We start from the raw sequence: 72089 nt of genomic DNA, 5'->3' as shown, positions 1-72089 counted from the left end.
ATGACTGTCCCATCATCCAACATTTACTTCAGATAATGCACCATACAAATGACATGCGTAACCCTCGCTCCTCTCTCTCCCGCTCAGATTATTGCTCCATGGAGGATCCCTGAGTTCTACAATCGCTTCGTTGGGAGGAAGGATCTGATGGAGTATGCCGAGGTAACACTTCCACATGATAGGATCACTTCATAACATGTTGCCTGACAGTGAGTGTGTGATAGGATCTCTTCATATACATTAGGGATGTGACATATGTAAACATTTGAAAGTTTAAACTGCCATTTTTAAATGGTTTAAATGTGACCCTCTCCTCCATGTTCTCAGTTGGCAGTACATGTCCCAGTTCTCATCAATGTGATGGCTCGCTGCAGTGATGCATGACAGCGTGTTCATAGACCGCTAACAATATGTTAACGCCACGTATGGTTTTTGAAAGCTCGCCCTTTGTACTTGCAGAGCAATCATTGTACAATATCTCCATCCGGGCCATCAAGTTTTTTTGTCATCTTGTAGTCTGGTTCTAGATATGCCATCAGTGCATTGAAGCCTACGTCCTTTACCATTGACAGTGGCTGCATATCAACTGCAATCATTTCTGTCATCAGCGCTGTGATTTTCTCACTCCGTCCGTTATCGCACTGCAGCCAGCAACGGCTTGGGTCTTTCGATGTCTCCCTTTTCAGATGGTTAAGCGTTGCAACTATCCTGCCACTGTAGTTCAATTCCACCTCGCATTTATTTGACCACTTTCTCATTTAACTTCTCAAAGTATACAGGACTTCGCTGCTGTCGCATCCCTGTCTGACTGCCACTTTCCCAACTGTAAACAACGATGAGGTGCTGAGCGCATTATATCTGTGGCAAATCATTTGAAAGATGCATATATCCTCTAACAAACGTTACAGCATCGTTGCGTAACGTGCTGACCAGACCGCTCGCGCCTCCGCCATTGCGCTCATGTTGATTTTTTGTCCACCCACACCAGACGTAATCAGGATATGAAGGTTGAAATAACAAAACGAACTCTGAACCAACTATATTCATTTGGAGACAAGTCGAAAAGCGTTAAACATTTATGGCAATTTAGGTACCTAGCTTGCTGTTGCTAATTTGTCCTGGGATATAAACATTGGGTTGTTATTTTACCTGAAATGCACAAGGTCCTCTACTCTGACAATTAATCCACAGATAAAAGGGTAAACCGAGTTTGTTTCTAGAAATGTATTCTTCTTTGGACTTTATATTGTGGTTGGCAACCAACTAAGGTGCATTACTACTACCAACTGGACTGGAGTGTGGACCTCAGTTAATTTTTCAATCACCCCTGTAGGTATATGCTCCTAAAAACCAATGAGGAGATGGGACGTGGGTATTAGAGGTTGGTTATTTTCAATGAAGGCCTAGGAACGGTGGATTAACTGCCTTGTTCAGGGGCAGAACGACAGATGTTTACCTTGTCAGCTTGGGGATTCGTTTTTGCAACCTTCCGGTTACTAGTTCAATGCTCTAACCACCTGCCTTATATTGCACTCCACGAGGAGCCTGCGTGGCAGGCTGACTACCTGTTACGCAAGGGCAGCAAGATGCCAAGGTAAGTTGCTAGCGAGCTTTAAACTTATCTTATCAAAAACAATCAATCTTTACATAATCACTAGTTCCTGCGTTGCATATAATCGATGCGGTGCCTGTTAATTTCTCATCAAATCACAGCCTACTTCGCCAAACGGGCGATGATTTAACACTGTCGTTGCACCAAACCTAACCATCAATGCCTTTCTTTAAAATCAATACACAAGTATATATTTTTAAACCTGCATATTTAGTTAATATTGCCTGCTAACATGAATTTCTTATAATTAGGGAAATTGTGTCACTTCTCTTGCATTCAGTGCAAGCAGAGTCAAGGTATATGCAGCAGTTTGGGCCGCCTGGCTCATTGCAAACTGTGTGAAGTCCATTTATTCCTAACAAAGACCGTAATTAATTTGCCAGAATTGTACATAATTAGGACATAACATTGAAGGTTGTGCAATGTAACAGGAATATTTAGACTGATGGATGCCACCCGTTAGATAAAATACTGAACGGTTCCATATTTCACTGAAAGAATAAACGTTTTGTTTTCTAAATGATAGTTTCTGGATTCAACCATATCAATGACCAAAGTGTGTTATTATGTCATAATTAAGTCTAGGATTTTATATTTCATAGAGCAGTCTGACTGAGCGATGGTAGGCAGGCTTGTAAGCATTCATTCAAACAGCACTTTCGTGCGTTTGCCAGCAGCTCTTCGCTGTGCTTCAAGCATTGAGCTGTTTATGACTTCAAGCCTATCAACTCCCGAGATTAGGCTGGTGTAACCAATGTGAAATAGCTAGCTAGTTAGAGGGGTGCGCGCTAATAGCGTTTCAATCGGTGACGTCACTCGCTCTGAGAGTTGGAGTAGTTGTTCCCCGCAGCTTTTGTGGAGTGATGGGTAACGATGCTTCGAGGGTGGCTGTTGTCGATGTGTTCCTGGTTCGAGCCCAGGTAGGGGCGAGGAGAGGGACGGAAGTTATACTGTTACACTGGCAATACTAAAGTGCCTATAAGAACATCCAATAGTCAAAGGTATATGAAATACAAATGGTATAGAGAGAGAAAGTCCTATAATAACTACAACCTAAAACTTCTTACCTGGGAATATTGAAGACTCATGTAAAAAGGAACCACCAGCTTTCATATGTTCTCATGTTCTGAGCAAGGAACTTAAACGTTAGCTTTTTTACATGGCACATATTGCACTTTTACGTTCTTCTCCAACACTTTGTTTTTGCATTATTTAAACCAAATTGAACATGTTTCATTATTTACTTGAGGCTAAATTGATTTTATTGATGTATTATATTAAGGTAAAAGAAAAGAAAATAAGGGCTCTCTATGGTCAGGACGTGACAGTCACCAAGTTCTATTTTAGCGACTGGCTATGCAGACGTGCGGGTGCAATGATTTGAATAACGTGTACGTGTACATTTATTTTACAAAGCACGAAACTCGAGCAGTGTGGTCAGCACGTTAGTCATTTTGTTAAATTGTTATTTTTCCTTCCATTATGATGACCGGAACCTGCACTCTGATTAGAATTTTGTTTGCTCTGCCATTTCCTGGTTGCTAAAATTCTAATAGTTTGCCTAATTTCAGTTTGTGACAACCGAAATATAGTGTAGAGAATCATTGTACCATCTAAACCGCTGTGAAATATTTTGTTGCATAACCCAAAATATTGTGTTTTCAGCAGTTTGAAGTTGGTGTACAAAACCGATAGTAAAAGATGCAAGAAAGAAACTTAAAAAACGGGAAGCATGGATATGATCTATGTGTGCTATATCTACTGCTTCTTAGAATTGTTTTCATTGAGAATGACAGATATATAACTCACATTTCTATGTGAATTTTGTTGGCTTGCCCAAAAAAGTTACATATTGCAGCTTAAAATAAATAAAACCGGTTAGGGATATTTTTTTTAATTGCAAGATCCCAATGTCATTTAAACATTCACACCCAATGTCATTCACACCCACACCCACACCCAATGTCATTCACACCCACACCCAATGGCATTCACACCCACACCCACAATCCACACCCAATGTCATTTAAACATAAACGTTGACTGACAGTGAGTCAATTATCGTTTTTTTTTTTCATAACATGTTGCCTGGCAGTGTTTGTCTATGAGGTGGTGTTCTCCACTCTGCCCACTAGAGGGGGATCATGGCCTTTTAGTCCCATGTGTGCATCAGTCACCATTTTTTATCAAGCTTTTCTCCCTTCCCATGATTGTATTATACAACGTTGAACTCAAATAACGCAATGATCAGATTTGAAGTCAAATCAACAATTGCAGTTGTTAAAGAACAGCTGGAGGTGATATGATTGGTATAACTATTATAAAATGTATTGCTCAGAGCGGGTCTCAGTTGAAGTGTTAATATACTGTTATCATTGACTCTTCTCTGACCTTTCCACCCCCCCCAGAAAAATGGCATCCCTGTGCCCGTCACCCCTAAAGCACCCTGGAGCATGGATGCCAACCTCATGCACATCAGGTGAGAAGAACACCAATGATGCTCACAATACTTCATGGTTAAATATAAGGTTGAAGAAAATACTTATGTTTTATTTTCACAAGAATAGTTTGTAACTTTCAGGCGGTATTGGCCCTTTTTGGTCATTTGTCTCCCACATTAGCTATATCCTGTAGAGCAGTGCATCCCAACTCCGGTCCTTGAGTATCCCCAACGCCACACATTTTTGTTGTCTACCCGGACAATGACGCCTGATTCAACTTATCAAGGGCTTGATGATTAGTTGAAAAGTAGAATTAGGTTTGCTTAGTTGGGAAACACTGCTGTAGAATGACAAAGGGAATGAATGTGTTCACCAACATACCTTCTCGTTGTCTGTTTCAACAGCTATGAGTCTGGAATACTGGAAAATCCCAAGGTAAGATCTTCTGCATGCATGAGCAGGCTGAGGAATCAATCAGGACAATTATGGCCCCTAACATGTCACCATTCATCCCAGTGCCAGATTCAGCAGGTTGTTCATCTCACCTCCTGCTGTCTGAATCAAAACAGCAAACTTCTCAAGAGTATCAGGATGGATACACTGGACCTAGGTCCACATAGTGTCAGCTAATCCATGTCATTGACCATACAGTATATCATATCCTTTGTCCTCCTACTCATATTCAACATTTCTCTCCATAGTCAACCTGCCTGGTAGTTTATAGATATTTTTTACAGTATATATTATTGTGTTGTAATATGTACAAAGCAATAGCTGATAGGAGTAGAGTTGTGAAATAACTTAACCAAAAAGTTTTTCCTGAAATCCCGGTTAGGGGATTCACAGATTTCCTGCTTATTCCCTCCTAAATTCCATGAGTCCTCCAACCAGGATTTCTGGAAAACCAGGGGATTTGGGGAAAGTTACTGGAATTTTGCAACTCTAGATTAGAGAGACTATTGAGATAAAGTTAAGAAGAGCCCCCCCAATCTCTTATATTGGCACCAGCACAGATAAACCAAACCACAGTGAGACAGAGAGAGTTTGATCTCTTCAGGGGTCAGAGGTCAAGGCTGTACACAAAGGTCACCCTTGACGACTCAAACCTCATCCCTCCTTGTTGTCTCTTCTCACCCTAAACCTTGCCGAGCCTGGGAAGAGCCTGGGACACACAGACACTGACTTGTCATCAGAAACGGCTCGCATAATTCCCGATTTCATGGGAGCCGGGGGAAGGGTTAGGGCAGCGCGCCCAGCTGGGCCTCCTGGGTCCCCCCGGCTCTTGGGGGACCATTGTTTCTGGTTGCGCCGCCGCAGGCTGCAACGTGGGAGGGACCCATTTCACCGTGACACCAGAATGTCACCAGTAACAGTAAAGTACAAAGGCGGGCAGACAGATGAGCGTCCCAATGGACGGGGTGTCAGGGAGGCGGGGTGTCAGGGAGGCAGAACTGTAACGCAGGCTTTTCTCTCTCCGACGCTCGCCCTGTGGAGAAATTCATCCTGAAAAGAAACGACTCAATAGCATAGCGATGTGTAGTATGACAGTATTGTGTAATTGATTTAATTCATGGTTTTAGTCCCATTTACTTTCACAATGAATTTATCAATGGAATTAAATGCGATGAAATATTTATGGTGGAGGAGATACAAGTGATAAAGGGATTTGAATACATTACTCGGGGCCTGTTATGATCCATTTCAGATTGAACAGACTGTAATAATTCACTCATTTGCTCAGTTTCTGCTCCCGTAGGAGATTATTTGAGATAATACACATTTTCCAAGTACTTTAAACATTTTACTTTTAATGTGTGTGTCAATTTAAAACCGTTTCAGGCTTCTAAGAAACCTTACTGTAAATTGAATGTACAACCTAGATGGTAATACTACATCAATGTACTTTGTAATTATTAACCTCTTATCAACATATGCACCCAAACATGACTGTCGGTGAGGAGATATTGAAAAGGTCATCTCAACCTTCTAGATCTCAACTGGGCATCTGCCTCCTAGGAGTCCAGTTACCCCCCCAAGGCCGGAGCAGACTCCCTCCATTCACAGTGCCTCTCCGCCCACCTGTAAACACAATGGCTCCACTCTCCCCACACACAGATTAGGAAATGTCCAAATGGTCGCTCATATGTTCCTTCTGAGATAAGGTAGCCAGGGTCAGGTTGCACTGTGGTTATTCCCACTAGCTGGATTCTCTCCCATTACACCAGAGGTTAGGCTTTAGCTACACCACTAGGCTACATTGTCTTTATCCTCTCACGTTTGACGTTGTTCTTCTAGACAGTTCTACTGGATTAGGAGCAACCGGTGGATTCAAGTTTCTATGAATGATGGAATTTTGATGATGCATTTTTCATGTTTGAACACATTGCAATTTAAGGACAAGCATTTCAACTCTGAAGTTTAAACCCTATGTAACAGATCTATCATTTGCCTTATCGATAACACGTTGTAGCTGCTTTCCTGATCTGATTGAACTTGTATAAATAACGTGAAGCTATTTAACTTGAAAAGGCAAGCTATTTGTCCTGAAACACAACCCAATATCCTCTGTGCTGTCAGTTTACCGGTCAGGGGCCGGGTCCCTGGGGCAGTGTGACACTCGTCAGCAGTCATTAAAACATCCCCTCTGTCTAAATGATAGTCCCTGGCTTTGGCTGGACTTCCCCTGGCCCAGTAGCAGCCCAGTAGGAGTGAAGGACAACGATGTTGTGTGGTAAACCCCGAGCCCCTTTGATGGTATTGACTAAAGAGGTGGTAGCGGAACAGACGGTGTTGCTACACAGAGGAAATGAAACTTGTTTTCTGTTAGTTTGGAAATGACCCGGCCCGTGACGCAGCTGCCTAGGGGGAAGGATGCGTTGGATGGTGTGTAGGTGTCTTTTCAAGCATGGAGGGTTAGATTTGTCATGCAACCTTCTCGCCCCTTGGTCAGATGGTTGGGTCTGACCTATTATAGAGCTCTCTGTCAATCTATTTGTCTCTGATGTTGTTGCTATCTTATAGTTTGTGCTTGTTACTAGTGTTGCCTTTTGGGCAAAGCTGTTGGTAGATACTGTAGACAAAGGTTAAGATTTTCTTTATTGGTCAATTGCACACAAGGTTCAACCAAAATGTTACTTCCGCTTCCAACCCCCCTGAAATACACACATACACAGGTTTTGGAGAGGTGCGGGTGCTACCACACTGGGTACCTGGGGAGCTGTTGTTGTGAGGGGTTAAGTGCCTTGCTCAATGTCATCTAGGATTTGATACAGCAACCCTCCAGTTGCCAGCTCACTTCCCGGCAGATTTTTCCCAACTGACCCGGGATTCGAACAGGCCAGCCTCCGGTTGCTGGCTCGCCTCTCTAACCGCTAGGCTACCTGCCACCCCATGATACGGCCAATGATAATGTTAACCAAATGTAGCGGGGTGTTAAACATAAAAAATAGTCCACACATCTCAGATTTAATACATTCTCAATGTGCCATGTTTGCAAATGGCATTTTAAAGACAAGGCCTGACTTTAGACGTGGTGATTTAAGTGTCAGTTCCAAACCAGTGGGCCAGATTTTCTTCCAGCCCAGCCCCCCCCCCCCCAACTCTCTCCCCACCTCTGCCTTTTCTTTGGAGGCCACCGGACTCAATTGAAAGGCAATGAGGCAGCTAACGTGTGGAAAGATAGAAATTTACTCACTTTAAGTTCACGCTGCCACAGCCCTCTTTCTGGGGGCCGCATTGAGTGGGACCACAGCAGCACCACAATATGGCAGAACTGGAGAATGGCTGCAAAAGGGAGCTATGCACAGCGACATGATGGCTGAGCTTCACGCCCCATTTGACAGCATTGCTCTCCCTTTCTCTCACTCTCGCTCCATTTCTAAATGTTCCTGTGTTTCGGGGCCAGGGGCTTTGGGACCGGTCCACCTGCGGGGGGCTGGAATTGAAATGCATTGATCTTTAAGCACTGGAAACTATTCCCTCGCTCTTTCCATTTCTCTCTCTCTCCCACTTTGTCACTCGCGTCTCGTGAGCATACATGTTTGAATTGATATTCCATGTATTTCCTTGTGATAATGTGTCTGTGTAGAGAGGTAAGAAGGATAACGTCTTTATCATATAGTGAACTCTAGCTGGCAGAAACGATGCATCTTCATTGGTTAGGATTGCGTAGGCTTTAAACTACTGTAGTAGGTAAAGCAACTCTGTAGAACACTATAGTAACCACACAACAATAGTTATCATACCCAGATTCACAGAGCAAGGCCTGCTCAGTCTGTTGTTCAAATAAAATCATGTCGTGTTCCTCGGTTCTGTCCCCTTCAATAGTATGCATCAAATGGGGTTTTCGGGGAGTCGTTTTGCCCCACTCCTCCCTCTCGTTTGTCGTCTTCTTGGGCGCTGAGGCAGAAAATAAAAAGGAGAGATGGGAGCCTTTTAAAGTCGACGTTGGTGTTTAGTTAAAAGGAAAGAAGCGATTGCACTCGTTCCCCGACGTGGGCAATCTCTCTGCGGCTGAGAGCGAGATTAGTTATCGTATGATTTTTTTTCGTCTGGTAAAGGTTTTCATTTAAATGCACCCAGTGGTTATTTTGCATAGTTCCCCTGCAATTTGCCTCAGCTCAGGGGACATTGGCCATCGTCTGGTTGTAATGTGAGGTAATTGGCAGGGGTGTCAGCCCGATTTTTATTTAAGTGCTCAACTACCAACTCCCCCCAACTGGAAAACAACAAACGTCTGTGTCGGCTCCCACAACTTCCTATGGCTCTCAGGGTAGGAGGGGTAGGTTGTTGTTGTGTGGTTCCCATAAAGATTCATTCTTCATCTGAAGAGAAATAAAGGAGAAAATGTCAGTCAGAAAGTCAATTCCAGAAGATGTGGAAAAGCTTATGGGGAGGGGGAGGCTGGATGGCAGATTTGGAAGATTTGCTTGCGCCTTTCCAAACAGCCGGTGAATATTGTGTGGCATTCGCTTGAGTACATCCTGTCATAGTATCAGATGTGCTTTGACTTATGAAGTGTCTTCTTTCAGTGGATTGGGGTCTGTCTTTCTCTTTTTTTTTCTTCAGCTGCATCTCTTTCTCTTCTCTCCACCTCCCTCTGCGGTGAAAGGCCAAGCAGGGAAAAATGAAACCAAATAGAGGAGAAAAATAAGATGTAGATTTGTCTTTTTCGCTCAGATCCTGACAGCGTTTGAAGGTTATTTTTTTTCACGCATCATCCCATCCCTCCACCCACAATAGACTGGCTATGTCTGCCATGTTCTCAACTGAATCTCCTAGTACCATACCAAGTGCTGAAATGTGAATGTCATTGTGTGTATATTACAGAGCCATGCTCCAGCTGGCCTGTACCTGATGACCAAGAGCCCAGAGGACGCCCCCAACAGCCCAGATGTGCTGGAGATCGAGTTCAAAAAAGGTGTGTGTCCGTCCATCTGTCTACATCTCCTCATCCCATGTAGTGGGACTTTTTAGTCCTCTAGTTCAGCCGGGGTTTATGATTCCAAGTCCAGTCCTGACCTGTGTTAGTTTGTTCGTCTTGTCCACCAATGGCTTGGCCATACCCACAGCCCCAGGGCTGCTGTAGACCCCGTGCTACCCTGCCTTTCCCTGGCTGTGTTTATCACTCTGACCACCCAGACCTAGGACAGCCCAGCCCCACAACCCGGAGCAGTCTAAACTAAAGCAGCCTGCCTGGGGGCATGGAGGGGCCGGAAGCGTTAAGCCAGCTAATACAATTGACTGAGGGAGGCCCAGGAAAGTGACACATTAGCACAGTTGCCGAAAAGAGACACGCATCCCAGCCTGGGGCCAGAAGCAGAAATCCCTCTAATCTAGATCCTGGTCACAAGTGTCCGTGTGTATAAATGTATAGATGGGGGGGCTACAGGCCACTGAGGCCTGCTGGGGCTTCAAAAGACATGGCAGGACATTAGCCTCTGATCATGGTGATGACCAGTGACAGTTTTATGACGACCAGTGACAGTTTTATGACATTGCTACTTCACTGAAGTAGAGAGGAATAGAAGAATAGAAGAGAAAGAAGGTTTCATCTGTGATTTACGTTGGTATCTGTCTGCTGATTTATGCAACTTTGAAGGTTTGTGGGGTTTATTTGAGATTTATATCTGAAGTAAGTGAAACTGGAGGGAGAGGAGCAATGATAAAGTTTATAGAGAACTGTTAAATCTTCATTTGAAGGAAGGTTTAAAAAATGTACAAAAAAGCAAAAAAAAACTGGTAATAGGAATCTGAAACTGTGACGTCATCATATAACCTGGTTTCACCTCGGCCCTTTGCTTATTTGCAATCAGTTTTCATAGTTTTTTTTTTCTCTCCCCTTATTGAGTGACGATGACAAAAGCTGTTTTAGTGGCTCACACAAAGGCTTCAGCTTACTCCTCCTCCTCAAGCACAAGATCAGCGCGAGAATGTTTCCATCTTTTCATCTCCCACCAGCCCCTTTTTCACCGGGCTTTCTCACTGATTAAAAAGATAAACTAAACTTTCTTTCATCAGCAGCAGTTTTCCCCTTCTTTCTGTCCTTTTTTTTATCCCTCTTCCTTTCATTGAAAGAGGGGGGAAAGGAAAAAGAGAGAGGAAAAATTTAAAGCAGTAATTTTTCCTACAACTGTGTCTGCTGTCCCATTGTTTGCACTGTTCACTTCAGCGCTGAAGAAAAGGGCAGGCAGGGAAAAGAAAGGCCCAGTGAATGATAGACCCGGCGAGATGGAGGAGAGGAGGACGAGAGGCCGGGCCCGGCTCCCGCATTCACACCCTCACTTAATTTATTTGAACTTTTAATCTAATTATTAACTATTTGGGGGATCAGGGGGCTTTGTCGGAGCGCTATCCGTGTGCCCTCTCCGGCTCTGGGAGTTTTCCTCAGGGGCCGAAGTGACAAAGCCCTTGTCTAAAAATATTTTGTCAAGTCCTTTACGTGTCATTCGAACAGGGCTTACATTTGGGCCCATTGAAATGCAACCAGGAGTGCTGCTTTTTTACCGGGACTTGATTGGCAACTGCAAGCATGCTAAATGCTAATGAGCTCTGGATGGATAGGGGAGTGACTATCTGCAGATGTATTTTTCTTTCTTCTATCCTTCGTGTGTCTTCAAAAGCTCTTTTAGCCCCCCACCTCCCCCTCCCCCGCCCATGTCCCAGTCTATTGCACCTCCTCCACCTTTGACCTCTGCGTTGCTCATTTTAACCTATGAATACTATGAATAAGCAAGTAAATGAGTGGCCAAAATACATTGGCCAGTTTATTAGGTACACTCCCCCTTTCATGAAGATGGTTTGCTCCTACAGACAGTAAGTCACATGGCCATGGTTTGCTATATAAAGCAGGCAGACGGGCACCGAGGCATTCGGTTACTGTTCGATTTAAACGTTATTATGGGCAAAACAGGTGACCTAAGCGACTTTGAGGATGTCATGATCGTCGGTGCGGCGGTTCCAGTATCTCAGAAACCGTCGGCATCTTGGGCTTTTCACGCACGACAGTGTCTAGGGTTTACCGAGAATGGTGCGACAAACAAAAAACATTCAGTCAGCAGTCCTGTGGGCGAAAACAGCTCGTTGATGAGAGGATGAATGAGAAGGTCAAGAATCGTGCAAGCTAAGAGGCGAATAACGGCGCAGTACAACAGTGATGTGCATAACATCTCGGAACGCATCTCGTCGGTGGATTATTACAGCAGACGACCACACCGGGTTCCACTCCTATCAGCTAAAAACAAGAGGAAGCGGCTCCAGTGGGCACCGGATCATCAACACTGGACAACTGAGGAGTGGAAAAACATTGCCTGTTCCGACAAATCCCGGTTCCTGTTGCGTCATGCTGATGGCAGTCAGGATTTGGCGTAAGCATTAAGAGTCCATGGCCCCGTCCTGCCTGATGTCAACGGTACAGGCTGGTGGTGTAATGGTGAGAAGAATGTTTTCCTGGAACACGTTAGCTCCCTTGATACCAATTGAGCAACATTTCCACAGAGAATCCCAACGAATTCGGGCAGTTCTGGAGGCACCCAGTACTAGATGGGTGTACCTAATAAACTGAATTTAGTGTGTCTTTGTAGGGAAAGTTGGGTATGGAGATTGATTGGGGAGCACCTAGGCGTGTGTGTGCTTATTAGGAATGGTCAATGCATTCCAAATAATGCGCACACACACATTCACTCATACCGCAGTGCGAGGCTATTGGTAGAAAAGGTATGGGTGACTCAGCCCGGGTGTGTAATTAAATTAGGAAAGGCCTGTCTGGGATTTCACAGCCTTCAAATGAGCAGGGCTTTTGAATGTATTAGTACTTCTCGCCACATCCCATTGAAGTATTCTACCATTAACACCCGTTACCCTCCTCCACATTCCCCCACATCCAAATCTCCCTCTCCACTCCCTCACTCTTTTCATGTTCTCTCCCATCTCCCTTGTGAACTGTGTTTAGTGCCTGGGAATCAGTCTCTTCACTTTGTTTGTTTTTAGTGAGCATTAAACGAATAGGTGGAAATGTAGTAACAATTTTTGGCCATACGTATTGATTCTGTCAGATTCATAAATACAGCTTCTGCCCAAATCCAAAATTTGCTGAATGTGACGAGATCAGATTTGAAACTGTAAGAGAATAATATTGTTAACCTGAATGACCTACTGTAGCATAGTATTATGATGATGCAGTATCTCTCCAGGCTGTTGCGTAACTGACTGACTGATCCATTCCAATCCACACAGGTGTGCCCATCAAGGTGACCCACGTCAAGGAGGGGAAGTCGAAGGACACACCGCTGGACATCTTCTCTTACCTCAATGAGATGGGGTGAGTCGGACTTTCTCTTACCTCGATGAGATGGGGTGAGTCGGACTTTCTCTTACCTCGATGAGATGGGGTGAGTCGGACTTTCTCTTACCTCGATGAGATGGGCTGAGTCGGACTTTCTCTTACCTCGATGAGATGGGCTGAGTCGGACTTTCTCTTACCTCGATGAGATGGGCTGAGTCGGACTTTCTCTTACCTCGATGAGATGGGCTGAGTCGGACTTTCTCTTACCTCGATGAGATGGGCTGAGTCGGACTTTCTCTTACCTCGATGAGATGGGCTGAGTCGGACTTTCTCTTACCTCGATGAGATGGGGTGAGTCGGACTTTCTCTTACCTCGATGAGATGGGGTGAGTCGGACTTTCTCTTACCTCGATGAGATGGGGTGAGTCGGACTTTCTCTTACCTCGATGAGATGGGGTGAGTCGGACTTTCTCTTACCTCGATGAGATGGGGTGAGTCGGACTTTCTCTTACCTCGATGAGATGGGGTGAGTCAGACAATCAGTAGGGAGAGCCAAACTGCAAATGAGAATCCTTTATTGACTACATGGAACCACCATTAGAGGGCAGTGTGTAAACTCTTACTGCAGTGTTTTCAGAAAATTGTGGGTGTTTGCAGGCGAGAATACAGAAATATTGACTACTGTTCTTGGTGAGTAAGAATTCTATTGTGGTTTCCATTGTGGTCTCAGAGGGAGGCATGGAGTTGGGAGGATCGACATCGTGGAGAATCGCTTCATCGGCATGAAGTCCAGAGGTAAGGCAGTGACGAAGTGTAATGAGAGAGCCTATATGTATAAAGAGAAGAGATCCTGAGAGAATACAGATGAATTGAATTGAGAGGAAAAACATGTATACTGGATCAATAGCTTTGGTTAAAATGCACTTCCCTTTTATAGAGATTTTAGATTTATAGATAAGTTAGCACAAAGACATACAGTACCTACTCCGCCGTAAGTGCCAACACTTCCATGTCCTATCCATTTGTAAAGCTTCCTGTCACATCTCTAGTGCTTTCAGGCAATTGCAGTCATTTTATGTCAGTGCTAAAAGGGAACACTTGCTATTCCACTTGCATAAAAGTGTTGTGGAGGAAAAGCAAGACCATGAACAAACACAGCATTATGTGCCTCTCTTTCCTTTCAGAGGAAATGTTTTTCTCTGGTTCACCTGTAAACTGAGGGTCTGATGTGACCCACATTCACTTTCACATGCAGAAAGCCTTCGCATTTCTCTTTTTGCAGCCTCCCACACACAGACACACGCTGTTGTTCACACACACACACTCCATCTCGGCAGTCGGCCACTCCTCCGAATGACTTCGAATTGCCCTCTCCGTCAACAGAGCTTCTCAGAAACCATGCTTAAGGGCCGTGAGGGGCCAAGATGTTTGTGGCACCGTGTCCCATGTCAGACAGCACGTCACTAACTCCCTCAGTGGCCCCTGCCTCCTGCCACACTGCATTTCTACTCCTCACAATAACCTGACCAGCAAATTGACTCGCCAACACACTCCGCCTCTGGCATAGTGGCAGGTAGAAATTGAAAAATGGGAAGCCCACTTTTCTCCCTCTTGGCTGCACAAAAGATCAAAGCTCATCTTTTCTACAGAAATTGGAAAGGAGGAGTGTGAGGTTTGACGGCAGTGAATAACTAGTAAAGATTGTGTGTTGACGGCAGGGGGAGAAGGGGGGTTTGCACAAAAGATGCCAAGGAGGATTGACTAGTTGACAGACAGACATTTATTTGAATGTCTTGAGGGGGGGGGGGGGGGGGGGGTCAAGAAGGCGGGGCATGGAAATGGTTGTCAAGAATGTTGTCAGTTCTCGACAAAACATTCACTGGTGTATGTAAGTGGTGTACACCTGTCAACCCTTGTCTGAGCTCTGAACTCTCCACTGTGACGAACCATGTTGTGCTGAGGATCTGTAGAGAACGTTATGGTGATGATTAACTGGTTTGATTGATTTATTATTGAAAGAAATTTGATTTGTTTTTGCAGGCATTTATTTATTTTTTTCAGACATTTTAGAATATCAGACAAATTTGTACTTTTTTGTGTTTCAGGAATTGAAACAACTTCAGGAGTTGAATTCAAGAACTACAATTCTGAAGTGTGTGTGTGTTTTGATTCTTGATCAGAGGAACATCAGGAAGCAGGCTTAATGTGTGTATTTGTGCCTGCATTCGTGGGCTGTACGCCCAAAGGGGAGCACAGGCTCAGCCCAGGTGGGGTTAATGCTTAGTCTTAACCCCTCTACCCCCTCTAGCAGAATTGGCCTACATACAGAGAAACTGTTTAAAAGATTAATACCTGGAAATCACTGGTGTTTTTGTCCTCCTAAGCTTAACTAAGCCACAGTTGGTTTAGCTAAGGTAAGAGAGCCTTTTTATTGTTCATTTGTCTTTCTAATCTCTCTTTGGGGTGCTTAAGGTAAATTGGGTTAAAGGGCAGTTTGAACTGTTTTATCAGATAGTGACAGTTGAAATGCCCCTGTTTTGCCCTCTGTTGCCTTGTTTTAGTGGCTCAAATTGACACTTTTTGAGGTTTAGATAATTAGCAGTTTTGCTAAATCCTGTTTTGGGCAGCCAGTGCTTTGTAAGTGCTTCTCAATTTTCAGATGATGTTTTGGTCCCCCCCTCACCTTCAAGTAGGCTCCATCTAAGACAAGAATTGTATCGGTGCCCCTTCTAACAGTGAATTGAGGTCCCAACACAAGGCGCCCATCCGCAGAGTTTAATCCCAAAGACTGAATGGAAAGGATAGGAATATCCTGTTAATGCTGCCCACACGCAACCATAGTCAATTAAACAGAGATGTCCCAGTGGTTTAGCGTATTAGAATGGCATTATTTGAATAGAGAAACGCGATCTCTCCTCTGGTCTCTTTCGGCCTTTTCTTTTCGACCTCATAAGACAGACAGCTGAGTGACAGCTTCATTTCTCCTGTCATCCCCCCCTCTGTCTTCTCCCTCCGTTCCCCTCAACAGTGCAGTGGGGGTAAATTGCAGGGTCGGGAGAGCCTGGGGCCTAGCTCAGGGCTGGCGGGGGCCTCCTACCCTGTCATTTGCCTGCGACAGGCTCATTCTGACTGGGTTGATATACTGTGGTGCTGGCCTGTCCGTCAGCCAAGGTATTGGAGGAGGAGGAGGGTGAAGATGGCTGGTGCCTAATAGAGCTGTCTGAGTTGAGTTGGTCCTGGAAGGAAGTACAATGAGGTTGTCATGGACACAGGACCACCAGAGACCTTTTCTGATCAATTTAAATTATATTGGTCGCATACACATATTTACCAGATGTTATTGTGGCTGTAGCTAAATGCTTGTGTTCCTAGCTCCAACAGTGCAATAAAATCTAACAATTCACAACCATACACACATCTAAAAGTAAGAATGGAATATTTTGTTTGGGGGGGGGCAACTTCAGACTATTTTGAAATGCAATGCAACCTATGTGCTTAATTTGTCTCTCCACCTTTCGTTCCGCACCTAGTTGTGTGTTTCTGTGCTCCCCCAGGTATCTATGAGACCCCAGGAGGCACCATCCTGTACCACGCTCACCTGGACATAGAGACCTTCACCATGGACCGAGAGGTCAGGAGGATCAAACAGGGCCTGGGGGTCAAGTTCGCCGAGATGCTCTACAACGGTACGTTTGGTGTATTACGCAAAAAAAACACAAACATTTAAAACAATGCTCATACAGCATTCAGAAACGGTGCATTCATGGTTATGTTCTCTCCTAGAACACACACTAAATGGTTAGCCAAAAACTATTCAGCCTCCTGATAATATATTTGATTTATATCATGTTCACTTGCTTTCAAAGCACTTTACATTGATGATAGAATTATGCAAAATACTTCACTGACCTGGGTGATAAATTGTGCATGGCACACGGCAGCCATTTTGTGCCAGAACACCTCACACAGTGGCAATCACGGTGATTGACAGGTGAGGAGTGACTGTTACTTCTGCCTCTCATAGAGGTAATGTGTGACTGAATGACTGGGGCCTAGACCTCCTGTCCGCCTGGCTCAGGTGTCCTAATCCCCCCCGGCCGGCCTTCCTTCATCCCCTATAATAGGATCACAGCCGTTAGAGACTGATTACTGAGCCACTGCAATTTAAATCCTCATGAGAGGAGGGAGCTGGCCAGGCAGGCAGAGAGACCAGGGAGAGCGAGCGAGACACCAAGGTACAGGCGCTAGCTAGCTCCTTCTAGGAGGGGGACAGAGATTAAACTCATTATGGTCTTAAAGCGTGAAATACCACTGTCTCTGCCTGGCCCACTGCATGGGCTAAAGCCACAGGGGATTCCCTGAACAGAACACAGTATGGAGAGAGAGAGAGAGAAAGAGGACAGCTGTGGCTTGATCCATCCACTCAGCCCTGGCCTGACTGTGTGATACTCACACCAGTGCAGATTCTGTGGAAAGGGACTGGGTGAGAGGATTGTTCTTGGGATTGGGAGGTGGAAGGGCATGGAAGAGGGAGAGAGCCACCCCATGGAGATGGGCGTCATTTTTCTCTATTCCCCCCCCCCAGTCCAGCTGTCCCTCAGACCGACAGAGCGGGTCACCTGGGTGACAGGAGGGGGAGGGGGGGGGGGGGGGGGGGGTCTGAGCCTCACCTGGAGTGATGGGACGAGCGCTCGCATAAGGAGTGGGATGGGAGGAGAATGTGGTGGGGGGGGGTCATATGTACACAATTGAACCACACTTCTAATGGAGGCTGAAGTATGATTTCCATTATAGTGGCATGTATACATCCAGTTCCTTGTCCCCAGGTTTCTGGTATAGTCCAGAGTGTGAGTTTGTGCGCCACTGCATAGACAAGTCCCAGGAGCGCGTGGAGGGCAAGGTGCAGCTGTCTGTCTTCAAAGGCCAGGTCTACATCCTGGGCCGCGAGTCGCCCAAATCCCTCTACAACGAGGACCTGGTCAGGTAAGGACCTCTAGCATTGTGTGCATGTGACTAATCTCTGGGTACAGTATAATCAGTTCACTGCATATATGCAGTATCCCCATTGTTTGCTCAGGTCACTTCATTCTCCACTGACCCCACACCAACAATAAATGGACACTGGCTCCAAAGACATCAGAGTGCGGAGCAGGGGTGTCAAGCTCAATTCCTGGAGGGCTTTCTCCCCATTGGTCTCTTCGCTGTGGAACAGTGAGTCCATTCAGACACCTAAGCCCCCAATGCCCCCTGGGTAGGCTCAGTGCTGACCAAAGCCTCCATATGCCCCCTTCCATCTACCCTCCACCGCTAATGGCATTTCCAGCCAAAAGAGAGGAGGGTGCTGCTTTTAGGGCCAAAGCACAGGTTTCATGCTAGTTAAGCAGGGGGAGCTGTGCAGCTGAGAGCTCAACCTCGCTCTCTTTCACACACACTCCTGTTGGTGACTGAGTGTTGGGTTGCACTGGAGTAGAAGATCTTAGGGGCACTATTCTGAGGTAACAGATGTGCTGAGTGTCCTGTGAAGGATCCCATTGTGGTGCGAAGTCCACTTATACCACCTGAAGTACAGCCCCACACACACACACCATTTCACCATTTCACCCTCCAAACCCATGTTTAACTGTAAGACCCTGGTGGACAGCTAGCTGCGTCTCCTCAGTAAACAGTGTCATTAACACAGTGGTATAGCATCACACACACGCTGCATTGATCTGGGACAAATGTCAAAAGGTTTCCTGCTAGGTGTTTGGCAGTCAATTAGACCACATGGTTTTTCCTATGTATTCACCTTCTGGAAACCTGCTTCCACAGCCATTCAACACCTCATAGGCCGCACTCATAAGATGGTAGGTAGGGAGCCTTGTTTTGAGAGTTGATGGTGGTCTTGCCTTTCTTTCTCTCCACGGAGTCTTTTTTTTTTGTTGACATTCTTTGATTTCCTCCAGCACGGTGTGTCTGAAGAATGAGTGCAGGTCTTAGATTAGCAGCTGGGGCTCCGTTGAGGAGGAGCTGAGGGTGTTAGCGCTGCAGGTAAAAACGACTGTAATTAGGCCCTATTCCCACTACGAGATATGAAGGTGAGTATGAGGGGATGGGGTGGCGAAAAGATAATTCTACTTTTCAATTCACATTACATCCTTGTCTAACCTTTTGTGGTGGCTGGCAATGCGACATTCTTGGTCCGCAGCTCAAATTGACCGTAAATATCACAGTAGCAAGTAAACACAAAATATTCAGCAATAACCAGGTTTCTATCCAGCCTTTTTATGCGAATAAAGTACATGTCAGATAAATCACAACAGGCCTGATGGAAACAGACAATCTGGCGATAAACTTTCCTAATGTCGACAAAACAAAACACGCTTAGCAAGGTGGGCTATTTTTGTGGGTAAAGTTAATTGTGAGAAATGGAGGTGGAAACACTTTTCTAGGCAATTATTTATATTATAACCATCATATGGAAGTAAACTTGGAGTCATGCGATGACTCGTTGTGTCGTCCACGTATACAGTTTGAGGCTACAGATGAAATAAGTTATGATGAACTTCACAGGGTGGTGAAAGTTCAGTGATGAGCTTGATGCAACTTTCCAATAAATATCGAGGGTCTTATTCTGGTGACATGATGATCGATGCTTGACCGCCATTTGACAAATAAACAATCTCGCTGTCCATAATATTCTCATCATGTAGGCTATACCCGCACGGTATCTGGAGCTGGTGGCTAGAGCGCAAGTGCCCATACCAGAATGGACATAGTCACTATAAAATGTACATTTTGTTTGTGACAAAACCGTCAGCAGAGTTGAAATTGCGATGGAAACCCATTTAAGTTATTTTTATGTGCACTACGTCATCACGCACAGCCTTTTATCCACAACAAGTCCATTTGATGGAATCACGTTTCTGGTGGGGAAATGCGCATATTGTGTTTATGCCGGTTTTAGAATATTCTCATGGAAATCTGTTGCCAATTGGATGGAAACCTAGATTTTATTGGGTAATACAACAAGCATATTACACTCCTGGGTAATACAACAAGCATATTACACTCCTGGGTAATACAACAAGCACATTACACTCCTGGGTAATACAACAAGCACATTACACTCCTGGGTAATACAACAAGCATATTACACTCCTGGGTAATACAACAAGCATATTACACTCCTGGGTAATACAACAAGCATATTACACTCCTGGGTAATACAACAAGCACATTACACTCCTGGGTAATACAACAAGCACATTACACTCCTGGGTAATACAACAAGCACATTACACTCCTGGGTAATACAACAAGCATATTACACTCCTGGGTAATACAACAAGCACATTACACTCCTGGGTAATACAACAAGCACATTACACTCCTGGGTAATACAACAAGCATATTACACTCCTGGGTAATACAACAAGCATATTACACTCCTGGGTAATACAACAAGCATATTACACTCCTGGGTAATACAACAAGCACATTACACTCCTGGGTAATACAACAAGCACATTACACTCCTGGGTAATACAACAAGCACATTACACTCCTGGGTAATACAACAAGCACATTACACTCCTGGGTAATACAACAAGCACATTACACTCCTGGGTAATACAATAAGCATATTACACTCCTGGGTAATACAACAAGCACATTACACTCCTGGGTAATACAACAAGCATATTACACTCCTGGGTAATACAACAAGCATATTACACTCCTGGGTAATACAACAAGCATATTACACTCCTGGGTAATACAACAAGCACATTACACTCCTGGGTAATACAACAAGCATATTACACTCCTGGGTAATACAACAAGCACATTACACTCCTGGGTAATACAACAAGCATATTACACTCCTGGGTAATACAACAAGCACATTACACTCCTGGGTAATACAACAAGCATATTACACTCCTGGGTAATACAACAAGCATATTACACTCCTGGGTAATACAACAAGCATATTACACTCCTGGGTAATACAATAATTCATTTATGTGCATTGTGCAGACAATGAAAGGTTTATTTTCTTGTCTGTTTGCTGCACTCATTACATTTTGATTTATATCATGCCTTCATCAAGTAACGTTAGCCTATCAAAAAAGAACGATTTAATCTTCTCATGTGAATATAAAAGTACACTAGGCCACCAACAAAATGTCATGAAATAAAATGTCTGGATTGGTCAACGTGTGCAATTAGTCTGTGCTTCAGTCTGATCAACTGTGGGCTTCTGATGACAACCACAGCTGCAGGTAGCCTAGAGAATCGTATGCTCTCTGATCCCATGTGGGCAGAAATGTAACGGTGTGTTTTTATCGCCTAAAGTAGGCCCGTTTATTTGTGTTTGAGAAAATGTGATCAAGTTTGGTTTCTAGTCACACTTCGGGTGGCTGTGCTAACTAAGTATTTTTAGTGGAATGAATCAACACAATAGTGATGACATGCTGTTTGAGTGTCTTTTTAGGTCTACATGATGCAACCCTGCATTCAGCGAGCTCAGACTAGTATGTTTCTGTAAATGGTTTAATCCTCCCTAGGGCCAGGAGTCTTTCCAGGAGTTTTATTTTAAACCACATGACCGGATTAGAAAAACTATCTGGTCCCATCATAGCACATATAAAACGCAGTATAACAAGTCTCAAATATAAGGACAATGTCTATACATTTCAGCTGTTTAAAAAACATTCCTCTGCTGTTACCTTTTATACTGTAGGAATGTTGGCTCAAGGAGATAATTGTTTCCACTGCCCTGCTTCAACTGTGTCGCGTACTACCTTCGGAGGGTAGCGAGCCTCTAACATAGAGGAACATACTCTCCCCCCTCTCTCTCCGACACACACACACCTTTACAAATACACACACCTTACAAAACCACACGCCTTTACAAATACACACACCGAGGAGGAGAAGGGAACGAGCCACAAGAGGCCTATATAATACATGTTCACTAGCACAATTTTTACATTGCGGGCGTTGCTTACAAAAAGGATGTCCCAGACAAAAAAACATCCTGCTTAGGAGTTTGTAGAAAACTGGATTGTCTACAAATGAGTTGGGTGTTTGTGCTTTTTCTCAACGTGTGGTTGTTTTTTTTCCCCTCTGAAATCACAAACATAAAGAGCAAATGCGTTCAGAGAGAAATCTATTGACATTTTGTTTGAATGATGCAATAATCCGTGGTTAATGTTATTCACTGTCCTACCTCTCCTGTGGGCTAGACGGGTGTTGGAATAACTGCAAAAGCCCTTCCCCAACCACATAGCCCTACACAATAACGTGACTTACACCCCTGTTTTTTTTTGTCCCAGTATGGATGTGCAGGGAGACTATGACCCATGTGATGCCTCTGGATTCATCAAGATCAACGCTGTCAGGTTTGTGTCCTTCATAAGCAAACTCAATTGTCCCAAAAAGTTATATTTTCATGAAGGCTTCTTGAGCGTCAACCATATTTATTTTTTACGTACACTTTTTTTAAATGTAGATAAATGCGCTACTAACTCTCTGTTCTCTCACTGCAGACTAAGGGAGCACCACCGTTTGCAGGGGGAACATCGCTCCAAGCACTAGACGGTCAGCCTTGGATCATCTTTCTCTCCCCTGTGTCTTAAGCAGCTTTACACTTCCTAATGTTTACTCTCACCCCTTCTGCCTTACCGTAGTAGTTTTCTAGTTGCATATTTCAAATGATGTGTTTGTTACCGTATGTTGTAATAAAAAGCATTTGAATCATTGAAGTGTATTGCTGTCACACTACATTTTGTGCTTAAGAGGGTAAATGAAAATTCTTACATTGATTTAGTATATCTGATAGGTGTCCTTTTGGTACAGAACAGTTGTATCTGGGCACTGTTCCGTCAAGAGGTTAAGGGTATCAGGGAAGCTGTATCATGTAAACAGTATATGTAGATCAGTAGATGACGCTGTTGCCTAGTGGGAGGTTGGTTGGTTGCACTGGTGTGCTTGGGCCTTGTTGCTAGGCTAGCTGTCATCTACTGTAGTGGAAGTGATGAGGCTATTTCTGGTATGTGACGGCGCGACTGGAGTGAAAGGACAGGCCAATTGGGGGTCGACGTATATCAGGCTCAGCATGTGTGCTCTGCTCTGTTCATTCCAACTGCATATGGACAGACAGCCAGCAAGAGATGAACTTATGACACGTATATGTATTGCAGTTAAATGATACCTTCTCTTTGAGTCCCCATTGACATGGATGTGTGTGTCTCAATGCAGAATCTATATATTTTTTTAAAAAATGAATTTAAACGAACCGTTTTTAAAGTTAGTGCCCTATAGTCTTATTATTTTTCATTCTTCCTCTCACACTATATGATCCAAACCCTCTCCAGATCTTGGGGTGTCCCACACTGTTGAAGGGGCGATAGGCTGGATGAGGGGCCGCCCTGAGCCTGAGGTGGACCCAGGCAGGAGCCCTCCTGCTGGGCTTAATGGCCGGTGGGGGATCCCCAGGTCCTTTCAGTCCCACCAGAACCCCTCAACCCTGCTCAATTACACCGCAGGCGTCTCAGTCTGCCTGGTCAATTACCAGCTAGCCCTGGCATTTAGTAACGCGTGCATACATTCAGCAGGTCGCCTGTAATCACTGGCCTTTTGGGGGGGGGGGGGGGAATTGCTTGTGCAGAAAATGAGGGATTCAGATTAGCCAGTGAAGCTGAAGGAGAAAGGAGGGTAGGGTAGTACGAATGTCACTCTCAATCTGTGGTCTGTGGTGGGAGCTCAGTATAGCTCTGTGTAGGGGGAAGATAGTTATGACCTTTCACCTTTGTGTCTTACCCCAGGTCATTAGCCATATAAATGAAGCAGACTGACATGTGAACACTGCTAGGTGTGTGAGAGAGAGTGATGGAGAGCTGTGGTCTGTGGCAGCAGTCAAGGTGCCGCAGTTCAGAGCATTAACCACTAGCCTGTCCAAGGATTGGATGACATCATGAGAACGGCCTGGGCAGTGTGTACCGTGTGTGTTGCCTATGTCTCGTGTTTCAGCGCCAGCCAGCCTCCTGCTCTGCCCGCCCGCCTGTGGCTTCACGGCAACCTGCGTCTCTGTCAGGTATGAAAGCGAGGACACCTGACCAAGGGAATTAATCATCCTTGACCCTGAGTCAATTACCCCTCATTACCCACTCTGTGTCAGCCTCTCCAAGGAGACGCGCCACAATGGGATGACATGAAAGTCAACGGCGTCCCTGAATGGAGCCCTAATGGATCCTCTTCTGTCTGTCTCCGTAGGAGCAGACCTTCACTCTCTGTCACTCTCTCACTGCACACAAAGGACACCATTGTTCCCAGGTTACTGTGGCCTCTTGAGACGGATCCTCTAGTATTTTGTGACAGAGAGGGTGCACGGGTGTGGGTGTTTTGTCTCTGCTGTAGTGAAAAATATGAACGACATGGACTGTAGTCCAATTTGTAACTGCGATATCTCAAATTGTGAATTCAGTTCAAATTATACATATTTTTTTCTTTCTCTCTGGAATTCATCTGTACCTGCTCTAAAGTGTATAACTGAACAAGAAACGATCTCTTCAATCAAGTCAACCTCAAAAGTTTTCTGTAAACTGAAGTTAATGGCAAACAATGTAACAGTAAAGAAGGGAGAGCTGGGGGTCTATTCAGCACAGAAGATGAGTCTATTCTCTAACAGAACGTCTTGGGTCATTTAATCCTAGCCTACCTGTCTGGAGGAGTCAGGGGTCCCAGGTTCACTGACCTCTGCTCTAAACGGCAGCCAGCACAAAAGAAGCTGGAACAATAACAGTCCACAGGAGGTCAATTACCTGCAATTAGAATGCAAGGCAGGTCCCATCATTATGGTGAACCTGTAACCTAAGACGACAGCCCCATAAGCTTTCTCTATTATGTCTGTAGTGCACTTCACCCTGGGACTGGGAGTGTAGACCCTGCGTCCACGGTTCCCAGCTAGACACCTGGAAGAGTGGCAGTAACGCATGAGCGCAGTCCTTCCCTGTGTTCACTCCGTCTGCACTGAGGTAGTCTCTCCTGACAGATGGAAACATTAAGAGGCCGGGTCTCACATGAGCTTTGGTTCTGGGGGCAGAGTAGATTGGCACTGAGGAAGGAACTGGATGGGTGAAATAAAGTTCACAGCATGTACCTTATTGCCTTCAACGCCCCTGGGTTTACAGATCAGTGCAAATGAAGATGTGTGGGGAGGCAGACACTTTTGACTGTCGAAATGCACCCAAATAATATGCATGTAATCCTCAATGTTATGAAACCAATGTGTGACATTATCTGCATAGCATGTAGAGCAAATTAGTCCATCAATATTTTATAATATGAAACCAATTCCACCTGGTTGGGATGGAGTGTAATGCTGTCCAGCACCAGAGGGTTAACAACGGTCCCCAGAGGTTTTCCCAGAAAGCTAATGGGCCAGGAAAAGACAATGAGGTCATCCTCTCACTGCAGAGTGAGTCGGGGAGATTTACGACAGGCCGAGACACACCACAGATTGGTTCTGACTTACTATATACTGTTCTACTGTGTTAAGTGGAACCGCTGGGATTAATGGATGTAGGCATTAGGTGACTTAATCCCACTGTGATGAGATGTGAGGATGGTATAAGGTGGTTTCACAGACGGTGACATGTGACACCGAAGATGCCTTGCCAAGTCCACCACCGTGTTCGACATATGAGTTGCAGTATGTTTAATGTGAAGCAAACCTGTGTTCACGGCAGTTGGGACAGACTTAGTTCTGGTGTCAAAGGACACTGGTATGTTACTTCCTCTCCCCAAAATCTATAAACGGATGGAGGACCATTATGGTCAAAGCCTCGTCTTTGTTTGGACACAGCCAGTGATGAAATATTGATGGAAAATTATAAATATTTTGCCTCCTGCTTAATGTTGCCCATCTGAGAGGGTTAATGAGTGTTTGGGATACCCTGTCTCCTGTTACAGCAACTAGACTTCTAGGGTCTGTCCCCCTGGGGCCAGGGCTAATCGATAGCCTTTTACAATGCCAGATTAACTTTTTCTTGGTCTACGAGGTCTTTGTGGCCAGGCTGAATCTTGTTCACCAAAATACAAGATTTAAATATGTTGGAAGGTTTGGTCGATTTACAATGTGGTCACTGGACAGAAATTCTGTTGTATTTCATCATCTGCAAAATATTGTCCAACACACATTTTTCATATTCTCAATATTATTTTAACAGTTATGTTAGGGGCGGCAGGTAGCCTTGTGGTTAGAGCATTGGGCCAGTAACTGAAAGGTTGCTAGATTGAATCCCTGAGCTGACAAGGTAAAAATCTGTCAATCTGCCCCTGAACAAGGCAGTTAACCCACTGTTCATAGGCCATCATGGTAAATAAGAATGTGTTCTTAACTGACTTGCCTAGTTAAATGAAGGTTAAATAAATTAATGTTACCTGCTGTCTACTCCACCCCATTCATACCTCTCTTCCTCTTTGTCACAAGAGTGTTCGTGTAGGGATAGATGTGAATGATGGTTTGCCCTGTGCCCCATTCAGACCAATACAAATCCATAGATGGATCCATGGGGTTTAAAGCTTCTCTAAGAGGGGCTTTCCTCCCCCAGCCAGTTCCATAGAGGGAGTGGGCAACCAGGAAGTCTTCACAGATCTCACCAGGGAGAAGCAGCCAGGATCAGAGGGGTCTGGTCTCTATCCCATAACCAGCTGCCCTGTGGTCTCAGACCAGCTCCAAAACCCAACTCCCCAGGGCAGCAGTAATGTAGTATGTTTATCTCAAATCAATAGATTTATCTCCCTGGCAGTGACTACGCTCTCTGGCTCCCTCCCTGGAGTCTGCTGGTTTGTTAGCAGGCCCACTCATTATGTCCTTCGATTTGTTTCTGGGAGAGGTGGTGAATGGATGAGTGGCGTATCAGGTTCAAGGTGGTGATCCTGCTTGAGTGTATCCCTAGGAAGGTGATTTTAATGTTTAATGGCCCTGTTTACACTGAGTATACAAAACATTGCTCTTTCCATGAGACTGACCAGGGGAAAGCTAGGATCCCTTATTGATGTCACTTGTTAAATCCACTTCAATCAGCGTAGATGAAGTGGAGGAGGCAGGTTAAAGAAGGCTACTTAAGCCTTGAGACAAATGAGAAATGGATTGGGTATGTGTCCTTCAGAGGGTGAATGGGCAAGAGAAAATATAAGTGCCTTTGAACGGGGTAGTAGTGATGTCTGGTGAGGTAGTAGGTGCCAGACCCCCTGGTTTGTGTGAAGAAATGCTACGCTGCTGTGTTTTTCATGCTCAACAGTCATTCGCATGTATCAAGAATGGTCCATCACCCAACAGACATCCGGCCAACTTGACACAACTGTGGGAAGCATTGGAGTCAACATGGACCAGCATCCATTCAACACCTTGTAGAGTCCATCCCCCGACGACTTGAGGCTGTTCTGAGGGCAATAGGGGATGGAACTCAATATTTGGAAGATGTTCAGAAAGTTTGATCAGTGTGCTGAATATGTGCATGTGGTGTAATGACTGATGCTGATTGTCAGTGGTCGGTTGGAGTGTCTTGTTAGCATCTTAGCACATTCTGAAATCTTCATCAGAGTTACTTTTTTCTTAATGACCACTTTACACTACTGCTCTAATCAGGGAAATACACCGTGCAATAGTATATATATATATATATATATTTGGATCACTTTCACCACTAGAGGGCTAGATAAAGCACCTCATATTCTGATTGATACCATTTGCGCTTCAACAGAGATTGTAATGAGACAGAATTCAATTGTGGATCCATGTCTTTCTCACACAGAGAGAGAATAATCAACCGGTACAACTTGCATTTTATGAATACTTCCTTGACGTTATTTTCATTTTCGTTGTTGTGGAAACAGACATACATATTAACCAAGGTTGTGAACTGTGAGCCTGATTAACCAGGGTTGTAAACTGTGAGCCTGATTAACCAGGGTTGTAAACTGAGTCTGAAGGGAAACGTCTGTTTCTTTTAAAGAATAAAGACTATTCTGTTTACTATTCCTGCTGATGTGTGTGTTGATTTCTGTCTGGGTGGCTTTGAATGGCTGGAAGCACTGTGGGCTCCTGTCATTGAAAGGATACACTCTAGACTCTGACTTATGCAGTGATGACAGGCGAAGCTTTAGCTGCTGGAAAAACAGCAGCCAAACACTCTCTTTGTCAGTTCACGGCGAAAAGAGCTCACACACAAGCCCATTTAGCTATTATTTCCTCTCAGTCGCAGATAGACACACAATAAAGTGAACATTTTCAGAGGAAAGAGCTGGGGAAAGAAGAGGAGAGTAGGACAGGTGGGGCAGGAGGGCAGGAAGAATTGGTGGAGGGAAGAGGTGGGGTTGATTGGTGGCAGGGCAGGGTCATGCTGTCCCAGAGGAGAGAGAGAAATAGTGGAAAACATCCGTAATTTTCACCGCAGGATCCAATGTAATTGAGTCATTTCAAATACAGATACAGAGCTGAATCAAAGCAAAGTGGCTGGGGGTTGGGGGCTGAGGAAGCTGAAAAGACAAGGGGGGAAATAAGGAGGTAAACGTGTACATTTCCTGTCATTGGAGAAAGACAGTCTGTTTTCAAATGTTCGTCTGTCTAAATTTTGGGGGGGAATTGCAGGATTTGTCCTGTCAGGGATGTTTTTATTTTAAGGTACTCCTTCTCCAGCCGTCATACAGTTTCATTTCATTTCTGTTTTTTTTTTCTCACTTTTGCATCAGTGATACTTACTGATCAGATGCCTTTTTCTCCTGCCTGATCTCCTTTTTCATTTCCTATTGTCTGTAGTCTTCTTATAATTACACTACACTGGTAGTGAAAATGATCTTTCCCTTTACTGCCTTTTGAAGTTGCATTTTATGAAACTTTTTTTTTGGGGGATGGTGTTTCCTCTCTCCATAGACAATGATTTGTATTTGAAGGAAAACTGAAAGCTGGACAGAGAGAGATACCTAAGAGGGTTCTCAATTAAACAATATCCCTGTATGTATCCTGCCTTCAGAATTCCACATATAATTGCAGTATCTCTCAGCATGTAAGGCAATTACAGTTTTATATGGCCCCTTCTTCTGTGGGAGAAGGGGAAATATTCAGCGGCAACTGGGATAGGTATGCGAGTGTTTGTGTTTAACCTTTCTATTTCCCAATAATCCCCAGAGGAGGTACTCTTTTCATAATTCTGCATTTTCTGAGATGTTTCAAAATGGTGTTAAATTAGCTTCTTATTTTTAGCTTCTATCCATGTTTCTTTTTCCAAAGTAATTACTGAACAAGCCCAACATCTGGATATTTCATGGTTCTGGGGTAGCTCAATTAAAGCATTTAAACTCTCTTTTTTCAGGACACTGTCTTTCAAAGATAATTCGTAAAAATCCAAATAACTTCACAGATCTTCATTGTAAAGGGTTTAAACACTGTTTCCCATGCTTGTTCTACTGACTCTGAAAAACACCAAAAGAAAGATGCCCAGGGTCCCTGCTCATCTGCGTGAACGTGCCTTAGGCATGCTGCGAGGCATGAGGACTGCAGATGTGGTCAGGGCAATAAATGGCAATGTCCGTACAGTGAGACGCCAAAGACAGCGCTACAGGGAGACAGGGTGGAGAGCTGATCGTCCTCGCAGTGGCAGACCACATATAACAACACCTGCACAGGATCGGTACATCCGAACATCACACCAGCAGGACAGGTACAGGATGGCAACAACTGCCCGAGTTACACCGGGAACGCACAATCCCTCCATCAGTGCTCAGATTCTCAGCCTATTGCGGACAGAGGCTGGACTGAGAGCTTGTAGGCCTGTGGTAAGGCAGGTCCTCACCAGACATCACCGGCAACAACGTCGCCTATGGGTACAAACCCACCGTCGCTGGACCAGACAGGACTGGCAAAAAGTGCTCTTCACTGACGAGTCGAGGTTGTCTCACCAGGGGTGATGGTCAGATTCGTGTTTATCATTGAAGGAATGAGCGTTACACCAAGGCCTGTACTCAGGAGCGGGATCGATTTTGAGGTGGAGGGTCCGTCATGGTCTGTCACAGCATCATCAGACTGAGCTTGTGGTCATTGCAGGCAATCTCAACGCTTTGCATTACAGGGAAGACGTCCTCCTCCCTCATGTGGTACCCTTTCTGCAGGCTCATCCTGACATGACCCTCCAGCATGACTATGCCACCAGCCATACTGCTCGTTCTGTGCATGATTTCCTGCAAGACAGGAATGTCAGTGTTCTGCCATGGCCAGCGAAGAACCCGTATCTTAATCCCATTGAGCACGTCTGGGACCTGTTGGATCGGAGGGTAAGGGCTAGGGCCATTCCCCCCAGAAATGTCCGGGAACTTGCAGGTGCCTTGGTGGAAGAGTGGGGTAACATCTCACAGCAAGAACTGGCAAATCTGGTGCAGTCCACAAGGAGGAGATGCACTGCAGTACTTAAATGTAGCTGGTGGCCACACCAGATACTGACTGTTACTTTTGATTTTGAAAATTAGCAGTCATATGTATGCTTGTATGCTTTTTTCACAACTGCATGAATGCGTAAGCTTAGCACTACTGTACTTCACTCAAAACCAGTTCAAACACCTGGCTTGCATTTAGACAGGCAGCCCAATTCTGATATTTTTCCACTAATTGGTCTATTGACCAATCACATCAGATATTTTTCGGAGCTCATCTGATTGGTTAAAAGATCAATGAATGAAAAAAAATATCAGAATTGGGCTGCCTGTCTAAATGCAATCAATCATGGAGTCTGATAATTGCATGTGTGCATTTATTCCCCCTAACCCATTTATACTGTGATAGATCTACGTCACAAGCCTGAAGCAAGTGGAACATTCAGAGGAAAGTCATGTTTTTGTCATTTGGAAGGAATCCCACAGGTTGGTTATTCTTCAGCATGTTGTTGTAAAGCTTAGCTCTTACCACAGACACACACACACACACAGTGAGAAAGTCTGTACATTTCACCACAGACGACCCAGGAGACAAGAGACCCTTCTCAACAATAATGGAGAGGAGAGGGAGCAACATGACACTTGATCAGCCTTGTATGGTAACCACACTCTGCACACCCCACCATCCCCTCCATTCTCATGAAAGTTCCCACTGTTGACTGGCAGGACTCCGGAGGCCCACCACACCTGCTTTGGCTATCCCTGTTCTCCTGTACCGCTGGGAGAGAGAGAGACTGGAGGCTGCAGGCGGCCGAATCTCTAATGGTTCTGTGTGAATTTGACTTCCCTTCCTACCCATCCCTGAGTTTGAATACATTGCTGAGCACATGGTAGCAATATCGGCGCAAGATCATACTTCACAAAAATGTGATATCTTAATTTAGTGGTGTCAGTCTGTTTATGGTAATGGGAACCCCTACTTCTCAGCCACTTAATTTCTTCTCTTCTTTTTTGGAAGTGATAAAATGCATGAGGCTGAGTAGGCAGGAAAATTGATATCTCTGTGTCCATAAGAGGCAGCAGACCAAGGGAACGTCAATCTCCTTGTCTCACAGGCCACCCAAATCTGTCATGTCCAAGCACCCCACAGCATTGACACATGTCTATATCCCACACATGCTGTACACAGAGTATATAAAACATTAAGAACACCTGCTCTTCCCATGACATAGCCTGACCATCTGAATCCAGGTGAAAGCTATGATCCCTTATTGATGTCAATTGTTAAATCCACGTCAATCAGTGTAGATGACGGGGAGGAGACAGGTTAAAGGAGGATTTTTAAATATTGAGACATGGATTGTGTGTGTGCAATTTAGAATGTGAATGGACAAGACCAAAGATTCAAGTGCCTTTGAACAGGGTATGGTAGTAGGTGCCAGGCTCGCCAGTTTGTGTCAAGAACTGCAACACTGAAGGGTTTTTCATGCGCAACAGTTTCCTGTGTGTATCAAGAATGGTCCACCACCCAAAGGACATCCAGCCAACTTGACACAACTGTTAGGAAGCACTGGCGTCAACATAGGCCAACATCCCTGAGGAACACGTTCAACACCTTGTTGAGTCCATACCCTGATGAATTGAGGCTGTTCTGTGGGCAGAAGGGGGTGCAACTCAATATGAGGAAGGTGTTCCCAATGTTTGGTGTACATACAGAGAACACATTGTTTGCATTGTTAGGGGAAAATGTAAAGCACTGCATTTCATGGACAATAAAAAATATACATAAAAATAGGCTACTCAAACAAATGTGCTTTCATTATACATCGTCTCCAAATGAATTTGAGTGAGGCCTACTTGCATCTTGTTCTTGTAGCATTGGGATTGGGTGGAATTTAAGGAACATGAACTGTTTTGCATAAACGTCTATAAATTTGAGGCAATTTTACTTGCCTCTCTCCAAAGTGCTGGAATCTGCCAGATGTGTAACGATAGATGTTTCCACATGTGCAAGGAGAAAATGAGAAGGAAAATCAATATTCCTCCATTTTCATCTCTCTGTAGGCTTACATGTCAACTGTTTTGGGTCCAACCAGATTGGTTACACGATGCTCCCCATATTACACAATAAAACACGTCTTTACTCATAAGGAATAGGCCTGCATGCAAAAACAGACACATTTAGCCAACTGTGGAGGCAATTGTAACACACAATAACAAAAAAACATTTTAAAACCAATTGCCTTGTAGCCCATTATCTGAGTAGGCTACATTCAGTGTTAAACAAAGGAGGGCACACAAATAGTAACAGAAGAAAATTAACATAAAACTGCAAATTTGTTTGAAAATGTTTTGCCAGTTAAATAAATCCTGTGAACTGGTCAAATTCAAGACCATACGCACTGTTAGCGATGTGACAAGGGCGATGTGAGGAAGTGGTAAAAACGTTTGACCTGGAAACAATTCATATTTATTTAACCAAACATCGGTAAAAGAACAGTGTTGTGCTACTGCATACTAACTGGGCAAGTTTAAAAATACACATCAGCTTGTTTTTATACAAAAACATTTCTAAAGAGCATTCCAAAACAAACATTCACACCTAATGCCTCATGTAATCAAACATTTTCATATTGATCAACATGCTGCTCGTGCTCTTTAAAAATCAAAGGTTATGTACAGTTGAAGTCGAAAGTATACATACACTTTAGCCAAATACATTTAAACTCAGTTTCACAATTCCTGACGTTTAATCCTTGTAAAAAGTCCTTGACTTAGGTCAGTTAGGATCACCACTTTATTTTAAGAATGTGAAATGTCAGAATAATAGTAGCGAATGATTTAATTCAGCTTTTATTTCTTTCATCACATTCCCAGTGGGTCAGAAATTTACATGCATTATATTAGTATTTGGTAGCATTGCCTTTAAATTCTTTAACTTGGGTCAAATGTTTCAGGTAGTCTTCCACAAGCTTCCCACAATCAGTTGGGTGAATTTCGACCCATTCCTCCTGACAGAGCTGATGTAACTGAGTCAGGTTCGCACACACTTTTTCAGTTCTGCCCACAACTTTTTTATAGGATTGAGGTCAAGGCTTTTTTATGGCAGTTTTGGAACAGTGGTTTCTTCCTTGCTGAGCGGCCTTTCAGGTTATGTCGATATAGGACTTGTTTTACTGTGGATATAGATACTTTTGTACCTGTTTCCTCCAGCATCTTCACAACGTCCTTTGCTGTTGTTCTGGGATTGATTTGCACTTTTCGCACCAAAGTACTTTCATCTCTAGGAGACAGAATGCGTCTCCTTCCTGAGCAGTATGACAGCTGTGCGGTTCCATGGTGTTTATACTTGAGTACTATTGTTTGTACAGATGAACATAGTACCTTCAGGTGTTTGGAAATTGCTCCCAAGGATGAACCAGACGTGGAGGTCTACAATTTTTTTTCTGAGGTCTTGGTTGATTTCTTTTGATTTTCCCATGATGTCAAGCAAAGAGGCACTGAGTTTCAAGGTAAGGCTTTGAAATACATCCACAGGTACACTTCCAATTGACTCAAATTATGTCAATTAGCCTAACAGAAGCTAATAAAGCCATGACATCATTTTCTGGAATTTTCCAAGCTATTTAAAGGCACAGTCAACTTAGTGCATGTAAACGTCTGACCCACTGGAATTGTGATACAGTGAATTATAAGTGAAATTATCTGTCTATAAATAGCTGTTGGGAAAATGACTTGTGTCATGTACAAAGTAGATGTCTTAACCGACTTGACAAAACTATAGTTTGTTAACAAGAAATTTGTGTAGTGGTTGAAAAACAAGTTTTAATGACTCCAACCTAAGTGTATGTGAACTCCGACATCAGCTGTATGTAACCACGGTTTTGTGAGCTATATGGGTCACTCCAATATATTGGTATCACTCCGCAGTGGAGGGATACATCTGAGGTGAGGATTTACAGATTCACTCCTGTGTACACCTGTGTCATGGCTGGGGTCCACCCCTATATATGGACCCCATGGCCGCGACACGTTCTCTACATCATTTTTGAGGCGCCTGTAGTGCCATAGAGGATTGGAGTGATCCATATAGCTCACATAACTGTGGTTACACACGTAACCTTCGTTATGTTTCACTATATTGGATCCCTCCAATATATTGGTATACCCATACCAGATTTAGTTGGTGCTAGAGGGACCTGGCCAGCAAACGGCGAAGTCCCAGTGCGGGACTGAGACGCAGGGGCCATCGATGTGGAAGGGGGGGGTCCTGGCCGAGTCCCTGGGAAGGGGAGGCGATGCCCAGGACCGCTGAACCAACCATAGAGGGGAGGTACCACATTTACCCAATAGTATCTAGCAAAGCCCAGCTGGCCGCAGCACCAATATTAGCGAGGGACACGCCTCTCAGTAGAGCCCAAGACGCAGCCACACCTCGTGTTGAATGTGCCACCACAGATCCCAGCACTGGCCTGCAAACCAGGTGGAATGCTGTCATAATCGTGTCCATGATCCAGTGAGAGAGCCTCTGCTTTGATAACCCAGCCCCCAGGACTCTCTCACCATTGCAGACAAAGAGCTGGTGTGTTGTTCTCACTCACCGAGTCTGCTCCACATAGGCAGCCAGTGCCCATACAGGACACAGCATGCCGGAGGGAGGCCTGAGACAGCAGGTCAGATCTCAGGGGCAGTTGCCAAGGTGCCCCAGACAACAGGGACAGAAGAAGGCCCCAGACAACAGGGACAGGAGAAGGCTGAACCAGGGTCATCTGAGCCAGTATGGGGCCACCAGCAGCAGAGGATGCTCTGCCATCATCCTGGTCCTGTCTGGCACACCCTGGATCAGGGGAAATGCGTAAAGCTCCAGCCCCGGCCAATTGTGAGCCAGAGCATCCAATCACAGAGGCCCTGGTGGCTCCGACAGAGTACCACAGGGGGCAGTGTGAATTGTCCAGGGAGGCAAACAGGTTCACCTACCCAAACTTGTCACAGGTGCTGCACCAGAGGCCCCAGAGGCAGTGGGACCTCACTCATGTGGTGATGTCCGTTCTCACCAGGACCTGTCTTCCCTTCAGATGTGGAAGGAAAGACTGTATGGCCAGCAGTATAGCTCGGAGCTCTAGTGTATTGATGCGCCTGACGCTCCAAGGGGGTAGCCAACAGCCGCTTGCCGACTTGCCCTTGGCCACACCCCCCAGCTGATCTGGGAGGGGTCTGTACTGACCAGCAACACATCCTCAGCATCTCCACCCCCTAAGAGAAAGGAGCAACAGTGCCACCTCAACAATGCCCTGAGGCACTGTGTAGTCACCCGCAGCTGGCGCTGACGTTGGCGCTTCGGGTGCAGTCGGTGGGAATTGAACCCCCGTTGAAGAGGCCGAAGATGGAGCAGGCCCAGGGGAATCAGCAATGAGGCTGCCGTCAGCAGGCCCAACAGGTGTTGGCAGGTCAGGGCGGATACCACCCGCCCCTGCCGAAAGTGGTTGAAGCAAGATAAGATTGCCAGAACCCTTCTGGTGGGCAGGCATGCTCTTATGAGGACTGAGTCCAGTTCCATGCCAATGAAGGACACCCTCTGTGTGGGCGTCAGATGACGACTCTTGTCGTTTACAGTAATGCCCAGCCTGCCGATATGGGTCAGTGGCATGTCTTTGTCTGACAGCACCTGGGTCCTGGTCGGGGCACAAATCAGTCAATCGTCCAATCGTGCACTTTGTGGAAGTGCGGGGTGCAAAGGAGAGGCCGAAGGGAAGAACCATGAATTCGTAAAGCCGTCCCTTCAAAAGCAAGTCGGTGGTACTGCCAATAAGCTTGGTGAACAGGAACATGGAAGTACGCATCCCTCAGGTCCAGCATAACAAACCACTGGTCCCTGAACACATCCTGCAACACGCGGGCTGGGGACAGCATGTGGAACCTTCAAGTACCCATTGAGGTTGCGGAGGTCCAGAATCGGTTGAAACCCGCAGTCTCTTTTTGGGATCACAAAATAAAATGGAGTAGAACCCATCCAGCCGTTCTGATGTCCAGAATTATTGAGTATTGTGGACAACACCCAGGGTGAAGAGTAAAAAAAACAGGGAAGACCCATTTGGGAAAAACAGGCAGACAAAAAAAAAAACAGTTAATGGATTTTATTTATTTATTTAGCAAACTGCAATATTACCTAGCCGGTTTAATATCCAAGCAGTAAAAACAGACATTTGATGGAGTAACTCCGTTAAGGAACTCCAAAGTGAATGTCTCTACTTAGTGGAAAGCCCACCATGATACTCTTACACTCTGCAGAGGAAAGAACCAGAAAAAAAATAGCAGGGTCATTAGCGCAGAACCCACGCATGCAGCAGCATGTTAAAGCAATTCACAACACACACATAGAACAAGCCTGTCGGCAAATTGTGAAAGGTAAATTACATTTTATAATAGCAAGAGCCACCATACTAATGGATGCACACGGAGTCGATTTGTAACGCTAACGAAACAAGTACGATAAACCACGGGCGGAAGATTCAGATCAAACGTGTGGAGCACTCAAGAGGAGGGGCAGCTACTCCAGGCTGCAAACAGCCAGTGAGTTTATTATTATTTTTTATTTCACCTTTATTTAACCAGGTAGGCAAGTTGAGAACAAGTTCTCATTTACAATTGCGACCTGGCCAAGATAAAGCAAAGCAGTTCGACACATACAACGACACAGAGTTACACATGGAGTAAAACAAACATACAGTCAATAATACAGTATAAACAAGTCTATATACGATGTGAGCAAATGAGGTGAGATAAGGGCGGTAAAGGCAAAAAAAAAAGGTAATGGTGGCAAAGTAAATACAATATAGCAAGTAAAACACTGGAATGGTAGATTTGCAGTGGAAGAATGTACAAAGTAGAAATACAAATAATGGGGTGCAAAGGAGCAAAATAAATAAATGCATTAAATAAATAAATACAGTAGGGAAAGAGGTAGTTGTTTGGGCTAAATTATAGGTGGGCTATGTACAGGTTCATATTTGCGTATTTTACTTTCGGTTTTGTACACCAGCTAAAAACAGCTGAAAATACAGTACTTTGGTTATGGAAAATACACTGCTCAAAAAAATAAAGGGAACACTTAAACAACACAATGTAACTCCAAGTCAATCACACTTCTGTTATATTACATTTACCAGTGACTTACCAAGAGAACTTCAGAAAGTTTGTACCTCAAACCATACGGCCATGGGGTCTATATATAGGGGCGGACCCCAGCTGTGACACAGGTGTACACCGGAGTGAATCTGTAAATCATTACCTCCGCCACGGAGTGATACCAATATTTTGGAGTATCCAATATCGTGAAACATAACCCACCAACCACCATCTGACCGGTTTCCACGTTGTTGTCTTAATTTAAAGTTAAGGTTGGTTCTAAAGTGGCGGTAGGGTAGCTTAGTGGTTAGAGCGTTGGACTAGTAACCGTGAAGGTTGCAAGTTCAAATCCCCGAGCTGACAAGGTACAAATCTGTCGTTCTGTCCCTGAACAGGCAGTTAACCCACTTCATTGAAAATAAGAATTAGTTCTTAACTAAATTGCCTAGTTAAGTAAAAGTTAAAAGTGTTGTTAGGTTTAAAATGACATTTTACAGTTGCAATATGTTACTTGTTGGGTGACGTGACCAAATTCACATAGGGTTAGGGTCTAAGCAAGTCTAAGAATCTGTTCTATGTGCGCTATTCCTATGTAGATGTGTTCAATGTGCGCTATTGCTATGCTTCCCGGTCTTAAGTTTCATATTTGCGTATTTTACTTTCGGTTTTGTACACCAGCTAAAAACAGCTGAAAATACAGTACTTTGGTTATGGAAAATACACTGCTCAAAAAAATAAAGGGAACACTTAAACAACACAAAGTAACTCTAAGTCAATCACACTTCTGTGAAATCAAACTGTCCACTTAGGAAGCAACACTGATTGACAATACATTTCACATGCTGTTGTGCAAATGGAATAGACAACACTATAGACAATAGTATAGACAATTATAAGCAATTAGCAAGACACCCCCAATAAAGGAGTGGTTCTGCAGGTGGGGACCACAGACCACTTCTCAGTTCCTATGCTTCCTGGCTGATGTTTTGGTCGCTTTTGAATGCTGGCGGTGCTTTCACTCTAGTGGTAGCATGAGACGGAGTCTACAGCCCACACAAGTGGCTCAGGTAGTGCAGCTCATCCAGGATGATACATCAATGCGAGCTGTGGCAAGAAGGTTTGCTGTGTCTGTCAGCGTAGTGTCCAGAGCATGGAGGCGCTACCAGGAGACAGGCCAGTACATCAGGAGACGTGGAGGAGGCCGTAGGAGGGCAACAACCCAGCAGCAGGAAAATGACCTCCAGCAGGCCACAAATGTGCATGTGTCTTCTCAAACGGTCAGAAACAGACTCCATGAGGGTGGTGTGAGGGCCCGACGTCCACAGGTGGGGGTTGGGCTTACAGCCCAACACCGTGCAGGACGTTTGGCATTTGCCAGAGAACACCAAGATTGGCAAATTCGCCACTGGTGCCCTGTGCTCTTCACAGATGAAAGCAGGTTCACACTGAGCACATGACAGATTTGACAGAGTCTGGAGACGCCGTGGAGAACGTTCTGCTGCCTGCAACATCCTCCAGCATGACCGGTTTGGCGGTGGGTCAGTCATGGTGTGGGGTGGCATTTATTTGGGGAGCCGCACAGCCTCCATGTGCTCGCCAGAGGTAGCCTGACTGCCATTAGGTACCGAGATGAGATCCTCAGACCCCTTGTGAGACCATATGCTGGTGCGGTTGGCCCTGGGTTCCTCCTAATGCAAGACAATGCTAGACCTCGTGGCTGGAGTGTGTCAGCAGTTCCTGCAAGAGGAAGGCATTGATGCTGTGGACTGGCCCGCCCGTTCCCCAGACATGAATCCAATTAAGCACATCTGGGACATCATGTCTCGCTCCATCCACCAACCGTTGCAGCACAGACTGTCCAGGAGTTGGCGGATGCTTTAGTCCAGGTCTGGGAGGAGATCCCTCAGGAGACCATCCACCACCTCATCATGAGCATGCCCAGGCGTTGTAGGGAGGTCATACAGGCACATGGAGGCCACACACACTACTGAGCCTCATTTTGACTTGTTTTAAGGACATTACATCAAAGTTGGATCAGCCTGTAGTGTGGTTTTCCACTTTAATTTTGAGTGTGACTCTAAATCCAGACCTCCATGGGTTGATCAATTTGATTTCCATTGATAATTTTTGTGTGATTTTGTTGTCAGCACATTCAACTATGTAATGAAAAAAGTATTCAACAAGAATATTTCATTCATTCAGATCTAGGATGTGTTATTTTAGTGTTCCCTTTATTTTTTTGAGCAGTGTATATTTCACAGCGGTTTACAATGATTATCTACACTATACGTTCTTGTTTTGTCACATAAACTGAAATTAGGCGACCTATTATAATTTTAGCATCCAGGAAATGCATATTTAAGAAGTTACATTTAGAAATAGGCGGAGTTTACGACTTTGTGGCTGTGGTAACTAAAGACGACCTATCTGACCTCCATCAGTACTTCTTCCGGTTAAAATGGTCATGCTATCTGTCAAGTAACGCGTGATTTCATCAAATACATGTATCCAAAATGGATGGTTCTGAATCTCGCGGTATCGTGTAGAAAGGGGCTCAGCTTCTTCTTCCTGAGGTCGGCGCGTGTGCTGCTTGATTTGCTCGCTAGTCTAAAGGTTTTTTTTTTGGTGTGTCGCTGAGCTGCTGTAGTAGGGATGATGATGATGGCGGAGTTGGTACAGGGACAGGCCTCGGTGGCTCAGCCTGGAACGAAAGCAGATGGCTTCGCCGACGCTTTACACCGGGCCCGACAGGTAATTCATTACAACGAAGAGAAACCGAATGATTTCAGACGAGAAACGAACAAGACCATTCTGCGTGGTGGAGGAGTGCACTTTTTTTTCCTACCAGCGCACCCACAGAACCCCCTTTACTCTAAAAAAACACACTTTTCCCGTATATATAGCTAGCAAACTAGCCACACTAGGTCCAAGTGACTGCATGGCTGTGCCTGCAGATTATGAGAATGCGGACCAAAAGACGCACAATAAAAAGTCAAAATAACAAGCAAGTTAATTAGGCAAAGCATGATTGACGCAACATAGAAATCAACTGCATGAAACTGAGGTGAGGGTAACTTTTTTTTTATTTTTTTAAAGCAAGGCATAAGCAACAAATTGCAACCTGTTGTAAAGCCACATAAGTTGAAACTAGTTAACACTAGCTAACTATTTCTACCACCAGCGTCGAGAAACTACCGGTATGGCCGTGGCCTAGTTTCGTGGTGAAGCCAGAAATATCAGCTGATTTCAGCCAAGCGCTGTCAAAAGTTGTCTTAATAGCAGAAAACAAGACAACTCGATGTGTTAAATTGCGACCACTCGCACATTTACACTGGATAAAATAAGTTGGCTAGCTAACTACAGCGATGTAGCCATGTCAAACTATTTCAGAATCCAGTACCGAGTTGACGTTGGCTAGCTGTTAAGCTATCGAGTGCTTCAGTCTGGTAGCAAAACTAGCTAACCTCGATTATACAAATTAAGCCAGATAACATGCACGGTTAACTAGCAACGGCAACAGCTTATGTTGACCGTAAAGTTTAGCGAAAATGTGATCACTGAACTTTTTTTTGCAGCCAGGGTGTCAGCTAGCTAAATGGTATTGGACGTTATAACTCAGTAGCTACTGGCTAGCTAACGGTACAACAACGTTACTCCTGTCTTGGAATTAGCTACCGGTAACTAACTAGCTAACCTTGTCTAGCTAGTTAGCTAACGAGTTGTAACGTCCAATATTTCCTATGCATTTTTTTAGCTGGCTAACTAGCTACTTCTTGACGTCTCGAAGTAAGCTATGTCATTTGGGCATATGATGAAAAAATGCTAGGCACTGTAGTTATTCAGAATTTATTCATCTTTAACCTCCCAAACACTCTGTATTCGACTACAATATTACAATTGATCATCAAACCACAGCTAGCTACATAGCTACTACGGTGCAAATTATTACATTTAAAATACCAGTATCATGCATGCAACATGGTAAAAGTTTCCCGAGATGACTATAACTTCAGGACGTAGGCTATTGAAAACAGTGAAGGAAAACTGCCAACCGCTCCCCATTCCTTCCTAGTTGGTATCTGCACTCGGGGCCGAGTTCTTGTGAAGCCTTTACTCCCAGGGCTAAAACACACACCTGTTTTCACATAGTCTCGGCCAGGGAAATATGACAAAGAAAATAATGAGCTGAAATCCTCCTAACTGCGTATTTTAAAAGCAACTATTAGTCTTCATTACCATAATCGACACTAACCCAGATATTCACAACATATTCGCCCGAGAAAGACACATTCCTGCAAATAAACCCAGATGAACATATGGCATAAGCACATGTTTGGGTGTACTGGTGTCCATTTCATAATGCCCGAGGTCTCTTCCCCCAACTCTCTCAGCTGTGTGCATATCCCATGAGCTACAAGCGTGTGGCCTTGTAGTCATGCATCACGCTTGTGGGTCAGGTTTTAGTTTTCCTCTGATAACTGTGGCACTGTGCTGTCCCTTGCGGCTTCCCTATAGGCCCCAGGTCTGTGCTTCTGGGAAGAGGAATAGGACAGCCATGCCATTTGCCCATTTAGCTTTTATCCACTCCATAGGGGGAAAAGTAGAACAGGTCCAGAGACCCTGCCCATTTTACTGGTAGCCTGTACAAAGACCAAAGATTTCAATACACTGCTTCTTAGTGCTGAGTGGTTAGTGCTTTTTGAGTTTGTTTTCGGTTAGATTTATAAAATATCAATATTTTCCATTTCAATTATGTTTTTAAACATTTAAATGCATTATGTGGTTTGAATGCTGTAACACAGAATAAAACAATTAATAAATCATGGTAGTGACTGCCCATTACTGCTTATCATAACCAGGATTAATTCACATTACTTTAATAAAATATTACATTTGTTTTATTTGATTACTTTATTTCATTCCAACTCAACTCATCTCTATAGAGCTGCTGTCTGACAAAATCACTATTTTTAGTAGTTCATCAAAATAAATAAGGCATCATTTTATGACTGCTGAATACTATCAGTCATTTAATCATATATTTTCAGGTTGATGCCTTCGAAGCAACAGCTCTATTTGTCTCTTCTCTCCCTTTCTGTGACTGACTCACAGACCAGACAATGGTTTATGGTCATTGTAGTTCATTACCATGTTTTCTTTGCTAAACTATGTAGAATGCACTATGCAATATGGGAATTCAAATAAATGAATTGTAGGTCAATTAGTTGAATAAATGGATAACACGCCTAACCAGAATGCTGATTAATCGCTCAGCACTACAGTTTCTAACTGAAAATAGCACTTGTGTGTTATGTTTTCTGTAGGCCCTATGTATCTGATATTGTGACTGAACATCAGGCCTACTGTCATTCAGTGTTGAGGTTGAGTTGCTATTCTCTCTCTGATCAAGTAAATGCATGTCGTTTCTCCTTAAAGGTGCAATATGCAAAAATCGCTCCACCATTTCCTGGTTGCAAAAATTCTCATCGTTCGCCTAATTTCATTGTATCATCTAAACTGCGGTGAAATATAATTTCATTAACCAAAAATATTGTATTTTTAGCTGTTTGACGCTGATGGACAAAACCAAGATTAAGAGGCAAAAACAAAACTTAAGAATGGGAAGAATAGAAATAGCTTTGCTCTGGATGGGTCAACGTGTAGTTCATACATGCATAATCTGCGCGGAATTACTGTGTTACCTCATTTAGCCACGAAATCCCTTGTTTAAAATTGACTTTTTCTGGAAGCTGTGCCATTTCCCCCCACGTGGGCCAGCCCCCAAGCAATTTGAGTTCAATCCAATGAGCTTCAGCCCCTTGTCATTTGAGTGACATCTAGCAAGAGGCACAAGATGCACCCAGAGCAGAGCGAGGGAGCAATGATGTGGTACACATGTGTAGTAGTTTTTCGGGGACCAATTTTTCATTGCGTTACTTTCCGAAATACTGGACAAAAACTATATAAAAGTTCCGGAGAATCTTTCACTTCACAATGTTTTTGATATAGCTGAATATTTATGCAAATGTCATCCAGTCCTTAAAGAAAAATAGAATAAAAATATTTTTTACTTCAAGAACTTTAACATCAATGCCATAGTGTGGTATGCAGAGCTGAATTACCCCCTGACACATGAGTGTTTAACCTGTAATTTCAGAGCAAACTGGCCTCACCAACCTTGGGCATGTTCCCTGAGCATCAGAATATCCTCTGGCATTTCTTCCCTCATGGACCTAGACTGCCCCAAACCCCTTGACAGTCAGCAACAGTTGTTTTGTGAGGACTATACTAGTCTTCTAGGCACGAGCCTTTCGCTAGGTAGTTGATTTATCAGTGTGCGGCTCACAGTGTTGACATACCACCCCGACATTTCCCAGAAAGAAGGTTTAGCTCTAGGGAAGAGGGGGAGCCTTCACTCACCCAGTCCGTGGCCCCCTACCCAGTTCAGCTCAGCCCTAACTGGGATCAGGAGCCATGTTGGAAAGCTGTTTTTTTCTCTCCTCCCCTCTCACTTTCAGAGGCAGGCAGGAAGCTCTGTGTGGTGGCACTGAAGTAGATAATGATCGCTGAAGTTGATGGAAGGCTCTAATTGTCAGCCTCTAATTTGCGACAATGTTGCCGAAACTCTATACTTTCTTTAATGGCTAGCGGTAGTGGCGGAGGAGGGGTTTAGGAGAAACTGGCCTCGTGCTTTTGTGCGACGTTTGGATTTGAATGTCAATCTACTGAGAATACATGTAGTTAATTGGTGTTGGCAAGGGGCAAATTTCGGGTGAGGAGTTGCAAGCGGTGTTTTGTCAAATGTGCATGTGGTGCTGCTATAGCTAGTTTCATAACTAGGTAGTTACTGCCTTTCATTTTCCTTCAGATGTAGGGGACTGAGTAAAAATGTCTGACTACGGAAATTAGAACATGAAAAATAGTACATAGTTTTGGGTAATAGTTTGGCTGGCTAAATAAAGGTAAAATAAAACCTTTCTAATGATATAACTAGTCTAATTATCTAGGACCAGTTATGTGCTGCTATCATCAGTGTGCTCACCCTAGCCCTCCCTCTCCTCTATCCCTCTTGTCTCCTCAGATTGCGGCGAAGATGGGAGGTGACCAGATGCCCCACATGAACAACTCTTCTCCAGTCCTAGACCCCTCTCTCTACGGCTACGGAGGCCAGAAGCGCTCAATGGATGATGGAGGTAAGCAGGCGGTGGCAGTGGGTCTCTCCACTCTCCCTCATGCACTATACAAAACAATCCTCCTGTTTTAATGAGCCTTAACACTTATCCCCGTTACAGTATGCTCAACTGGGTACCCTTCAAACGGCTTTGGGAAAGAGCGCTGCAACCGAGTGTGAGGGTCCTTCTGGTTTTTATGTAATCTTACCGTACTTGTTGAGGACTGTGGTACAACACTTAAGCCAAATACCGTGTTGGCTTAATCAAACCCTGTTGTCTGAAGTGCCATTGCAAACACTATGAAGTAATTGATTGGTCCACCTTAGCCTTTTAAATCCATTCCATATTTCAGCTGTCTTGAGACTGTGGTGTAGCCAACTGACCAGGATAACCAGCGACCCCCAGGTCAAGAGATCAGTCATGACGGCACTACGTAATGTGAGCTCTTGTCACTTGTTTATGTATATTCTGTCTCGTAGCCTATTTGTGGAAGGTGTAGGAGCTAGCCAGTATGTTTGTCAAGCAATGGGGCCCTCTGGATAGCAGGTCTGTTGCATTTTGAATGACATGTAATTGTACTAGTAGTGGGCTGGCTTGGATCGGTGCTGCCTTGTGCCAATGGGAGGGGAAATGTGGAAGTGGGTAGAGTAACCACTAGCCAGGAGAAGTTGGGAAGTGCTCTGCCTCTCTGTAGCTCGATTCAGACAGAGCTTTCTCCTCCTCGTCCTGTGTTATTTCAGGGCAGGATTACTGTCCAACACCACAAAGTAAATTAACTGTTAGGTCAGAACAGAAGCAGATCCCTAGTTACCCAGAGGCCATTGAGGGGATTTCTCATTCTAACCCTCCCTCTTCCTGCAGCACAATGCTCTAGCTGCGACAGATATGATTGATCGACATTGGTTGCTTGATAAACCACAAACTGCAGGTTACATGCCTCCAAAGCTGTAAGGGATTAAAAAAAAGGCCAAATGCAGCGAGCAGCAGCAAGTGAAACAGGTTTGTGGTTAGAGGCAAGTCCACCAAGTAGAGAAAGGAACCGTGCTTCTAGAAATGTGGATAATGCTGATTGAGCTCATATCAGTTGTTGCTATTCATAAAGATACATTTTTGTAACTATTGTCGTTATGGTTACTTTTTGTTATGCTAATGACCAATGACGTGTATTTACAGATGAAAACAATTCAATAGACAGCACAACTGATCTGGATTTCATTGCAATTGAGTGAGCCCTTACATTAAGGATCTTGCTGCATTGGCTTCGCGTTCATACTTCCAGTGGTTATAGGAATTGTAATTCTGTGGTGTTAGTGTGTTTGCTACATCTTTCTGCGGAATCAGTTCAGCAAATGGGCTGCAGCTGCCTTGAAGGAATTGCAGGGGATGAGATGAGACCAGTTCGGGGGGGGGTCCTTGATGTGGAAAATTACCTTCTAAGCTTACAGGCCCAGTAAAAGCAGGAGCAACAGAAGTCAGCTAAACCTTATGTAAGGCTTTACTCATGACTTAACTCCAGCCTCTCCCTGAGGAAGCAGTTCTGTCAGAGCATTTATGTTATAAAACAGGAAATGGCTTGGCCTAATCTAATAAGGGGTTAAGAGGTATTGTCTGATGGTTGCAAAGGTCAGTGTGAACATGGTTTTACGTTTTTGTATTGAAGCCCTCGATTCACATTCCGGCTCAATTCCGTTATGCTCTCGCAGTTTGAAACCTGGCAAACTAGAACTGTATGCATTTTCATTTTCAACATCTGCGTTTTCCTTTGGGCCTCTAGCGCTGGGTGTGTTTCTGATTTCAAATGTACACCGCATTTTGTCTGTGAAAGAATTCATGACTTGTCCTAATACTTGTGTGTAAAGTGTGTATCTGTCATTGCTCATAGTTTTCCCTCTGTAGGTCAGTATTTTCTTGCGTACTTTACTCAGTCTGTTTTAGAAGCATATGACAATGGAACACTCAGTAAATTTGAACTAGCCTATCTTGTTTACCAACAAAATGTTTTCAATTCACCAAGCATGTTTGACAAGCTGTCCTTAGTTTCCACGTTATTATTATTGTTATTATTATTGTTGTTGTGTATGTCGGCGGTTGATTCTTCTGGAATTGTAGCTAACCCGCAAGGGTGTGGCTTTGCAGAATGGTGGAATGTTTCGTGTGGTTACCCATATGCACCCAAAATGTAGATTTGGGCAATTTTGTGTCGGTGAAGCAGAAACTCCAGTCAGTTATTGTCCTCTTAACCTGTCATGGTGTGGTATATTTTCGCTCTGAATGCATGGCTGAATAAGTTGTGTGCAGTTCTGGGGCTGTTTGGCTGGCCAACTCACTGGTTTTCAACAATTTGCTCTTCAGTTTCTCAAGGTTAAGCTACACAAAATATGAAATGTAACAACAGTCGGCTGTTGCGCTGTAAATACACCGGTCACCCCTGTTAGGTCCTTAATGGTCACTTTTAAATAATACAAGTACCATTTAACACCATTTAAGTTAAGCGAAAGTCCTCCGCAGTGTAATGTCTGTGTGAATTTACACCACGTCATACATCCTTTATATTCATAGGCATTTAATTCCTTTACCTCAATGCATTTCCAACAACTAAATATGTGCAAACGACCGTAAACATGTAGTGAACCTTGTGGATATCCGTTTATGGTGTTCTGTCAGTAGCACCATATCATTCAGTGACCCTTTAGGTCCACTGCTTATTGCAACCTGTCAAAATGCATGTCTGTGCTGATAACCAGTGACCCGGGTACTATCTCTGAACCATGCACACGCCTCATTTCCATAGCTGTGCACACCCCTGCTGTGTGTCAGACAGACCCATCTCCATCTGTTTTTTTTATCCAATCCACCCAGAGTCACTTCTCTTGGTCCTGCAGCCACAATGGTTATTCTGTATTTTAGAGTTTTGCATTGATTGGAGTTAATTTGGTCTCAAGCTAATTGTTTCCCCCTGTTTCTCTTCCCCTTCCTGTTTTACCATCACATCGTTTCTCAGTAGGTAACCAGCTGGGTGGAATGGTACATCAAAGGTGAGACTCATCTTCTCAAATGACTTTGTATTGATGGATGTGTGAGTAGATATTGATTAAACAGTAGATCAATCAGGCTATGAACTTCACTATTGCCCCTGTATCCAGTAGCATCTCAGATAGGCCTATTTGTTCTGCACGCAACTTTGTGGTTTTAGTCAAACATGTTCTTCTTGTCATCAAGTTTGGCACAGAATGACACTTTCATGAATTAAAGGGATACCTAGTTGGAAGTTTTCATGTCTCAAGTTGAGCAGAGTCCATGTTGTGTAGAAATCGGCAGCCATCAATTCAAATGAATGGGAAATATGGGCGCAACCTAAGATGCCGTGTTTCCCCTATATTAATTTAGCCGAGGCGGGCCGCCACTCCAGAAAAAGACGATGCATTTATTTATATATTTTTCGTGACTAAAACGATTTCAGTATAAACTTAAGACTCAAAGCAGATATAATGTATGTAGTGAAGATAATGGATCATCTTTGAGAACTAACAATCCCCATAATAAAAACTAGACGGGCAGAACCTAAAACAAAAAGTCCTGGCATTGAGCCCCCCATTTGATTTTGTTTGAGTCAGATAGCATAAGACCATGGCAAATACCATTTAGCCTTCTGTGTTGCTCTCCCTATCCCCCAATTCCTTAGACCTCTGAAGCAGAGGTTCTGTTGTCTTTAGTTCCTGTAGGTCTGATATCTGTAATAGTATTGGTTAACAATGCAGATTTTTTTATTGAAACAGCTCAATGTTTATGAAGGGGTTTTAGATGAATTGCATTTTGTTCTTGACCTGCTCTGGTGAGATGCAGTACTGACTCTCTCCTCCCTAGGGACTCAGGCCATGAACACTCTCAGTCTCTGGTGCCTACATTATTGTCTTGTTAATGTCAGTATTGCCTTGTAACTTAAGCTTTAGGCCTTGTATAATGTATTGTTCATTTTACAAAGTTATTAAATCATTTTTGCGTTCGCTTCTCATGACCATTTTTTGATCCTGTTCAGCAAAATTCGTACTTCACTGCACGTGGCTTTACTGTAATATTAGATGGAGTCAGATTAATAAAAACATGAAATATTATTTTGGCTTACGTTTTTTTTCTCAGCCCCGTTGCAAAATGTGTGGGGTTGCAGGAAAATTGCTTTAAAAAAGCAAATATGTCAGGTTATCTAAAGTTTTGGTCAGAGACAGTGCCATTGGCCACCCCCACTACCAACCCAACCCCCCCCAAACCTCACTTTGTCATTGCTGCTGAAAAAAATCCTGGGGGAACACTGAGATGCATCTTTGGGTTGAGGGTGAACTATCCCGTCAAGCTTTCATAAGTATGATAATAAAATCCTATAATTTGTAAGTAGGCCATACTACGTCCCAGTAGATACTGTATATACCCTTAACGGTTTTGTACTGGGGTCATTGATTGTTGTCGTGGTGTCTTGCAGGGCTATTATGACAGAAGACTTCAAAGTGCCTGATAAGATGGTTGGATTCAGTAAGTAACACTATTTAGCTGTTGATAATACTCCCACACACATTCTAGTGATTGTCTCCAACTTACAGTACTCACATGAACTGTTTGGGGTCATTTTAAACAAACATGGGCTGGGATATTGACATTTTAACTGTTGTAATTCCCTTTCCTCTCACCCACACTCAGTCATTGGAAGAGGAGGAGAGCAGATCACGAGAATTCAGTTGGAGTCAGGCTGCAAGATTCAGATAGCTGCAGGTAAGTTCTGCCTAAAGAAGAGACAGTGGCCCTCTATACCTTAGTTTGTCATGTCGGTACTTGACTGAGTTGCTACTAAGGTCCTTCCTGTTATCGGTGATAGCGTTTCCAGGAAGCCCAGAAGCACACCCTGAGTACGAGGCAAGCTCATGACACAACCTGCTCAACAGGTTCAGCTGAGAGAAACTGAAGCCTTGTCAAATCTTGTCTACAACCATATACGCCCACAATGAATATATTGAGTCATTTTGTAGTGAAATAACCAATGTGACTTCATAAACATGAATCAATAATAAGGTAGCATGTAGGCTGTTAACATGGAGGTGTGTATAATGGAGCGTTGTGTTGTGTAACAGACAGCGGCGGCATGATGGACAGGGCCTGCACCCTAACCGGAAGTCCAGAGAACATTGAGTAAGTTACAGCACATTCCCCTCAGGGATTTGGTACCTTGGTTTTGGCTACATAGTGATCAGATGGAAATATATTGTAAGGAAACATGTCTGCTCAGCAAAGTGGCACAAGAGCTGGGTGATATGACAATATGGATTTTTGGCCATAAATGGAAATTGTTTGTGATAATGGTAAATCAGCGGTTTAATTATAAATATTTTTATGGGGGGGGGGGGGGGGGTCATCGTCGAGTCACTCAAGGCCTAGTCCTGTGTGCTCAAGGTCGAGTCATGAGACTGAGCCCCAGTGCTCGAGTCCTGGTCCAAGTGCTCTAGTCTGTGTGAATCCAATAATAATATGGTCGTGATTGCCTGTAATAGCCTATGAAACAAGTCCTTCTCACACAGGCTAACACACACTTTTTATATAATGTTCAATAGTTATGTGTAATCGGTAATGCTGTTTTGAAGGGATGAATGGTCTCTCTACGGAGTTGGCTATTGCTCCTGTCAGTTTGACCATATTATAATTTACAATAATTGTGATGGGCTCTCGGCTACTTTTTTGTAATGCCCGTTTTATTTGTGTAGTTTTTATATTCCAGAGTGAAGACTAAATGGAGACTGGAGAAATTGGGAGGGTAACACAATAGGATAGTTTTCAATTTCATAAACTGTTTGTTTTTTCATAACCAGGCAAAGCTAAATGGTAGGCTGGTGGTTACGGAGAAGCAAGAGTCGCTTTGGCGTCTTGTCGCGTACGAGCGGTGCCTGCCTGTCTGCCCACATGTCTTTCTCCTCCACAGCTCACCAGCTGATGTAGGCTGCGTGTGCCGGTGTGGCGAGAGAACAGAACCCTCACTGCTGATCATAGTAGCCTATCCAGTCCAAGTGCACATACAAGTCACAAGAAGGCCCCAATGGTCGAGTCACAAGAAGGCCCCAATGGTCGAGTCACAAGAAGGCCCCAATGGTCGAGTCACAAGAAGGCCCCAATGGTCGAGTCACAAGAAGGCCCCAATGGTCGAGTCACAAGAAGGCCCCAATGGTCGAGTCACAAGACGTGAAAATCAGAACTTGAGTTTATTGCAACACAGTCACAATAAATGGAACTATTATGCCAGATAACAAAAAAGGATTCCCTAGACAAAACATTTTTCCAGTGCCAAGTAAGACAACTGAGATGGTAGCCTATGATTGATAAAGTAAGCAATTACATCTAATATATCTTTGAAATGCACAATTTTATATTTTGATGTGCAACCTTTAAAAATAGTATCCATAATTATCAGATTTATTTTTGGCTCCAGAGAATTTTCTGAAATCTTTGTCCGTATTGACCTATAAGTTATATTATTCGCTAGCTGATAAACACGTAGCTAGATTGCTAACTCTAAATATGATATTATTGCTATATAGCAATGTAGGCTAATTGATTAATGTATCAGTAAATGTAGGCTAATTGATTCATGTATCAGTAAATGTAGGCTAATGTCCCACATGCTTTCCAGCGCAATGCCCGAGCTATGTGATGTAGGCCTATTCACTGTAAATAGCACGCTCTGCTCCGCAGTGGCATAAAACCCATACAACACAGCCTACACTGGTTGTAAAGTGTTGCCATGAACTCAATATTAAGAGGTGAGAAATACATGATATACTCTCAGAAAGCTGTCACTCTCTGCTCTGTAACTAGAACATTGGTCGCTTTGAAAACTGTGTTTTTCCCGCAATAGCATTTTGAAGAAAGGTCATATGCTGATGCCTCCGACTGCATCTCTCCCTCTGTGCGCGCTGTGGGGAGTGGGAGCCGGCAGCGAAGCGGAGACCGGCATATACTTTCATAGCAGGAATCAACATAATGCGTAGACTTACTGTTGACCAAATAATGCTTTTACAATCTACGGGAACGTTGTCTAGCAAAAATCGGCCACAATTACAGACCTAAGCAAAATGCTTCGGCAAGAGGAAGGCTGTGTCGGTTTATCGTACTGCTCTACGCGGTGCCCTCCTGAACTCCACCATAATGACCAGCGCCGGATGAATGGTCTAGTGCTGTTATTAGGTGGCACCACCTGACACTATTCAATATGTATTTTTTGCACATGGAGAAACCCATCAGGTGTAGTTTGTATGCATGGTCTGGCTATGTATGAACATGGACATGAGTGGACTGTGCCCCTCTCCCACCAGGCAGGCCAAGAGGCTGCTGAGTCAGATTGTGGACCGGTGTCGGAACGGCCCGGGGTTCCACAGCGAGATGGACAGCAACAGCGCCATCCAGGAGATCCTCATCCCTGCCAGCAAAGTGGGCCTGGTCATTGGCAAGGGAGGGGACACCATCAAACAACTGCAGGTACGTCCACGAGACGCTCAGTGGATTCTGTGGTTGAGGCACACGTGTATTAACAAAATGCTCCGGTCTTAGTGATTTGTTTTTAAGCGGCTTTATAAATGTCTCCTTATGCTACTGTTTTGGGTTATTGAAGTTAACTACATTCGTTTAGGCAGTTCTTCAGAAACCGTGGGTATTGAAATGGAGGAAGTTGTCAATAAGCAATGGGAAGATATCTACTCGTTTGTGCTTCATTGTCAACATTATTCAACCATCTCACTTCCTCTACATCTGGAATAGGTAGTTCAGATTATTTTTGACCTGTTTGCTCCCCACAGGAGAGAACCGGTGTGAAAATGATGATGATCCAGGATGGCCCCATGCCCACTGGAGCAGACAAACCCCTGAGAATCACTGGGGACCCCTACAAAGTGCAGGTCAGTCAGTCCCTGAAACCTGGATCCCCTCCTTCATAGCGACACTCCACGCCTGCTCGTGTGCTCAATAAAAATATAAGGGCAACATGTAAAGTGTTGGTCCCAAGTTTCATGAGCTGAAATAAAAGATCCCAGAAATGTTCCATACGCACAAAAAGCTTATTTCTCTCATTTTGTGCACCCATTAATTTACATCCCTCTAATTGAGCATTTCTCCTTTGCCAAGAGAATCCATCCACCTGACAGGTGTGGCATATCAAGAAGATGATTAAACAGCATGATCGTTACAGGTGCACCTTGTGCTGTGGACAATAAGGCTACTCTAAAATGTGCCGTTGTCAAAAAACACAATGTCTTATGTTTTTGAGGGAGCGTGCAATTGTCATGCTGACTGCAGGAATGTCCACCAGAGCTGTTGCCAGAGAATTGAATGATAATTTCCCTACCATAAGCTGCCTCCGTCATCTTAGAGAATTTGGCAAGATGTCCAACTGGCCTCACAACCGCAGACCACGTGTAACCACACCTGCCCAGGACCGCCACATCTGGCTTCTTCACCTGCGGGATGGTCTAAGACCAGCCACCTGGACAGCTGATGAAACTGAGGAGTATTTCTGTCTGTAATAATGCCCTTTTGTGGGGATAAAACACACTCTGAGTGGCTGGGCCGGGCTCCCCAGTCATGTGAAATCCCTAGATTAGAGCCTAATGAATTTATTTCAATTGACTGATTTCCTTATGAACTGTAACTCAGTAAAACTGTTGAAATTGTTGCGTTTTCTATTTTTGTAAAGTATAAAAACTTGTCAGAAGACCAATGAATTTGAAAAAGGCAAGGATAGAGGATTCAAGGTATCAATCAGCCTTTTTGTATATTACAGTTAAAAAGGCACTCGCACATCTGAGCAATCTAATTTGCAGGTGCATGGCAACAATTGAACAAGATGAAGGAAAAAGGAAACCGCACACTGCTCTTGATAGTATCACCAATCTTTAATAAGCTTACGAATCGGCCACACGGCCTTCGTCAGAGTGTTTGGGATTTTTTCAAATTTGCACCATTATGTGGACCTAGCCCCTCCCACAATATACAACTGTATATTACAGTTAAAATATGTCAACATTTCTGTGCTGGTGGCATGGGTGTTTTGTAGCAAGCACGAGAGCTGGTGGTGGAGATCATCCGGGACAAAGACCAGGGAGACTTCCGGGCCAGCAGGGGAGACTTTGGATCCAGACTGGGGGGAAGCAGTCTGGATGTGGCAGTCCCCAGGTTTGCTGTGGGCATCGTCATTGGCAGGAACGGAGAGATGATCAAGAAGATCCAGAATGACTCTGGGGTCAGGATCCAGTTCAAACCAGGTGAGACCGCTCCCCTCTACTAAAGGTGTTTTCCTTGTGCTTGGCTAATACAATTGTCAATGTTAGTGATGGCCTCAATCTGGAATCGATCTGGAATCTCTTGTTTGCCTGTCTTGTTCTTCAATTGACTCACATGGTGGCTGTAACAACAAATGTCTTGGAGAATCTGTAATGTTCAGTGAGGCTGTGCCATAATTACACTTCAAAGCGACTTAGTCATGCATGCATACTTTTTCCCTATGGCTGGTCCTGGGAATCAAACCCACTACCCTGACAAGTGTCGTGCTCTTCCAGCTGGGCTACAAAGGACCATGTTTAATGTAACAGTTCTGACTAGTGTCCCCCCCCCCTCTCCTTCAGACGATGGCATCAGTCCCGACCGGATTGCCCAGGTGATGGGCCAGTCTGACCGTTGCCAGCATGCAGTGCATCTCATCAACGAGCTGGTCCAAACGGCACAGGTACAGGTACAGCACGGATTCCACTTTTTTTACTTTAAATATTTTGCCATGAAATGAACAACCCCTTATGAATCGTATCAGATTGGTTCACTCCTGCCTTACAGTATTTCTGAAGTAAGCTATGCCCCCCCTTAAACTCCTTGTTGCCTGTGTAGCAGGCCTCCCCAGCCCATTCTCTAGCTGGCTGGCTCCCGGACAGGGCCAGCCTGGCCCCCTCTCAAGCTTCTCTGGACCCCCTAGCCCTGTGGCTGGGTGTTGGGGGGGACCTCCTCAGACAGGTGTACAGACAGGTAACAGGGCAGTGGGTCTCCACCTCCTTTCTAGTTTCTGTCACCTGACCCACTGCCCCTGAGCAGAGAATGTACACTGGGTGGGTGAGCTTAGTCTCTGAGGCATGTCTCCAACCCTAGAACATAGAGAATCTCCCACATGGTGGCGCTCTTGGTCATATCCCATGGTTTACTCTTTCTATCGGGTCGAAGGTAAAATAATGCAAGTCACATGAATTTGAAGAGAATGCCTAACAATCTGAACTATTTAATTTTACAAGATTTTGCTGCACTGGTGATACTTGGGGGGGGGGGGGGGGGGGGTGTGTAAAATGTTTGTGCTGTGGTGTCTGTCTAGGAGCCTGTTCTCACCCACTGGTTCCTCTCTACAGGAGAGGGATGGCTTTGGGAGTCCCGTGGGGCCCAGAGGCCGGGGCAGAGGCCGCGGAGACTGGAACATGGGTGCGCCTGGTGGACTACAGGAAGTGACGTACTCGATACCTGCCGACAAATGTGGCCTGGTGATTGGAAAAGGTGAGAAAGCAAACGCAGTGAGTAAATTATTCTGCAAGTTTTACATTTGGTGCTGTCAAGATCCATCACCAGCAAAAACAATCTTTGTCATTTGGATGTATTTTTGAGTAAAGCCATTAACCCTTTTAAAGTCCTATTCTGGTCTCATTTTCGCCTCATTTAAAACCTGAGTAAATGAACAAAATGCACATCTCATATGGTGGTCCAGGTATGACATGGAACAAGTGGGGGGGGTGGGAACAAGGTGCGAGTCCGGTGACATCAGACCAACTCCTTGAAAGCCCTTCTCAAAGTTCAGTTGAACAAAATAGTGTTTCTTTTTTTTTTTTTTTTATTACGTTTTTTTTTTTACCCTTCAGTGTGTGTGTACTTCCAATAGGAAAAGTTTTTTTAAAAATTGTTCGAGGCCATCCCCTACTGTGCCTTCTCGGGGAAAACCAAGCCTTAATGCATAATGTTGTCTTTCAGTCGATTCTTTCTTTTACCAGCGGTCTTCATCACTTAAAGAGGCATAAGCAATTTATCAAGAACCTTGATTATGCCCAAAGTGAATCATTGCCAGGCCATTAGCTTGTGCTTGTTCTCTCGTGATGAAATGCCATTTAAAGTTGCACAATGAGCCCGTATGGTGTGGGTCCAGCCACCCCCTCACCTCACCCCCTCCACTGGCTCATGCATGCAGCACAAGTGGCATTGTGTCCCATCCCTAAGGGCTTAATGACAGGGATAATGCATGTAATGTGACATTAATTGTTAAAGGTTCATAATAACAGCCTTCAATCACGTGGAAGGTTTCCTGGCATCTAATGAGGCCCTTTCAGCTCAATGGAGTGGAGTGAGGGAATGAATGAGAGGAATTAGCTTATTGGCCATTCATGCTCACTCCATTGCCAGCTATTTAAAAGTCATTGACCATTGCGCTTACGGAGGAGCCCTGAGTGTGTCCCTGTCCTATGGGTGTGTGTGCTGTGGTGGGCGTGGTTAGATGGGGGGGGCTCTTTACCTATGATAGAAACAAGGCAATAGAAATGTCAAGTGGCTTTTGTGAGGTGGGGGGGCGAATAAACCTGGGCGTTGCGTCCCCCTGCGAACCCCCCTCCCTGCATTAGCATATGAACTGGTCCAATATGACTGTGGGTCTGGGTCCTGTCAGCCTGGCCTTAGAGACTGAGGTGATTAATATCTTTACGATGCCTTTATGCAGCTGCTTGACCCACTGATTGCACCCCCAAATACACACAGCCTGGTAACTTGGGGCTCACGCCACCCACCCACACATACAGGGCATAAAATGTACTTTTTGCTCCACCAGCCACTGGCAGGTAGATGGATAAAAAAATCTACCAGACTCTCTTCTTTTTTTTACCAGCCAACATTTTTCCCCTGCTAAAATTACACCAACAAAACAACGGCTGAGCATGCTTTGTAATGTTTCTGAAGCAATAAATGCATTACTAGTAAGAAGTAATGTGGTAGACTGTCAAAATGTATTTTTAAACAGTCATTTAACCAAAATATCACAGATGTGACATTCACCTGCCCCTTTTAAGGGCGGGAATTTACCGTGGTAGGTAGCGTGGCTCAAGTCATGTTTGTGCTTGTGAGATTGAGTCTGACATATAGGAGCGTTGTCTTTGTAGTGACTGGCTGGGGGGGTAATTGTTTGCAGGTTTAACTCTAGACAAATCATCAACTATCATCTTCCGGCCTCCCGAGTGGCACAGCGGTCTGTTTCAGGCGTCACTACAGACCCGGGTTCAATCTCAGGCTGTGTCACTACCGGCCATGACTGGTAGTCCCATAGGGCGGCACACAATTAGCCCAGCATCGTCCGGTTAAGGTATGAAAAAAAAATGTTAAGATCTTCTGAACATGTGTAAGGTATTAGACCCATGTCTTTGTTGTGGTTTATGTTAACTGTGGAGATTATAAACATTCAACTGAAAGAGTACTTCTACTCTTGTGTCCACAACTCATATTCAAGGATTTACTTTCTTTGCAAATGAAATTCAAGAAAAAGTTTATATTCAGAAATATTCTTGAAGCAGACAAATGAGACAAATGATTAGGCTCCCTGACGACTATTTTGGCGAGTAAATAAACTGCCTCTACCCTCGGTTCTATTGGCGAACGTACAATTACTAGAGAAACTGGACAAGCTCCGTTCGAGTATCAGCGGGACCTGAAGAACTGTAATATCCTATGTTTCTCTGAGTTGTGGCTGAACAAGGACATGGATAATTATCGAGCTGGTTTTTCTATGCATTGTCAAGACTGAAAGACTGCTTCGTGTAAAGTTAGGGGGGTTGTTTCTTTTTGTTAACGACAGCTGGTCTGCTGTATCTCTAATGTTAAGGAAGTCTCTAGGTTTTCATGGCAGAGTAGCAATACCCCACGATAAGCTGCAGACATACTATTTACAAAGATTTTTATCTACAGTAACAGTCAAAAGTTTAGATACCCACTCATTCCAGGATTTTTCTTAACTTATTTCTACATTGTAGAATAATAAGGAAAACATCAAAACTATGAAATAACACATGGAATCATGTAGTATCCAAGTGTTAAACCAATCAAAATAGATTTTCGATTTGGCAAAGTAGCCACCCTTTGCCTTGACAGCTTTGCACACTCTTGGCATTCTCTCAACCAGCTTCATGAGTTAGTCACCTGGAATGCATTTAAATTAACAGGTGTGCCTTGTTAAAAAGGTAATTTGTGGAATTTCTTTCAATACATTTGAGCCAATCAGTTGTGTTGTGACAAGATAGGATCATCTACTGTATACCACCCCTATTTGGTAAAAAAGACCAAGTCCATATGTCAAGAACAGCTCTAATAAGCAAAGAGAAACAAAATTACTTTAAGACCTGTTCAGTAAATCTGGAAAATTTCAAAAGCTTTGAACATTTCTTCAAGTGCAGTTGCAAAAACCATCAAGCACTGTGATGAAACTGGCTCATGATTACTCGCAACAGTTAAGGAAAAGCCAGTTACCTCTGCTGCAGAGGTTAAGTTCATTAGTTACCGTCCTCAGAAATTGCATCCCAAATAAATGCTTCAGCTTTCAAGTAACCAACGTCTCAAAATCAACTATTCAGAGGAGACTGCGTGAATCAGGCCTTCATGGTCGAATTGCTGTGAAGAAACCACTGCTAAAGGACACCAATAAGAAGTATTGCTTGGGCCAAGAAACACAAGCAATGGACATTAGAACTGTGGAACTCTGTTCTTTGGTCTGATGAGTCCAAATTGAGGTTTTGGTTTCAACCGTCGTCTTTGTGATGCAGACTAGGTGAATGGATGAGCTCTGCATGTGTGGTTCCCACCGTGAAGCATGGAGGAGGTGGTGTGATTGGGCTTTGCTGGTGACACTGTTACTTATTTAGAATTCAAGGCACACTTAACCAGCATGGGTACCATAGCATTCTGCAGCGATACGCCATCCCATCTGGTTTGCGCTTAGTGGGACTTTCATTTGTTTTTCAACAGGACAATGACCCAAAACACACCTACAGGCTGTGTAGGGACTATTAGACCAAGAAGGAGAATGATGGAGTGCGGCATCAGATAACCTGGCCTACACAATCACCCGGCCTCAACCCAATTGAGATGGTTTGGGATGAGTTTTAACCACAGAGAAGGAAAAGCAGCCAACAAGTGCTCAGCATATGTGGGAACTCTTTCAAGACTGTTGGAAAAGCATTCCAGGTGAAGCGGGTTCAGAGAATACCAAGAGTGTGCAAAGCTGTCAAGGCAAAGGGTTGCTACTATGAAGCATCTCGGATATAAACAATATTTTGATTTGTTGAACACGTTTGGATACTACATGGTTCCATATGTGTTATTTGATGGTTGTGATTTCTTCACTATTCTACAGTGTAGAAAATAATTAAAAAAGAAACACCATTAAACGAGTAGATGTGTCCAAACTCTTGACTGGTACTGTATTTTTCATAGCTGTCTATTTACCGCCACAAACCAATGCTGGCACTAAGACTGCACTCAATGAGCTGTATCGGGCCATAAGCAAACAACCAAATACATAGCTGGAGGTAGTGCTCCTAGTGGCTATTGATTTTAATACAGGGAAACTGACATCTTTCCTCATTTTTACCAGCATGTCCCCTGTGCAACTAGAGGCTACAACTCTAGATCACTTTTACTCCACACACACAGAAATGCATACAAAGCTCACCCTCCATTTGGCAAATCTGACCTCAAGTCAATCACACTACTGTGAAATCAAATTGTCCACTTAAGAAGCAACACTGATTGACAATACATTTCACATGCTGTTGTGCAAATGGAATAGACAACAGGTGGAAATTATAGGCAATTAGCAAGACACCCCCAATAAAGGAGTGGTTCTGCAGGTGGCAACCACAGACCACTTCTCAGTTCCTATGCTTCCTGGCTGATGTTTTGGTCACTTTTGAATGCTGGCGGTGCTTTCACTCTAGTGGTAGAATGAGACGGAGTCTACAACCCACACAAGTGGCTCAGGTAGTGCAGCTCATCCAGGATGGCACATCAATGTGAGCTGTGGCAAGAAGGTTTGCTGTGTCTGTCAGCGTAGTGTCCAGAGCATGGAGGCGCTACCAGGAGACAGGCCAGTACATCAGGAGACGTGGAGGAGGCCGTAGGAGGGCAACAACCCAGCAGCAGGACCGCTACCTACGCCTTTGTGCAAGGAGGAGCAGGAGGAGCACTGCCAGAACCCTGCAAAATGACCTCCAGCAGGCCACAAATGTGCATGTCTCTGCTCAAACGGTCAGAAACCGACTCCATGAGGGTGGTATGAGGGCCCGACGTCCACAGATGGGGGTTGTGCTTACAGCCCAACACCGTGCAGGACGTTTGGCATTTGCCAGAGAACACCAAGATTGGTAAATTCGCCACTGGCGCCCTGTGCTCTTCACAGATGAAAGCAGGTTCACACTGAGCACGTGACAGACGTGACAGTCTGAAGATGCCGTGGAGAACGTTCTGCTGCCTGCAACATCCTCCAGCATGACTGGTTTGGCGGTGGGTCAGTCATGGTGTGGGGTGGCATTTCTTTGGGGGGCCGCACAGCCCCCCATGTGCTCGCCAGAGGTAGCCTGACTGCCATTAGGTACCGATATGAGATCCTCAGACCCCTTGTGAGACCATATGCTGGTGCGGTTGGCCCTGGGTTCCTCCTAATGCAAGACAATGCTAGACCTCATGTGGCTGGAGTGTCAGCAGTTCCTGCCAGAGGAAGGCATTGATGCTATGGACTGGCCCGCCCGTTCCCCAGACCTGAATCCTATTGAGCACATCTGGGACATCATGTCTCGCGCCATCCACCAACGCCACGCTGCACCACAGACTGTCCAGGCGTTGGCGGATGCTTAAGTCCAGGTCTGGGAGGAGATCCCTCAGGAGACCATCCGCCACCTCATCAAGAGCATGCGCAGGCATTGTAGAGGTCATATAGGCACGTGGAGGCCACACACACTACTGAGCCTCATTTTGACTTGTTTTAAGGACATTACATCAAAGTTGGATCAGCCTGTAGTGTGGTTTTCCACTTTAATTTTGAGTGTGACTCCAAATCCAGACCTCCATGGGTTGATAAATTTGATTTCCATTGATAATTTTTGTTTGATTTGTTGTCAGCACATTCAACTATGTAAAGAAAAAGTATTTAATAAGAATATTTCATTCATTCAGATCTAGGGTGTTATTTTAATGTTCCCTTTATTTTTTTGATCAGTGTATATATTCCTGCTTACAAGCAAAAACTAAAAGATGTACCAGTGACACGCTCAATATAGAAGTAGTGCAATGAATCGGATGCTAAGCTACATGGCTGTTTCACTAGCATAGACTGGAATATGTTATGGAATTCATCCGATGTCATTGAGGAGTTTACCACCTCAGTCACCGGCTACATTAATAGTGCGTCGACAAGGTCGTCCCCACAGTGACGATACATACGTATCTCAGCCAGAAGCTATGGATTACAGGCAACATCTGCATTGAGCTAAACGGTAGAGCTGCCTAACTGTCTGCAAGACAAATGACCTGATTGTGGACTACAGGAAACGGTGGCCGGAGCACGCCCCCATCCACTTCGACAGGGCTGTATTGGAGCGTGTCGAGAGCTTCAAGGTCCTCGGTATCCACATCACTAAGGAATGGTCCACACACAATGCCTTTTCCCCCTCAGGAGATTGAAAACATTTGGCATGGCCCCTTAGTTCTACAGCTGCACCATTGAGAGCATCTTGACTGGCTGCATCACCGCTTGGCGTCCGGCCACAAGGCGCTACAGAGGATAGTGCGTATGACCCAGTACATCACTGGGGCTGAGCTTCCTGCTATCCACGACCTCTATACCAGGCGGTGTCGGGAATAGAGGTCGACCGATTATGATTTTTCAACGCTGTTACCGATTTTATTGGCGGACCAAAAAAAGGCCGATGCGGATTTTCATATATTTGTAATAATGACAATTTAAAACAATACTGAATGAACAAGAACACTAACTTAATATAATACATAAAATCTATTTAGTCTCAAATAATGAAACGTGTTCAATTTGGTTTAAATAATGCAAAAACTGTTGGAGAATAAAAAGTGCAATATGTGCCATGTAAAAAAAAAAGAGAACTGGTGCTCAGCTGGTGGTTCAATATTCCCCGTTAAGAAGTTTTAGGTTGTAGTTATTATAGGAATTATGACACATCGACTATTTCTCTCTACCATTTTGTATTTCATATACCTTTTGACTATCGGATGTTCTTATTGGCACTATAGTATTGCCAGCCTAATCTCAGGAGTTGATAGGCTTGAGTCATTAACAGCACTGTGCCTCAAACATTGCTAAGAGCTGCTGGCAAACGCAGTAAAGTGCTGTTTGAATGAATGCTTACGAGCCTTCTGATGCCTACCACCGCTCAGTCAGACTGCTCTATCAAATCATAGACGTAATTATAATATAATAAAACACAGAAATACGATCCTTAGGTCATTAATATGGTCAAATCCGGAAACTATCATTTCGAAAACCAAAAAGTTTATTCTTTCAGTGAAATACAGAACCGTTACGTATTTTATCGAAAGGGTGGCAACCCTAAGTCTAAATATTGCTGTTACATTGCACAACCTTCAATGTTATGTCATAATTGTGTAAAATTCTGACAAATTAGTTACGGTCACGTAGTTCGCAATGAGCCAGGTGGCCCAAACTGCTGCATAAACCCTGACTCTGCTTGCACTGAATGCAAGAGAAGTGACACAATTTCCCTAATTATAAGAAATTCATGTTAGCAGGCAATATTAACTAAATATACAGGTTTAAAAATATATACTTATGTGTATTGATTTTAAGAAAGGCATTGATGATTATTATTAGGTACATTTGTGCCAAGATTGCGCTTTGGTTAAATCATCACCCGTTTGGGTTAAAGTAGGCTGTGATTTGATGATAAATGTACAGCCACTGCATTGATTATATGCACCACAGGACAAGCTAGTTAACACATGGTTGATGATATTACTAGGTTAACTAGTGATTGTGAAGATTATATATATATATTTTTTAATAAGATAAGTTTAACGCTAGCTTGACCTTGACTCATTGCAGCCACAAGGCCCCATTGACGCTGGACTCGCATAACAGGTGGTCTGCCTGCAATGTAATAGGTGTCCAAAAAGGCAGATTACCGATTTTTATGAACTTGAAATCTTCCCTAATTAAACGGTTGACCTCTAAGGTGGAAGGCCCTAAAAATTGTCCAAGAGTCCAGCCATCCAAGTCGGACTGTTCTCTGCTACCGCACGGCAAGCGGTACCGAAGTCTGGAACCAACAGAACCCTGAACAGCTTGTAGGACTGCCATAGGACTGCTAAATAGTTAGTCCGTGTAGCTCTTGGTTGACTATCTGCATTAACTGTTTTTTGTTGTTGCATGAACTCTTGACTTATCACATTCACTGCTGCTACTGTTTATCCTGTTGCCTAGTCACGTCATGCCTACCTATATGTACATATTTACCACAATTACCTCGTTCCCCTGCACCTCGACTCAGTACTGATACCCCATTTTATATAGCCATGTTATTGTTACTCATTGTATTTATTCCTTATTTCTTTTTCATTTTTTCTCTGCATTGTTTGGAAAGGCTCGTAAGTAAGCATTTCACTGTTAGTCTACACTTGTTTATGAAGCATTTGACAAATAACATTATATTTGATTCTCACTTAAGTTTAAGCGCCTGGTTGATTTTCCCATACTGCTGGCCAGCTTGTCTGGGCTCCCTCCCCCTTATCCTAAGTCCCTCGCCAGTTGCACTTTATATCCCCTCCTTTTTTTTTGTCCAGCTTACTAAACCAGTCTCAATAATAAGGCCGTATGATGTGGCCCCGGCGAGGCCCAGTTCATGAAATGAATAGTGTGGCTCTTCATTCCCCTCTGCTGTCTGACTGGGGGGACCTCATAATGGCTTCATTAAGGCAGAACTTTCATTTGGTTGACAATGGGTTAATGGCCCATGTGTAGTCTATTGGCAGCAGGGAAGAGGCTACGGGAGGAGGAGCGGTTTGGATGAGCGTTTTTACTGCGAGGTCAGCTGGGGTCAGCCCAGTGTCAGCCACCAGTGAACAAATGTGTAATTGATGTTGGGACAGCCCCCTCGCTCCTTTCACTGGGATGGCAGGAGGGGGGAGAGGGGTTGTAATTGTATCCCCCCCTCCCCACAACGCAACATGGAGTCGAAAGCAAAAGGAGACTAACGACATCCCAGAAAGAGGATACGCTTTAATTTGTCTTTTCTCCCCCATCTAAGTTTCATTTCTTCCTGCTGGTTTAATTGCTCTCCTTCACGTCAGGAAGCTGCCGTCTGATTCGTCAGCGTGGGGGAAGAAGTGTTGTCGTCCTTTGTCTCTGATTAGCACGGATGTTAAAATAGAATGGGGATGAAGGTGTAGGTATCACTACAACTAACCCTCAGTCGGTTGAGTTTAGGTACGTATGGTGAAGCCTAAAGGATAGAACCAGACAGCAGAGGAAGAACTGTTGGGGGTTTTTATGAACCAGACAGCAGAGGAAGAGCTGTTGGGGGTTTTTATGAACCAGACAGCAGAGGAAGAACTGTTGGGGGTTTTTATGAACCAGACAGCAGAGGAGGACCTGTTGGGGGTTTTTATGAACCAGACAGCAGAGGAAGAACTGTTGGGGGTTTTTATGAACCAGACAGCAGAGGAAGAACTGTTGGGGGTTTTTATGAACCAGACAGCAGAGGAAGAACTGTTGGGGGTTTTTATGAACCAGACAGCAGAGGAAGAACTGTTGGGGGTTTTTATGAACCAGACAGCAGAGGAAGAACTGTTGGGGGTTTTTATGAACCAGACAGCAGAGGAAGAACTGTTGGGGGGTTTTATGAACCAGACAGCAGAGGAAGAACTGTTGGGGGTTTTTATGAACCAGACAGCAGAGGAAGAACTGTTGGGGGTTTTTATGAACCAGACAGCAGAGGAAGACCTGTTGGGGGTTTTTATGAACCAGACAGCAGAGGAAGAACTGTTGGGGGTTTTTATGAACCAGACAGCAGAGGAAGAACTGTTGGGGGTTTTTATGAACCAGACAGCAGAGGAAGAACTGTTGGGGGTTTTTATGAACCAGACAGCAGAGGAAGAACTGTTGGGGGTTTTTATGAACCAGACAGCAGAGGAAGAACTGTTGGGGGGTTTTATGAACCAGACAGCAGAGGAAGAACTGTTGGGGGTTTTTATGAACCAGACAGCAGAGGAAGAACTGTTGGGGGTTTTTATGAACCAGACAGCAGAGGAAGACCTGTTGGGGGTTTTTATGAACCAGACAGCAGAGGAAGAACTGTTGGGGGTTTTTATGAACCAGACAGCAGAGGAAGAACTGTTGGGGGTTTTTATGAACCAGACAGCAGAGGAAGAACTGTTGGGGGTTTTTATGAACCAGACAGCAGAGGAAGAACTGTTGGGAGTTTTTATGAACCAGACAGCAGAGGAAGAACTGTTGGGGGTTTTTATGAACCAGACAGCAGAGGAAGAACTGTTGGGGGTTTTTATGAACCAGACAGCAGAGGAAGAACTGTTGGGGGGTTTTATGAACCAGACAGCAGAGGAAGACCTGTTGGGGGTTTTTATGAACCAGACAGCAGAGGAAGACCTGTTGGGGGGTTTTATGAACCAGACAGCAGAGGAAGACCTGTTGGGGGTTTTTACTAACTGATTGATTGGAGGTAAAAATGTAAACTTGTGTATTTCCTCTTCCCTAAAAGGTGGCGAAACCATCAAGAACATCAACCAGCAGTCCGGAGCGCACGTGGAGCTGCAGAGAAACCCGCCACCTAACACTGACCCCAACGTGCGCATCTTCTCCATCCGCGGCACCCACCAGCAGATGGAAATGGCCCGCCAGCTGATCGATGAGAAGATTGGGGTAGGTGGTCCTTTTTTATACCGCCCCCCCCCCCAAAAAAAGCTATTGTCTGACCTGATATTCATGAGGGCACATGTCAAAGGGGGGGTGCAACTGGTTCTTGTGCCCCTACCATCCACCAGTATGTCACCCGGGGTTAAACATGAAGAATCCATCAAATGGACTTAATGGAGTGCGTCAGCGGCCAGCGCTGCCCTTTGGCCTTGCCTGTTCACCCCCGTTTAACCACAAGTGTGGTCTCTCCTGTCCTTTCTTGCTCTCTCGTCTAGGCCTCAGGAATGGGGGGCAACAGCAGTTTTGGTCTGAACCCATTCGGACAAGGACCAACTACCCCGCATCAGAAGTGAGTAGCTTCTTGGTCTCCACACTTTTTACTACTGTTACATTTGTCTAACATGCCTTCATCTATGTTCTCGGCTGCTACTTACACTGACCAAAATATGAAAACAATGATTTAACAATTCCCATGCCAACACAATTAGTATAAATATAAACATGCTTATCTCTGTTTTTGTGGTGTTAGTGGACCCCAGACATTCCTGACAGGAGGATGGGGCACAACATATCAGACATGGCAGGCTCCGGGCCAGCAGGACCCCAGTAAGTCAGTTAGGTTCAGGGTGGGATACCCATAACACTTAATACCAATATCGGTCTGCCATTTCACTACAATTCCTTGATATATGGAGCTCATGTAATCATCAAAATAATGCTGGGCATAACAGTCCCTCCCAGAGAAATGAAAGAGGTGGAAGGAGGACTAAAACTAGCAATGTCTTATGCTCTCTGCTCTGCTTACTGACAACACGTTGCCAGTTGAACAGAAATTTCCTAGGAATACAAGGAATTGGAGAGATTAAAGACTGAAGGCTGGTTTTGGCAATGCTGCAGTGCATTTAAATTCAACTCAAGAGAGGGGCAGAGAAGTTATTCCATTCAGAATGTGACCGTTCAGATACGGGTTTACTTAAAACATTTTCCTTCGTTGCTTCTTCAAATTTCAAAGCCAATTTTCACTCGATGGAAGTTCAAGTTAGGGTTTGGGTAGAGGCCTCAAGCAATAGGATACAGCGGGACATGTCTGGATGGTACGCGTCAGCCTCCATTGAAAGACCCTCATGCAGTGACTCTGTCCTCCAACAGTGTTATCTGTCTGGTTGCAGGTCTCAATGGATCCCAGACCGGCCAGATGGACTATTCCAAAGCATGGGAGCCGTATTCTAAAAAGATAGGCAAGAGTCAGTCTTCTGGGGGAGATCAGAGAAGGGAGCTCCTACCCCTTCTCGCTTTTGTAACACCACTAAGGGTTAGGGTTGTGCGCAGTATACACCTCGGAACCATACCTCAAACCTTCCCCCTGCCCTTGTTTAAAGAAGTTTTGTGCAAAGAAACTTGAGTCTATGGGCAGAAATGTCATGTCACCTTGACACCATTTGACCCCGATGATTGTAGTCAGAAGTTTACCATTTTGGTTACATGTTTGTTTGTGCAGCTGGATTGCTGCGTGTATCAATGCCATTTTAAATGTGTAATGAGCAGACTCTTGATTTTATCACCAATGTACATTAGCATTTGTTTGAATAATTGAATATATTTGAGTCAGAAGAAATTGAATTTATGGAGCCAAACACATTAATTGGGGAGATCTTGGTAGCTGGTTTGGTGTGTGTTGTATTGACTCATCCTTGTTTTATTGTGCCCAGGTCAGCAGAGCCAAGCACAGAGCAGTGGCTCTGACTACAGCAAAGCATGGGAGGATTACTACAAGAAACAGAGTAAGATTACACCCACGTGGCCACCAAACTCCTCCAATAGACTTGCCTTTTTAGTGCACAACATCGGAGGAAGTAGATTTCTGCTTGCTGTTTGATGCTGTCAGTAGTGCTCTATGCTCTGGTGCCTCCAACTCCCTCTCCCCTGACCTTCCTCTGTCACCCCCATTCCTCTACCCTGTGCTCACCCTCTCCCCAGGCCAGGCAGCAGGCCCCGGCTCCCAGCAGAGCTCCCCTCCGGACTACAGTGCTGCCTGGGTGGAGTATTACAGACAGCAGGGGGCCTACTATGGCCAGGGTGCACAGCAGACACCGGCCCCAGGCCTTCAGGTGAGAACCCATCCCAACTCTTAGCACCCCCTCCACCTGTTTTAACTAAATTGTTTCTGTAAGGAGATGAACTGTAACTTGCACATGTAAATGTATGTCTGTCCATTGTCACTGATGTGAACCTGTTTTGCAGGATCATTAGAGAGGACACCCTTTAGTTGAAGATTTTTGAATCACTGAGAGGATGAAAACAAACCTTTTGTAACAGAGGTTTCTAGATTTGCAACGCCTTGAAGACTTTTACTTTTTTCTTAGTGAGAAACACTAGCTGTAGAATGACTTATACAATTTAAAAAAAGAATATTTCTAAATCAGGAACATTTAATTGTTACTAAATACTTGTGTACACCATTATTTTGAATTGACAATTTCCGGGATCCCTTTTGGACTTATGAGAGAGCTGTTTTGTTTTCTATTTTTTCCTTTTTGATTCAAATTACATTGCCAAAACGAACCCCGGAGTTGTAACTTTTCAGTAAACGCAATATAATCTATTTTTTCTAGTTCTGTTGCAATAAAATCGCAATTATGGGCTTAGCAGTCTTGAATTAATTTTTTTTTGTCATAAGATGTTTTAAGAATGTGTAAAAATGTTTTCTTTTCCTTTTACAAAAAGCATTTTAATTCAGTAAGATGAAACTGTGATATTTTGTTACAGTAAAATGTATAATTTTGTTGCAAAATACGAGCGATGTTGGCAAATGGCAGTCAATTCCTAATTTAATTCCTGTTGTGCTTTGTATTGTTTTCCATTGTCTTTTATTGTACTCTGGTTTAAAAAAAGGTGCAATATCTTATTTCATTTTTGAAACAAAGATGGATTCTCTAATATTTTGACAGGCGTTTAACTTGTAGTTCTTAGATGAATTTTTTTTAGGCATATGAAAATGTAATGAATAATTTATTACAATGATCTGATATGGGAAAGGGGATGTTGCATTTTGTGAGTTATTTGCCTTTGCTATCTTGTAAAACTATGTATGTATGCTCAGATACTTGACTAAATACTTTATTTAAAAATATATATATAATTAAATCAAAGAAGTTTTTTTCATGGAGTCATTATCACAGGAAAACTGTCCCTGTTTTTCTGTTCTGTTTTCATACTGAAAATGTTCAAAGATCGTGAATGTGTAATTTGAAATTTGATGTTGCATCTTGCTATGGACAAAAATGAGAAATGCCAGGTTTTTATGTATGTTTTGTACCTAAATAATTCAAGACTGCTAAGCCTCTGGATTCTACCTGTGTAATAATTAATTGTAGTTTTTTTATATGCTAAGTATTACGATCAAAATTGTCTTATTTGGTACCACCCAGTTTCCCTAATGCCCCATCCAGTACACACTGTGGACTCGTGTACAGTCCAATGCTAAACTTTTTAATTCATTTTTCTTTCTACTTTGTGTGATCTAATATATGTATGATTGATTAGTTACAAAATGAATCTAGTGTTAACTTCATTGCTTAATGAAAAGGGATATTATAATTTCGAAATGTTTAATTTTAGTGTTTTTTTCCTCATATGTACAGGTAACCGTGTATTAAAAACGTCAAGACTACCTTTGTGTTCTGTTAAAATTGTTTTATTTTTCCATTTGAAAGCTTCGTTTTCTTGTCACATTCCAGTATTGAGTGTTAACGATTTGATTGGGTTTAAACTGTGAAACCTTTCCTCCGCGCTCTGTTTTAAGACTGAGTATTCGCTATACATTAAGTAAATATAAAGGTCAAACTGTATGGTATGTTGTATAAACAGAAGATATATATATATTTTTTCTATAGAACATTACTTTGCCAGTTCACAAATTCAAATAAATGTTCCACAAGCCTCTCTTGTGGTTGAAGTATACTATCTTTATTAGTTGCTGCAGTGCCTACAGAAAGTATTCATACCTCTTGACTTCCACATTCTGTTACAGCCTGAATTCAAAAAGGATGAAAGTATTATTATTTTTTTTATCTCACCCATCTACTACACACACAACCCCATAATGAGTGAAAACAACGTTTTTATAATTTTTTGCGAATGTATTGAAAATGAACGGCAGAAATCTCATTTTACCTAAGTATTCACACGCCTGAGTCAATACATATAAGAATCACCTTTGGCAGCAATTATAGCTGTGAGTCTTTCTGGGTAAGTCTCTACGAGCTTCTCACACCTCGATTGTACAATATTTGCACGTTGTAAAATACATCAAGCTCTGTCAAGCTAGACAGCCATTTCCAACTCTTGCCTTTTAGATTTTCTAGCTGATTTAAGTTAAATGTAACTAGGCAACTCAGGAACATTCAATGTTGTCCTGGTAAGCAACTCGTGTATATTTGGCCTTGTTTTAGGTTGTCCTGCTGAAAGGTGAATTTGTCTGTGCTGGAAAGCACACTGTATCCGGTTTACCGCTAGGATTTTTGCATGTGCTTAGCTCTATTCAGTTTTATTTCCCCCCCCCCCCCCCCCCCCCCCAAAAAAAAAAAAAACAATATCCCATATCATTGACGATGACAAGCATACCCATAGCATGATGCAGCCACCGCCATGCTTGAAAATATGAAGCGTGGTACTTAGTGACATGTAGGATTTGCACCAAACATAACACCTTGTATTCAGGAGAAATTCTATTGTTCCTCTTTTTTTAATTGTATTTTTAACTTCAGTGCCTTTAGGAAGCATGTTTTGAAATAATTTTTTATTCCGTGCAGACCTTTTCATTGTCATTTAGGTTAGTATTGTGGAATAACTACAATGTTGATCCATCCTCAGTTTTGTCCTATCACAGCCACATTAAAATCTTACTGTTTAAAAGTCACCATTGGCCTCATGGTGAATTCCCTGAGTGGTTTTCTTTGTCTCCGGCAACAGTTAGGAAGGACGCGTGTATCTTTGTAGTGACTAGGTGTAAATGATAAACTATCCGAAGTGCAATTAGTAACTTCACCATGCTCGGAGGGAAATGTATCCATCTACTATTAACACAACAAAATGTGGAAAAAGTCTAGGGTGAGAATATTTTCTGAATGCTCTTATGTTATGTTAAGCTCAACACAGGGTACATTTTTTTCATACCATTTCTCTTCTGTTTTTTTCTTTGCTTGGCAGTTGGCAACCTTAAGACATGAAGAAACAATACAAATGTGTAAAGTTCATATACATGTCCAGAAGATGCATGGCAGTGATTGCCAAAGTCTAAAATGCACTTGCCTATTGGGAAAGTCGGGAGGAATTTTTTATTTTTGTTATTTGGTTGCCTAAAGACTGATCACTTGCCCGTAAACATAAATAAGCAATTTACATGCAGAGGTGCCATTTTTTTCCCCCCCTGCTTTTACTCACCTATTTGTCGGTGAATCAGATCAGAACTGGAATTATTTGGGTTCCCATACAATCAGTTAAAATGTGTTTTTTCTTTACAACAAGGTCCTGTGTGATCTCAGATGTATGAATATGGCAATTGTGGTTTCTTATTGTATTTGTATGTATATGCAAGTTCCCCCAATTCGGTGCCTTTGGAGATGTGTAGCTTGGGAAAATAATATATATGTATTTTGTTTTCACCTAATTTTATCATTCTGTCAGAGCACATGTTCAATTTCATGAACATATTTTCCCATCTCAAGGTTAAATAAAATGACTTCAATTCAAAATAAACAGGATTGACTGTAACAGGGTTGTCTAGTTCATCTTAAATCATCCATAAATCACATTGTGACGGGGCATGGAAGCTTGTGTGCAACAGGGAGTGGCAATCGAATGCAAGCTTCACATTAAAAAAAAAAGTTGTATTAAAACATTCTAGCCTGTAGGGCTAGAATGCCCTCTCAATTTTCCACCAGAAAAAGAACCAGCTCACCTGCTTATACACTGATGTCACTATTTGATGTTACATTTTTATTTGAATAAAGGAATAGTTTCACCAAATGAAAATGAGAGTTCGGGTAACAAGGTTGACTTCATGAGGGAGAAGTGTAAATGAATCACTAACATGAAACAATCTTCAGAAATGACTTTGTCAAAGCAACAAAATAACCAGGGCTTTACAATGGTGAAACATTTTGGAGTTAGGGACTTTTGTAACTTTAGGAAGACTTTTCAGATTGATTGAATTATCTCCATGGTCTATATTAAAGAGCACTTTATTGAATATTACAGACTTAAATTTCAATATTGGTGCACAATTTCTACTGAATATCAAAGGGACACAAAAGACACATTTCACGGAACGACTCAAATTCTTTCCATAGACCACCTATTGGCTGATTTTCAAAACCATCCCAATATCAGGGAAAGGGGATTAATTGATCCACTCTGCTGTTAAACCCATTTTAATGCATCATCACTGCGTGAACTTAATCTTGTGACCATGCACGAAAAGGTTTGTGGTCAAGTTAGTGTATGTCATTTTTGCATTTGCCATCTTTTTCAACCTTAGTTTATGTTCTAC

General features: G+C 43.8%; 2 protein-coding genes across 9 annotated transcripts in view; both read left to right on the top strand.

Moving 5' to 3' along the window:
* The window catches only part of ass1 (argininosuccinate synthase 1), a 29693-nt gene extending 7112 nt beyond the window's left edge, over window positions 1-22581 (top strand). The window contains exons 6-15 of the mRNA XM_036967464.1: window positions 88-162; window positions 4021-4091; window positions 4458-4488; window positions 9382-9472; window positions 12787-12871; window positions 13566-13630; window positions 16390-16521; window positions 17662-17818; window positions 22156-22221; window positions 22369-22581. Coding sequence (XP_036823359.1) covers window positions 88-162; window positions 4021-4091; window positions 4458-4488; window positions 9382-9472; window positions 12787-12871; window positions 13566-13630; window positions 16390-16521; window positions 17662-17818; window positions 22156-22221; window positions 22369-22417 — 822 coding nt within the window. The 3' untranslated portion in view covers window positions 22418-22581. The remainder of the gene's footprint in view (window positions 1-87; window positions 163-4020; window positions 4092-4457; window positions 4489-9381; window positions 9473-12786; window positions 12872-13565; window positions 13631-16389; window positions 16522-17661; window positions 17819-22155; window positions 22222-22368) is intronic.
* A 17224-nt stretch (window positions 22582-39805) lies between these two features.
* Window positions 39806-69209, top strand: LOC110509799 (far upstream element-binding protein 3). Of its 8 annotated transcripts, XM_036967212.1 has the most exons (19): window positions 39894-40126; window positions 44457-44568; window positions 44668-44985; window positions 47549-47582; window positions 49022-49071; window positions 49237-49308; window positions 49665-49722; window positions 51894-52056; window positions 52374-52472; window positions 53627-53834; window positions 54195-54301; window positions 54451-54585; window positions 54957-55098; window positions 65385-65545; window positions 65815-65888; window positions 66069-66145; window positions 67249-67320; window positions 67517-67647; window positions 67790-67834. In XM_036967212.1, the coding sequence occupies exons 4-19, from the start codon at window positions 47569-47571 to the stop codon at window positions 67817-67819; spliced, it is 1593 nt and encodes a 530-aa protein (XP_036823107.1). In that variant the 5' UTR covers window positions 39894-40126; window positions 44457-44568; window positions 44668-44985; window positions 47549-47568; the 3' UTR covers window positions 67820-67834. The 8 variants fall into 8 exon arrangements, with proteins under 8 accessions (XP_036823100.1, XP_036823104.1, XP_036823103.1 ...); XM_036967205.1 differs by lacking the exon at window positions 44668-44985 and having other exon boundaries at window positions 39806-40126; window positions 67790-69209; XM_036967209.1 differs by lacking the exon at window positions 44668-44985 and having other exon boundaries at window positions 39806-40126; window positions 67781-69209.
* The last annotated feature ends 2880 nt before the right edge of the window (window positions 69210-72089 follow it).

This window comes from Oncorhynchus mykiss, chromosome Y, assembly GCF_013265735.2.
Source record: "Oncorhynchus mykiss isolate Arlee chromosome Y, USDA_OmykA_1.1, whole genome shotgun sequence".
Lineage (NCBI taxonomy): Eukaryota > Metazoa > Chordata > Actinopteri > Salmoniformes > Salmonidae > Oncorhynchus > Oncorhynchus mykiss.
The sequence above is the reverse complement of the archived record's forward strand: the minus strand, read 5'-3'. Positions and strand labels throughout refer to the sequence as shown.

Excerpts from the sequence above, each read along its gene's own strand:
- LOC110509799 (XM_036967205.1), top strand. The coding sequence starts at position 40,028 with ATGATGATGATGGCGGAGTTGGTACAGGGACAGGCCTCGGTGGCTCAG. Across the intron at positions 65,546-65,814 it reads TGATCGATGAGAAGATTGGG|GCCTCAGGAATGGGGGGCAA; the intron begins GTAGGTGGTCCT and ends TCTCTCGTCTAG. Across the intron at positions 67,321-67,516 it reads GGATTACTACAAGAAACAGA|GCCAGGCAGCAGGCCCCGGC; the intron begins GTAAGATTACAC and ends CCCTCTCCCCAG.